The 69,693-nt window shown below is 50.8% G+C and overlaps 2 protein-coding genes across 3 annotated transcripts; one reads left to right on the plus strand and one right to left on the minus strand.

Annotated features, from left to right (window-relative positions):
* Window positions 1–1,858: 1,858 nt before the first annotated feature.
* On the minus strand, window positions 1,859–17,521 carry TOP1MT (DNA topoisomerase I mitochondrial). 2 transcript variants are annotated; one of them, XM_075024072.1, is made up of 14 exons: window positions 16,711–17,521; window positions 14,436–14,551; window positions 12,134–12,255; window positions 11,228–11,350; window positions 10,535–10,722; window positions 9,639–9,783; window positions 8,628–8,771; window positions 7,929–8,114; window positions 7,246–7,314; window positions 6,036–6,150; window positions 5,420–5,547; window positions 4,535–4,629; window positions 3,659–3,808; window positions 1,859–3,245 (listed from the first exon to the last, which is right to left on the minus strand). In XM_075024072.1, the coding sequence occupies exons 1-14, from the start codon at window positions 17,361–17,363 to the stop codon at window positions 3,143–3,145; spliced, it is 2,337 nt and encodes a 778-aa protein (XP_074880173.1). In that variant the 5' UTR covers window positions 17,364–17,521; the 3' UTR covers window positions 1,859–3,142. The 2 variants fall into 2 exon arrangements, with proteins under 2 accessions (XP_074880173.1, XP_074880174.1); XM_075024073.1 differs by having other exon boundaries at window positions 14,991–16,778.
* Window positions 17,522–26,805: 9,284 nt separating this feature from the next.
* RHPN1 (rhophilin Rho GTPase binding protein 1) lies at window positions 26,806–58,121 on the plus strand. Its single transcript, XM_075024074.1, has 15 exons — window positions 26,806–27,372; window positions 37,099–37,217; window positions 41,172–41,300; window positions 44,800–44,875; window positions 45,271–45,348; window positions 46,352–46,476; window positions 46,784–46,950; window positions 47,503–47,690; window positions 47,859–48,015; window positions 50,113–50,232; window positions 52,499–52,693; window positions 52,984–53,060; window positions 54,312–54,458; window positions 55,750–55,908; window positions 56,065–58,121. The coding sequence occupies exons 1-15, from the start codon at window positions 27,271–27,273 to the stop codon at window positions 56,257–56,259; spliced, it is 2,034 nt and encodes a 677-aa protein (XP_074880175.1). The 5' UTR covers window positions 26,806–27,270; the 3' UTR covers window positions 56,260–58,121.
* The last annotated feature ends 11,572 nt before the right edge of the window (window positions 58,122–69,693 follow it).

The raw sequence follows: 69,693 nt of genomic DNA on the forward strand, positions 1-69,693 counted from the left end.
TGAGCAGTGGAAGATCCCCATCAGACTGGGCATCCGGCCAGACTGCTGCTTCATGCCACTGTGATATCAATAGCAAGTAGCTCAACTTCTCAAACCTGTATCTCTTGCTTATGGCCAAGAGCCAGGAGGACACCTCCCAGACATACCAGCCTCTCTTTAAAGCTTATCTATTTCAAACACATTGTGTTACTCACCCCAGTATGGGTTATTTGATACCTGGCAAAACACGTGAACTCCCCACCTTGCTTTTCCTTCATACCTCCCATGCACTTAGGCTTCCAACCTTGATTTCACTGAGCTTTGACAGAAATGGTCAAGCCCCGCAGAACTGGTTCACAGAGCGATACAATCCAGGGTAGCATCCTTTGGGAAAAAGATGCTTCATTTAAGCTCCTAAAGAATAGCCATTAATTACTGATTACCTGACACTGGCAGACCTTTGCAGCCCTGACTTCCAGAGCACCAGAACCCATCTGCCAGCCTGGCCCCCCCTCATTTGCTGCAGCACAAGAGCCAAACACAAGACCTTCAGCTTCATTAGCTGAGCCCTCACTGGAGTCAAATCACCTCCAGTTTGCTCCAAGCAGGATGCTTTGATAGAGCCAGGGATGCTGTTGAGGAAAACACAGCCCTGTAAGCATAAAATATTGTCAGCGCCCACTTTGTGGATCCTCCATCGCAGCAAAAACAGGGTGAGGATGGACAGGACCATGTCAGACAGGAATTACCCAGCCTTTCCACCCCATTAACCCAGCAGAGGATCACAGCACTGATGGGAACCTGCTGGAAGAGAGGCCAAGGATCAATTTACTCATTTCCCCCCCCCAAAGCTGCAGTAGGATTTGCTTTCTGGGGTGATTTTTCCACTGCTTCCCCCAGCAGCTGTTCAGACTGCTGCAGCTGCTCCTACTAATGCAGCTCCTTTCTCTCACATTGTGCTTGAAAGTCTTTTTTTCTCTAGGAAATACTTAAAAAAAACCCAAAACTATTGGTTAATGAAAACACCCATAGTGCTCATCCAATTGCATCTTGCTCCTATTTTCTGCTGCTGGAAACCAGAAGCACTGTTTCACTAGGAGCTTGGCTGGAATGACTCCCTCATTTGGGATGGAACAAACTTTCCACCATAGTTAGTGGCAAATATTTGCCTTAACCTCTTTTGAAAGCCAGAAAGCATTTAGCAGGGTGGGCAGAAAAACATCTCCATCCATTGGGACCAAACTGGTTACTTCTGTTTCACAAGTAGAAATCCAACACAGAGGTCAAGGCATGCTTGGCAGCTCCTGCCTGTTGCTTGCGCAGCTGATAACTGGTCTACCTTTGCCAGAAAAATAAATCTGGCCACCATTCAGATTGATTTAGATCCCTGGTTTAGGAGTCAGCTGCGTTATTAAAACCAATGAGAGCTCTTGGGCCTTGCAGAAACAGTCCAGTTAGGGTTTCACATCTCAGCCAAGTGGTGGAGCACATCCCAGTGCAGATCTGAAATAAAACAGCATTGGCTTCACCCATGCATTTCCCCCCTTACATTTGTCATGACTCTGCTATTATACAGCAATTCAATTTTGGTGGCTCAGTTTTGCATAAGGGCCCTTAGGGACCAAGCACAAATGGTTTTTGAGATCTGCAGGCAGGCTCTTTGCTTGAAGGCAAAGGATTTCCTATCACACCTAATCCCCTGCAGACAACTGAGCATACACAGACCCCATTATAGAGACTGAGCCCTGGCTCAGACCTCTGCACATCAGCTCACAGCAGAACCACATCCTGGCCGAGTTGCAAAAAGCCTCCAATCACCAATACTCAGAAAAAAAAAAATCACTTCCAGTTTTAATGAAATGCATTTCAAGTACCTGACTTCCAACCCAAATAGCAATAGTTTAAACACAAGAACAAGTGGCTGTAAATGAACACATGGGAAGCACTGAGAGCTTTGGACTACAGCGACCTGAACATCAGCCCTGAGATGCCAGAAGGCTTTGCTGCCAATGCAACAGCTTGCTTACACCTGAGAGTCACTAGTATGTAGGCTAACTGTTGCCAGGTACATGCTATCACTTTTTTTTTTTCCCCTCTGAAAAGCAGCCAATTAGGCAGCAAGCACCAGCAGTTTATGCTATCGGTCCCTGCCTGCTCCATGCCCAGCGGGAGCAGGCTGGGGAGGATGCAGCCTGATGACGAAGCTGTCATCCCACGCAGGCATTGCTCCAGCAAGATTGGGTACCGCTCCTCAGCGCGTTCGCATCTCCCCGTAGTATGGTCCAGCCCCACAGGCAGCATCATCCTTTCCCAGTGCTAGATCTGGGGCTGGATGGTTTAGTTTCTGCTGTGGATACAGAGCCAACTGAAGCAAGTAGGGGAAAGAAAGCATGGCCTCAGATGAGATGTCCTCTCTCAGACCAAGGTTTAACCACACAGGGGTGATTAAAGTACACTTCGTTCATGCCAAGGTGAATTTCATCCCTCCCATGTGAAACCTGCTTTTTAATCCAGCATCTTCCCCACCTTCCTTCTCCTGCCATGACATTCTCTCTCCCTCCCACAACATTTTTCAATTTTGATTGTATGTGTGCAATTGCACCATTTTCTCCTCTCCTGAAGGCGAAAGGGCGCAAAATACCCTCCCATGTAAAACCCTGAGATTTTTTTGCTTCCTGCCAGTGCATCCCTGATCCAAGCCCAGGTCTTAACACTGCAGCTGCCTGTTTCGGTGCTGTCATTGCCTTGTGTTTCCCCAACAAGCCACTTCAGAGAGTCTGAAAAGGGCAGCACAGCTCCACTACATCAAGGAGATAGGATTAGATCTAATCTTGTTTATCAGCACAATTAAGGCTCTCATTCAATCTTCTTCCCAGACTCCAGAGGAGGAAAGAAAAGATCCAAAGCACTTGGCAACTCTGCAGAGGAATTAAAAGTTCACATCAAAGTCACTGCAGTCAGGATGAGTGTCACAAGTCAACAATACCTGTTTCAACTAGAAATCCTGTGTTTTCTTTTGTATACAGAAAAGGCAGAAAATACCCGTATCAAACTTCCATTAGATAACCCCCCAGCCCTACCCCTGCCACGACTGCAGTGGCACGTAAAAAAAAAAGTTTCCAACAGCACCAAATGAGCACAAAGTAACATGAAAGGCACTGTGTCAGAATTCAAAGTCCTCGTCGGCCATGTCGATCGCCCAGGCAAACTTCTCCCTCTGTGTCTTGTTGTAGATCTTCTCAATGGGCACACCAAACTTCTTGCACCTGTACAGACCACAGGACAGCAGTGGGGGATGTGCTACCCATCCCGCTCTGCTCCCACCGCAGCGGTCCTCTCCGCTTGGGATGCAGCATCCTTCACCCACGCAAACTCCTTAGCCCCAAGCTCCTTAAGAAATTAACTTTGTGCCACTGCCGATAAAGACATGCAAAGCAACCCCATCTTGCCCCAAGGAATATCCTGCAAACAGTTGTTTGCAGCAAGGGAAGCCTTAGCTTTGGATTTTGCTGGCTTCCCCCAGCATCTCCAGGGCTTGGGGAGGTTCCTCTAGGCAGAAACAAAGTTTATTCCTTTCCCCCAAAGGCTCAAGCATGTGTTTATCCCCCTCCCCAGGCAGGGCTAGGTGATCCGCGTGTCTCTAAAGGAACATTTGCCCCATAGCATGCCCAGTACTTACCAAGCTATGGTAATCCTGGGGTCCAAGTAATTCAGCTTGGACGTGCCCAGAGCTATCTGCTTGTTCTCCTCCTTATCCATGGCCTGGACGTTCAACTTGGCCAGCTGCTCTTCCAGCCGCTTCAACAGCTTCTTTTTCTTCTCCACGTTGCTGAGGCCAGAGAAAGAGCAACACAGCATGTTAAAGGGGAAAAGAAGCAGTAAGAGGTAAAATACAGAGCGGTTCTCCTGGTCTGCTGTTGCATGGGAGCCTGATGGGAAGCCAATGAGCTTCAGTTCAGATTAGTGTCTACACTCATGTTAAGTTCTATAAGGCCTGAGCCTAGAAATAGTCTAGAACAGCAGAGTCAAAGATGCCATTCAGCACTAGCCTATTTCTCAAGTACTTTGACCTGATAAGACACTTTTATAAAAGTTATTACCACCAAGGTTGGGCAAGCACAAAAGCCAGCATCCAGCAAAGACAGTCTCCCTCAAATCCAGGCTCCAGGAGCAACGACCATCTCTGACAATCTGCTCTGCATCTCACCAACACAGGGCATGAGCAGCAAACAAGAAACCCCAGAGTAAAACATAAGATACAAGCCTTGTTTCCCTCCTCTAGCCTCCTGCTGTCTCTAACCAGGAAATCACATTTAGGCTCTGGGAGAGAGGAGCAAATTTGGACAGCCCCCATGCAATGACTGCTGCAGAGATCAGATAGGCCACAGTCCACCCCACAAGTGTCCCAAAAGAAAAAAAAAAAATGCAACAAGGCCAGTCTGTGTATCCCCAGCTCCAACCTCAAGCTAGGCATCCTTTGCACCATGGCATTTGTAGGATCCATAGGGCACAGAGATCCCTCTGCAAAAGAAGGCTGTAAGGAAGAGTCACTCACGCTTCTGCTTTGGCATCTTTTGTGTCTTCGAACTCATCTTCAGCTTTTTTCAGCTCTTGCTGGGCTTCCTCAACCTGTTGCTTCTTGGCATCGATCTGGGAAGGTAAATACAAAGTCAGCCCATGCTCCTGTCCTCTCTGGAGGTTTCAGCTGCCTCTCTCTTTCCCTTTCATTTGCCACACCACTCCTCAATTTCGTACCAGCCTCACTCCAGCCCCAACAACTTGCCCCTGCAGCACCTGCTGGAGCTCAAGCATTTCTTAGCATCTTGCTAAAGATCCTCACAGCACCGATACCAGAAATACTTGCGGCTCTTATCTGTTCATCTTGCACAACTGCCTGAGACCGACTGCCTCGTGACAGTGCTGGAGCCCTTTGCAAAGTCCCAAGCTCACCAGCAGAGTGCCAACAAAAGCTCAGGACAATTAAAAGTGGTAGTTTGAGGTATTTCCATAGCAGACCTGTGAAACTTCAGCTGGTCCTCCTGCAAACAGCCAGATGGAAAAAACAATTTCCCTGGTCCCAAGCCAACTGTGTCAAAGCTGTGCCACCACAAAAGGCACCCAGCTTGGTTTGTAGACACCAAGTGATGAGAACAAAAAAAAAAAACCAACAAAAAACCAAACCAAACTTTGTGCCATGTGTGCTTCATCCAGCATTTGAACTTACCCCATCCCCTTCTATCCCTGGGTTACTGATGTCTCTGCACTGATTAAAAAAGCCACTATTCCTGGTTCATCCCCTGCCACACTTGATCAATGTGATCCCTTTAGGCATCAGATTATTCACACTCCTCTCCCCATCCTGCCACTGCCCTCCCCCCCCCCAAAAAAAAAAATCAGAGGTGAGATCAGGTCTGGGGGCTCTCAGTTTGGTCTGTCTCACCTTGGTCTGGAGGTTTTGCATCGACTTTTCAAAGGTTTTCGGTGTAGACCTCTGATGGTTGCATAGGATGGCCACAGCTCTGTTAGCTCGGTTGTAGGAGAGGAGCTTTCCTGCAACACTGTCTTCAGCTGGAAATAAACAGAAGCATCACTCTGTCTCCTTTCTGGGACTTGGGGAAGGCAACGAACAGACCAGAACAACAACAAGTTGTTTGCCTTTCCCATCCTTTGTCAGGGAAGGCCAATACTGGTTATGGAAATTAGTAAAAGACACTTGAGCATCACTGAAACTGATACTGTGCCTCATCACTCATGTACCCCAGGCAGGCAAAAATAATGCAAGCAACCAGCAATGCAAGGAAGGGGAGAAAAAGAAAAACTCCCATCTCGGCTAGCAATTAGTCAGACTATCGCTGAGCGGGTAACTATTTCTCACTTAGCATGATTCCCAACCTGCTGCATACCCCCGTAAGTTCCATACCACCCTACAACGTGGTGTATCACCTGCCGAGGAGGGGCAAGCAGTTCTAGGGACCCCAAGGCAATGGGGGGACATCGCTGAGCCCGTTGGCCACACGATGCAGCTGGTGATACCACAAACGCTGTCAGTGACTCACAGTTAGTGAGCGCCTTGAGCTGCTCCTGCAGGGTGATGGAGGCATTGTAGGTCCTGAACACTTTGGCACTCAAACCATCCATCAGATTCTGGAGGTGTCTGTTCAAGATGGATGTCTGAAGGAAGGAAGACAGAAGAGAGTCAAGGGGAAAGGAAGGAAGAGAACAAGTAGAAGCCAGGAGATAATAAATATAGCACTTGCTTTTCAGACCGTCTTCTACCCAAGCAACCAAATTAGGCAAAAAAAAAATCTCCTGTAGCTTGCAGATCTACTTGTTGGGTCAGGCCCTGATCTACCAAAAACTGGCACAAATTCCACTTAAACCCATAAAGAATTTCTCTGGAAGTCAACAATTTCTGCCTATCTATGTCCAAGAGGACAAATCTCGCATCCAATATTACTTCTCACATTTATCACGTACGATATTCTCTGTTCTACGGACCACATGGGGCTGCAGTCGGACTGCAAATAGAAGATGCTAAGAAGAGACATCTGGGGTTTGGAGGAAGCCTTATTTGTACCAAGAAAGCCTATCACAGATAAATTCTATAGAGCCAGAGAGGGGCACCCTCTTCAGAGGGAAAATGGGCAAGTGGCTTTGTAGGGGATGCAGGCAGAGGGGGAGCATGGGTGGCAGCACCCCATATCCCATGCTGAGGAAGAGGAGGGAGGAGGTTTTTGCAGGGGATTGGCTCAGGAGGGAAGGCTGCAGCACATCTCTCCAGCACCCCTGTGCTCCGGCAGCCTCTCACACTTCTGCTGAGCCCGGCCAAGGCGTGAAAGCGTCGAACAGCTGAGGTTTGACACCTCTAGCAATGCCCCAAGCAACATGTGTGTGGGCAGGCTTTCCCAGGCTAAAAAAAACCCCAGGCATATGATTTAGGGGAGGGAAGAAGAAAACCATCTCCTTAGCAGGGACACAGGTTACTCGCGGGTGCAGGCAGGCAACCAAGCCTGCGTTCAAAGAAGCAGAGATGCTACCAGTTCAGAAAGAGGATAGAAAAAAAATTTAAAAAAATCACGGCATCCCAACAGGGTGTTCAGTTCCAGTGGAGTTTTTGGAGGGAAGATAGTTAAAACCAGGGTAAGGGATGACACTGATGCAGCACCACAGCCTGGGAGCCTGCAGGCTGGCCAGGGATGTTGGCGTTTGCTTCCATCCCCTCTGGGCATTCAGCGCTGTTTCAAAAACTTAGAGGTGACAACTCACATTGAGCCTGTCAAAGAGGTCATCTGCTGGGTCCTTGTTCTTCATGAACAGCTGCAGGTTCTTGAACACCTAAAGAGGAGGAGAGGATGGCCCTGGTCAGGGACAAGGAGCAAATTCCTCCCAGACATCTCCATCTGCCGCCTCACCCAGATAGACTCCGTTTCAGACTTGCGTAGTACACACCCTACCACATCACCAACCTTCTCAACTTCAAGGGCTGCCACTGGGACCTCAAAACCACCAGTTCCACAGGCTGTTTTCCCCCCCATCTCTGCTATCCCTGGCAGTCGACCATCAAAATCGTCTATCCCATGGGCAAAACAAAAAAACAAAACATCAATGAGGACAGTTCAAGTCCTAACACCCACCAGTCAACTGAGGATGCTCCAGCAGGAGGCAGAACTTCTCTCTCGTGGTTCATGGGCTAGAACAACCTTGAAAGCCCCACCCCAAAGTTTCTCCCCCTTCTTCAGGACAGGGTCAGGACGTGTGCATCCTCATCACCCAGCGCTGTTGCATCTCACGCACATGCTGCCACCGTGGTGTTAAAGCACAGGAGGCATCTTTGCAACAGGTTTCAGATGCAGATTTGGGACTGAAGACCTCCGAGTGAACCGACCCACCCAGCTAACCCTGCATCAAATTGTCACGCCAGCTCCTGCCTCCATTTCTGCCCCACTCACCGGCTTCTCCACCGACACTTTGTTGTAGTAGCGGATCGAGTCCTTCCCAAGGAAGTCGAACTCCACCACGTGCTCCTGCCCATCCAGCTTGGGGTGCAGTTTGATGTGCTCCACACGTAGGGAGCAGCAGCCAACCGTGTCTGCAGTCTCTCCTTCCTCCTTCTCATTGCCGGCTCGCAGGGCCAGCTGGAAGGAGACGGCAAATCATCCATCTCAGCCCAACTTCAATTCCCCTTTCCAAGGTTAATAAAGTGGATGTGGACACCCAGGGCTGGTGGGGGGGGAAGAAAGGTTTTTCAGGACAGTGCCTCACTGAATGGCTACTGGGACCCTGGTGGAAACCAAGCAGTGACTGCCTCCAGCAGGAGATTATTTCACTGCTTTAAGGAAACCCTAAAATATCCCCCCCGAATAAAAATTATCCAGCTCTCCAGTGGGACTTTTGCCATCACACAGAGACACACACGCAGAATAAAGTCCAGGAAGGACATTACAGCCACACAACTGCAGCTTCGCACAAGCATCAGCAGACAGAAGGAGTCACCATCCTTCATGATCATTGCCAGATACCTCATGAAGAGCAACCCTGGCTAGTACAACCAGCAGACGCCAAACTACAAGGTGAGGTAGATCAGGTAAGCTAAGCCCCAACCTCAACCAGGATGGGGGACCTGGGGGCAAGGATGAGGCTGCAGATACCTTATCGATGAAATAGAGGGCCACTGCTCTTTGCCGCTTCTTCATCTCCTTGGACATCCAGTCGGCTCGGTACTGAGCACGGATTTTGTGGACGACATCCTTCAAGCGCCGGGCTACCTCGTATTTCTGCCAGTCCTTCTCCCCCTGGAGAGGCCGAGTTATTTTCACCCAGTGCCCCATCTTCCTTCCACCCCTCCCAGTCAGACCCTGTTCTAGGAACACCTCCAGCATCTAAATACTGCTCAAACCCCTTTGTTTTCTTGAGAAAAGTCTGTAAGTGGAAAAATCAGAGCAGAAACAGCTCATCTAGGGTTTCTGTGCCCTCTACTGGCTGTGCTGGATTTGGGATCCTGGCCAAGTCTGAGCTGCTCATAGTCTGGAGATGTTTTCCACCAGCTAGCAGCCAGCACACAGCAAGTGAGGAGCAAAGTGGTCAAGCGTTGCGTGGCCGTGGCCACTGCTGCCTGGACACCAGCAGCATGGACTAACACAATGCACTTGCTCAGTTGTGCCCAACTTGCATGCAGTCTCCTTATTTGCTTTGAGGACTGGAAATAGCTTTAAATCACCTTTCCTTCCCCACAGGGTTCACTGCCTCCCTCCCACGGCACTACAGATGATGATTCCCATCTCTCCCTACACTCTATTTACTGACATAAAGTAATACAACCCCATAGACTCTGGTCCCTGTGGACCCTCTCAGCCCCTGCCTGGCTCTCAACAGCCTTCCCTGGACACACATGAGCAGCACAGCTCAAGGCTGGCTCTGCCGGTAGCAATCCATCCCCTGGAATAGGCTTGATGCTTAACAATCATCTCTGTTCTTTTCCCTTCACCACCCAATGGAACACTGATTAACTTAGTTTACCCCCTTTTTTTCAGGGGGAGAAAAAAAAAAGTACATTTTTGCTGACACACCACATCTCTGCATTCCCCTGATCTTTCCACCTGGCAAAAAAGCCAGTGGCCCAAGAGGCAAAAACTACATCTCGACAGCAGCATCACTCTAACCTTCAGCTTGGAGCTGGGGTTCAACATGATGTACTTCAAAGTGTTCTGGATGTTTTCCGTCCACGAGGCCAGCCAGGTAACGGTGTTATCGAAGCGCACCTCCTTCCACTTGTGCCCTTCTGGCGGCTCGGGGATCTTGGAGTCCCTGCGGGTAGAGCAGGGTTGCAGCCCTCAGACCATGAAGAAGAAACAGGTCGTCAGCTAAACTGCTTCTTCACAGCGAGACAAGGATGGTCAACACATTGCAGCATTACTTACAGAAAACATACAGCCCCCCCCAAAATCGCTCCACAACACAATCAGGTCTTTGTCTTTTGTATGCTGGGGACAACAGGAGAACTTGCTGGGCTGGTGGGGAGTGTTTTGAATCAAGGCCACAAGGTCTTCATACGGGTGGTTTAAGACCAATCCAACTCACATAACTTGGAGGGTAAACACTCTTAACCCAATCACTGCTTTTCCTCCCTCCAGTGACTATCCTGATGCTTCCAGCCAGCACGAGGGACCCATAAAATGAGGAGGAACGGCTCATTCGGAAAAGGAGCACAGGAGAATGAGTACAGAGTTGTCTCTTCTTCAAAGGGGCCAAAGGAGCACTGTGGTGTTTGCAGTTGGTGTTGGGTGAACAGTGGGAGCACCAGTGAGAGATGGCAGCTGCTGACCAGTTTTCTGGCCACCATACGTCCAGAGAAACTAAAAGTCAGACCTAACTGCAAAGCCGACATCTGGAGGTGACCAGGAGGTGATAAAAGGGCTCCAGCGAGTTCAAGCCTCAGGGGGTGGAAAGCAGTGATTATAGGAGGTAGCAAAACCCCACGGTAGCTCTAGGCAGAAGAGGTGTGGGGCTGCTTTTGGGACCGGGGTAAATGGCAAAAGCTCTTCCTGTGGCAACTCACTTGCTGCAGTTGATGATAACATCTTCTGGCATGATCCTCTTCTTCAGCATGCCCATTTTGGGGTGGTCACCACGGCCACGGAAAAGCCCCGGCGGCTCAGTTTTGAAGTTCCCTATCTTCTCCCGGTGCCCATCAAGCATGCAGTACCCATACTCCTCCTGGATCTTATCCGCTTCCTCCTTCAGTTTCTGAAACGAGGACCATGCCACCATCATCCCATAGGATGACCAAAATCCCATGGCTTATGCCTGCCTATCACTACCCACCTTTCCCTGGAGAAAACAAGGCTGGAAAGGCAGAGCTCAAAGGGTTGGAGGAAGAGGTGAGCATGGGTCCAAGTCCACTCCCAACAAATGGCTCATCTCCACCTACTTTGCAAAACCTCACATGATACGCTGGTGGAACAAGCCTGTGTTCCACCAGCCCCTTAGCAAAGTCCACCATCCTCTGGACAGGGCAGGACCCCAAACCATGGTCTGAGGATGACTGGTACCCTGCAAAGCCACGAAACGTGCGGCATCTGCTGATAAACTTAATGAAGAGGGGTGTGATGGTCATGGAGACAGAGCTGGGCCAAAGAGGTCCCAGGTCAGAGTGTAACACCAGGAAAGGAGACAAGCAGGAGCCAAATTACCCCAGCCTGGTCCCAAAACACAACAGCCAGTCCCAGATGTCATAGGACACAGCTCTCACCTGCTTCTCCTCTTTGGAGAGTGCTTTCCGTGCCTCACTTTTGTCCACAAAGTACTTGTGGATCTCCCTGAAGTCACACTTGTCCAGGTCCGTGATTATCTTCTGCTCCTTTGAGGTCATCTCCTGAGCAAGGGATAAGAGGGATTAGGTAAAGCCAGGAAGCAAAAGGGTCTCTGCACAGAGCTGCTGCCTATCCCTCTCCTTCACAGAAAAAGAAATAAAGACCCACACTCCAGTTCTTCAGAAAAATCAGAAGAAAGCAGCTACCCCAGTTATCCTAGCCACATCCACCCAAGGGCAGGCAAAGCTGCCGTGGCAGGAGGCCAGGCTGCCCCTGGACACCTAAGCCTGCGCCCACAGAAAACCAAAATGCAGCCAGCTCTGGGGTGGAACAACCTCTAACCTCTGCTGTGGGAAGCAGCAGTCCCCAGGCATGACTGCAAGCAGCCTGCAGGGACAGCAGAAGCAGCACCAAAGGTATTTGGGGGCACATAAACTCGCCCTAGTAGGGTCTTGCTTTTATTTGCAGACTGAGCTGTGGTGCCGTGGGACCACGAGGTTAATCCTTCAGAGCGACACGTGCCCCAAGCCATTTGTCAAGGTTTTTTTGCAAGACCCAGCACCTGCTTTCTTAGGTGGCATCCCTAAAACTCAGAGAGACCACAAGTGCCAACGTGAAGCTCTCGAGGATGTCGCAGACAGCAAGCCCCAGCCCAAACCCACAAGAAGCAAGGAAATAAATCATAAAATATAGAATCTCATAATGATATGATTATAAATAAAGAACTAAGCCACAAAAAAACCCTCATCCCCTCCATCCCACGCTGCAGCTTAGGCATGACAGGTTTAACGCTGAGTGTTTAATGCGGAGGACAGACGGCAAGAAAGCCCTCACAGGGAAGGCACCTTCCTCCAGTCATTGAAGAAGTTGTTCTGGAAGATCTCCTTGGTCGTGTATTCATGATCGAGCATTTTGGCATAGAAGGTGGCAACTTCCTCCGCAGCCAGGCTCAGCTTCAGGGGTTTGCCTAGGAAGGGAGAGGACATTTAGCATCAGTTATGGGGACAACACAACCCTGCAGCCCCAGGCAGTTTTTTGGCCAGTCCCCATGCTCACCACAGTGCCAAAACAGGGACAAGGGGCGAGGACAGACATTGGCAAGCCTTCAGCACCTCCCTGCACCAGGCACAGCCTCGCCTGTGGATCAATACCCTGAGCACTTGGCACAGCAGGATGCTGTCACAGCCCATCTGCAATCACACGCTTCATTTTCTTTTCCAGAAATCCTGATTTATGTTAAGGTCACTGGGCCACAGGGCTTTCAGCAGCCACCATGCCATGATGAGTCCCAAACTAATGGTTCCACAGGACAACACAGAAAGATTTGCTTTCGGACCATGATCACTTCCAGGACCATGCTGAATAGCCAGGATCCCACTTGGAGAAGTTTCATCTCAAATACTTTCCCACACAGATGGAACAATCATGGGAAGCTCAAAGCTGAGATTTGTGCAACAGATAGAAATGCAAGAGCCTCTCATGGTTGTCCAGTGAATCTTGGATCATTTCTTGGAGGTGGCAAAGCCACTGTCCTCTCCTGAGCTCTTTGGCTAGAGCAATGAAATCCAGTGAACTCAAGGAACATCTTGGCTTTTCCTAGGAAACCTATACTTTGAAATAGCTTTTCTAGGCAAGCTGCAGGAAAAGCTGCAGAGCTCCAGGAAACAGTTCAATTCTACCTGCACCAGACACTCTGGTGTTTGAGGTTCCTGACCTCCACCTGAACTGCAGGGCATGGTGGGTCACAGCCTTATAGCAGCCCCACAACCACCTACACACACCACCAGCTCAGCCATGCTCCCTTCCTATTTGGGGTTGCTGCCTGTCCACAAACACTTTTTCATCCAGGAACGGTGACACCTTTTAGCAAAGGAGCCAGTGTCACCCAAGATCCCGGACCAAAGCCATCAGCCTAAATGCACGCAACACAGATGGGTCTCCAAAAGCTCAGAGGCCACAGGGAAGGTCCAAACCCTACGCAGGACTACATACAGCTGCCAGGGCTCCTCCTCGTAGATCCAAAATAGAAAAAAAAAGTCTGGGACAGCCCCATCGATGTCCCAGCAGTGCCCTCTGGTGACAGCGTGGCCAGACACCTCATTTCCCCAAATTGCCCGTTTTTTTCCTCCCATGAGAACCCCACAAGGAATAAGAAGCCCCAGTGAGGGGGCTGAGGAGAACCAAGACCCCATGGGACTGCAGTCCCCTCCCATCTCCAGCATCCCTTGGCCAAGTCCCAAGGTCCTTCTTGCCTCCCTTCCCTTGATCTGTCAGAAAACAGTTCAGGAACGGAGCCAAGAGCAGGGAGGATAAGGCAGCCCAGCAGCCAAGGTGGGAAACCAAGGAGGATGGCAGAGACCTGGATCCATCCTGCCAATCTCTCAGCCCCTCCACTGGTGCGCTGAGGTGCCGTAAGGCGATGCGCGGTGGCCCTACGGACAACATCGGGAGCCACAACCGGGAGCTCGGAGCAGCCCAGCCAAACCCAGCAATGTCTTGAAGGGCAAGTGATGTGTCAGTCACTGAGGCCATGGGACAGGCAAACTGCAGCTCTCGAAAGTAAAAAAAAAATAAAAAAAAAATCACATTTTCCCCAGCTTGCGGGGAAACCATGCATGAGCTGACCTAAAGCTCAACCCCAAAAAGCATCTTAATGTGAAAAAATTGTTCTTTTTTTTTTCCCCTCCGGTCCGCCTTCACAAGAGGTACGCAAGGACTTCAGCAAACAGCATCAAGATCCATTGCTTCCCCTCCAAAAACTTAGGGTCCAGCCCCACACCACTGCATGTCCTGCAGCCAGGAGAGGCTGTGAGCTGAGGTGCAAGTCCCAAATCCACACACAGTTGCATTACAGCACCCTAAAACCAGCTGCAGGCACCCTGGTCGGGGAGCTCCGCATGGGAGGGGATGCACAAAACACCCTAAAACCATCAGGAGCTCATTAGCTTCCCAATCACCCCCTAACTCCTACCAGGTGCAAAACCCTCCAGCTTTAACCCAGGGTTCAGGCTTTATCCAATGGGATATTTAGACCCTTTAATAATTTGTGGTTTGCAATACTTCCCCCAGCACATAAGAGAAGATACCAGCTCTTCAGCCGGGCAGAGAACTCCACATGGTCCAAGTCCCATCGCAAGGCAGACGTACCATCGTAATAAAACTGGACATCATCAGGCAGCGGCTCATACAGGGGGACAAAGTAGGGTCCTCGGTGCTCCAGCTGGGTCCACTTTACCCCATCTTCTTTCTTCTCCTCTTCCCACCTGGAACAGATGCACAGGGACCCATGAGAGCATCCCAACCCCTGGGGTTTGGAACCTTCTCCCCAAGGTCACCCTGGGAAGATGTTCTGTGAGCGGTGACAGTTGCAACAAACCCCAGGTGAAATCCTGTTGTCTCTGCTACTGCCTCAGTTTCCCCATTCTTTCAAACAAGGAAGACTGCAATGCAACCTAGGGAAAGGTGTCCTGGGGAAGGGGACACGCTTGGTGCGGTGACATGGAAGGATGCAGGGGGAGAGCGAAGGGATGGATCAGTCAACACACAACATTCACACCTACTTATACCTATGATCTTAATGCAAATAAGATTTTAATGCACCTCTCCCCCCCTCCTCCTCTTAAAGTCACTGCAAGCCTTAGCTGCGAAATGAAGATCTAAAAATTTTAAAAGTTAAAAAAAAAAAGTAGTCAAAACACCCACCCTGAAGATCAGGAGAACAGCATTAAAGAAATAACCCAGATCAGGGGCAAAAGGAAGAAGTCCGCTGGAAGAGCATTGCTGACAGCGCTGCATGGGACAGGCAGGGGATCTGCACCCTGCAGCTCAGCGCCAGCCTGGCTGGCACTGACCTCTTAACCCCAGCATCTCTGGAAAAAAATAAAACACCACCAAAAAAAACCCAAAAAACAAGGATTGCTGGGAAAACACAGCAAGATTTCATCCTAGGGAAAAAAAACCCCAGTGTTTCTCGCTCAGCGGTGCCCCGGAAGCATTTCCGATCTTTCTCCTCCCCACGGGAAGCGTGGTGGAATAAATCAATCACATCAAAAGGTGCACTGTGCCAGGAAAACATAGGGAAAAAAGATATTAAAGAAAAAAAAAAAAATCAACAAGCTACAAAAAACCTGGTTGAAAGCATCTCGGAGACAGGCAGCCACAAGAGTGATTTGCGGGATGCTGCAAGGGCTTCATCTCTCCTCCCAAATCCACGCGATCCCCCAACCTGGCAGAACATCACCCGCACTCACCTACTGCAGCCCCCCCGAACCCGACCGGAGGCAAACGGGGGTGAGTCAGGGATGACGAACCCTTCGGCCAAGCGGCAAGACACCGGTACGTGCCACCGCTCGCCCGCAGAGATAACGAGGCTGACGGACGCCCAAAGTCACCCCAAGCATCTCGCCCTGGCACCCTGCTACCCACCGGGACACGGCGATGGTGATGCCCGAGGCATCGCCGTGAGAAGCCACCACGGTGGCCAAGCGGTCCAGTTTGTGGCAGCCCCCACGTGCCAGGGCAGCGCAGCCTTATGGGAAAAGTAGTCCTGCACGTGTTTCGGGGCAAAACTACTGCAAATCGAGCTGATGCTACGTACCGGCCTCGCGCCTCCATGCCAAGCTCCAGCTCCCCATACAAGGCATTACTTAGCAAAAAAAAAAAAAAAACCAACAAAAAATCCCCAAAAACCTGCTTAGTCCCACTTTGCATGCCACCCTGTGCCTCGCAAAAGCTGTCCCAAAGATCCAAGCACCCTTGTCTGGGATAACACCCTAACGGCTCCCCACAGCCTGGGTTTGCAACAGGTTCCAAAGCATCCAGCCCCCAAAATGCTCCTTCTCTGCCCCAGATATTGGGGTGCTCTGGGAGAGAGCGACACCAAGTGGCTAAAGCCACTGCTCCCTGTCTCCTCGAAAAAAGACAGCGCCCATCAGCCCCACTCACACATCTTTTCCCTACGCTCTTCTGCCAAAGAGCTTGCCTGGGTTATCCAAACCCTGCTGCAAAAGGGAAAAAAAAATGCAGCCCCTTTATATCCTCTACAGCTCCCTGATATGGGTCCCGCTGTCTTGGAAGCTGTTTTATTACAGGGGATTGTACAAATCATCTTCTTCCACCAGCCATGAGCATCTGCCTTCCCTGGCTGGGCACCAGCAAAGCTATTTCAAGAGGAATACATATTGTAAGAACAAAAAACTGTACTATACAAATACTATTTTGTATTCAGGACCTCCCGTTATCTCTCATCCCTTTCCTCCTGCCAAGAGTGTGAGTTCAAGGCTTCAGAAAATACAGCAGAGCAGTTAAGAATAGTTAAAAAAAAAAAAGAATTTTCACAGTTTCACCCTAAGAAATAAAACTAAAACCCCAATTGCATCAGCGTTAGACCTGCCCACGGGCCAAAGGCATGCAGGACGCTTACCATTTCCACTTGTTTTCTGCCTCTTTCTTTTCTTCCTTATCCTTTTTAGGCTTTTTGTTGTTCTTTTCTTCTCCTTCTTCCTTAGATTTCCTTTTCCGGGTTTTCCCTGGGGCATTCTCCTCTTCATTCTTCTCTTTGCTCTTCTTCCCCTTCTTTTTCATTCCCCCCTCTGGCTTTTTCTCCTTGATTTTCTGCTTTTTCTCTTTCCCTGGCACATCTCCTGTCCCTTCCTCACCCTCCTCCTCCTTCACCCCCTGCCCAATCTCTGCACTCTGTGTCTCTCCCCATCCTTCATCCCCTTTCTCATCCACCTCCTCTTCCTCCTCTTTTATTCCTTTTCCATCTTCACTTTCCTTTCCCACCCCATCTCTCTCCCCCAGTTCATCTCCCACTCCTCCCTCTCCTTCCTTCTCATCTGTCTTTTCCACCTCTTGCTCCTCTTCCAACATTTTTTCCTTCTTTATTTTTTTCTTCCCCACTCTCTCCACACCCTCCATTTTCACCTTCTTGTGCTTCTCCGCTTTCCCCTTCTGCTTTTCCCTCCCATCATCCCGTCCCTCGGTGCTGTTGCTTCTCCCTCGCTTAGCTCTGCCCTGTCCCGCTGCCCGATTCCTGCCTTCATCAGCACCCTCCTCTTCCTCAATGCCCTCCATCACATCCCCCAGGCTTTCCTCAAATTCATCTTTTTTCCTCCTTCCTTTTCTCAGCGATCCCTTTCCCTGCTGCTTCCTTTGCTCTTGCTTCTTCTCTCTTTTCTTTTTTGAGTCTTGGGCATCCCCTCGCTGCTGTGGGACAGGGGGGTCCAACTCCTTCTCCTCACCCTCCCTCATAGTGGTGACCCCCAAATCCATCTCTAAAGCCTCAGGCTCTCCAGAGAGGGATGCAGTCCCACCAGCGACACCATCGCTTGGCTTTGGGACCTGCGGGAAGCAGCCATAAGGGAAGAAACATTGAGGTTGGGAAAGAAAAGAGATTATCCCAAAGACCAAGTGAATGGAGGAGGTGCTCAGGGATGTGCAGGATTGGGCCCAGGGGGTGACAGATCCCTCCCCAAGGTTTCCTACCCCAACGCCAGCCTCGGTCGCCGAGAGCCGCCGTCCTGCTGCAGGTCCTGCTCCCTGGGATTTACAGCATGACCTACAACAAAAACACAGCCACTTCTCACCGCGTTGGTGAGCGGCAGCCTCCTCTTACACGCAAAATTAGGGGATTGCTTCCAAACAAGCCCTTGTTTCCCTTCAAGCACCCTGGGTGCTGTGGCAAACTGAGATATCCCAAAGCAGCAGTGACCAGCTCCCGTAGGAATAGGATTGCCCCAGGCTGCACCTTACGGGACGAGGAAGCTCAAATGAGCAGGACCACAAGATCTCCAGACCAAATGGGGGAAGCCCCAAGGAAATGTCCCCAGAGAAGGGGACAGGTTTGCAAGGTTTGGCAGCACCAACAGAAAGCAGGACAGAGATGGCATCAGGCTGAGCATCGTGAACGCACTGGAGGTGGAAACCTTGCGATGGGACACATCTCCTGGGACAGTGGGGACAGGGTCCCCCACTTGCCTCCTAAGAAGGCAGCCTGAGCATTGGTACAACAGGGGAAGACACAGCCTCATCAGTGCAACAAGCTACGGGACAAGGAGTGTCCAGATCCATGACCTCCACCATCAGCAATATGGGTGGGGAATGTAGGAACATTTCCCTGGTCAGCACAGAGGTCGAGTGAATTTTGAGGATTTCTGTGGGACTTGGAAACATTATAAAGCACCAATCTGGCCCTATAAAATACTTTCTCCCAAGGCTTCTCCAAGCCAGGAGAGGAGTCGGGAACCTCATCTTTGAATTGCTCATGGTCCAAAAGAGCAAAGCAAGAGATGAATGAGGGAGTAGCAAGCACAGCCTAAACCAAGCCTACGTCTTGTAGGTTGAGCCTACATCTCCACAGGTGATGGGGTCCCCTTGCCCACAGGGAAATTTGGGGCTGTCCCTACCGGCTCGTTGCCACCTCCCAACCAAGCGAGATGCCTGCCAGGCTGCAGAGCATCAAATCCCCAGCTTGTGATCAGCACCACCACAAAAAAAACCCCCAACCAAACCCAACAACTTATCCAGGCCAGCAGGTGAAAAGCAACCAGAGGACCATTCCTCCAGCTTGGAGCTGAGCTCAGGCCCTTGCACCAGCCCATAGGTCAGACCCATTGCCTGCCTTTCCCCACTCCTGGCACCCCCCCAGCAGCTTGGATGCACGGCCAGCTGCCCCAGTGCCACCCAGGAAGGAGCTGGGAAGCCAGGTTCCTCCATCCAAGGAGGGTGGTGATGTCTCTCCTGCACATCTGAGCACAGAGATCAGCACCACAATTTCTGCTTTTAGCCAAAACATCCTGCAGACATAGCTTATGCAAGGGAAAGGGAGATTTTTGGCCCATTTCTAAAAGTTCGTTTAGGCTGATGCTATATTACCAGGCTGTGGGACATCAGAGCTATTCAGGGGTCAGGAAGGCCTTTGAGACCGTTTGGGATGGAGACAACAAGTTCTCAAAAAAACACAGGGGCTGGATGCTTCTTCCAGGCAGCCGGAGCACACGTTACACAATCTCCACTAAACTCATTAGGGCAAAGGGCCCGGCAAAACACGCTCAGCCCCTCCAATCTCATTAGCAGCCGAGCACCAGCAAATTCATGACTCAGAAGGCAAAGTCTTGCCGCGTTTTGGGATCGGCTCCTTCCCCAGAAAGTCTTATTAGAGGCCTCTCACCGGACATGAAAGCCCCTGCCTCTAAGACACAGAGAGGATTAGCCTGCTAAGGGAGCTTTATGAATTCAGCTTCCTATCTCTGCCCAGATCTAGCACGGGGCAAGAGAAAGAAACACCCTTTTCCCAGGCTTTGCGAGGCTGGTTGTCCCCACTAGCGTTTCCCCACCGCCTACTTCTGTATTTATGTAGGTATGTGCATCCGAGCGTTCGCGCCCTGCTGACTCGAGCATCCTTGGGGAGGTTGGATGGGGCCAGGAGCCTCCCTCTCCACCCTCGAATCCCAGGATGGGGCCTCAAATTCCAACTTGCAATGGTTTTGGCAAGCTTTAAGGTCAGTGAAAGCACCGGGATGTGGCCAAGCTGCCCATCGGTAGCAGGGTGGTCTCAGTGATACAGGAGGGAAAAACCAGGGCTGTGCAACCCCACAGCAAGAAGAGAAAGGACAAATTTCCAATTCTCTGGCCAAAAAGCATTCAGAAAGTGGCCCAACCTACCTTGAAGAGTCTTTCAGCCCCCCTGATGGCCCTTGGTGGAGGGTTGATCTGGTCTCCTCCTGAAAGATATTAACAGTGTTGATCTGGGAGAGGTGGCATGGGTACCCCAACAGCAGAATCACCCCCAAGGAATCACCCAGCCCCTGCGATAGCACCCAGGCCACAGTACCCATGTCCCATTGACGTTGCTTTCCCCTTCCTCAGCCACCTTGGCTAGAAACCAAGAGCCCAAAACAGCAGGCTTTTCCAACCATGAGGAGAGCTTTGAGGTTTTATGGCATTAGGAAATCCCCGTCTTACTTCCAACAACACTACAAAGGTATTTTACTGAGCAAATACATGGAAACTATCACCCCTCCTCAACCATCATGCTCATTAGATGCGTTGCTGCTACCAGGGACACCGGTCCAGAACAGCAGAAGGGATGGGAGGGCTCCAAAACAAAGCTACATCAAATGACAGCTTATGTGCATCCACACCAGCTCGGTCCTTAGATTAAATGACCCTTGTAGCAGATGGCAAGGGGGAAAGAGAGGTGGGGGGCAAAGCTACAGGGTGGGAAATACAACAAGGGTGAACAGAGGGCAAGGAGAGAAAAAAAACAAAGCATAGGGAAAATGGGGATAGGACCTAGAAGAAAAACTCAGAGCCCTAAGACCTGACCCATGGTGGCCACCAAAAATATTATCACACTCTTTGCACACTTGTTTTCAAAGCTGAAGCCAGGTTCTTCTGCTCCCGGCCATGCAAGGCTACGTCTAACTACAGAGCACCCTGAAACCCATCCCAGCTTCACTCGATGCTTGCCAAGCATCGAGGCCCTCGTTATAAATTCTTACTTCCACAAGTTTCTCTTTCGAAGGCTTTCAAGGGAGGCCAAAACCACACAGGGATTTTTCTTGAAAGCTGCTGCTGAGAAGCTGCTGGGTTAACTCATTAAGGGGGGAAAACAACCGAGTTAATTATAGGTTGGTTATGGCAATATACACTTTCGTTCCCTGGGAATATGCCTGCTCTCATATTCACAATCCTTCAGCTACTGTCAGAAATCAGGTTGGTAAATTCAAGAGCAGACAGCCACGATCTTCCAAAAAAATTCCTGCATGTAAATGCCTGGCATTTGCACCAGGAACACCGGCAACACCAGGACACCAACCACAGGCACCCTTGGGGGGTTTCAAGGCTGCAGCTTCAATTACATCCATCCAGGAGAGTTTGCTGACATTTCAGACACTTTGCAAGAGGGACGGAGACTCACCATGGGGAAGGGAAAAAGCATCTCTGCTGGTTTTACATGCCAAGAGGACAAGTGCTATAAGTTCACGTGGGCAAAGTAAAAGGTAGGGAGAATCAGCCAGGATCTGTGCTCTCCAGCATCAATCCAAGAACAGCAGTGAAGACCAAATGCCTCAGAAAGGGATGCTGTCAGGATGAGACCAACCCCAAACTCGTGCTTGGGAAGTGACGGAGTCACTCGTGTCCTGGTGCTCTCCATTAGTGCCAATTCACACTCTTGGTCCAACACCAAAACGTGACCGATTCAACCCCAATGCCACATGCATCTGAGCTTCAGACAATTTACTCTTTCATTTAATTCAAGATGCTCAAAGGATCCCTTTTAGGGGCTTGTACACAACCACAAGTTGTAGGACACCGTCCTCACAGCTCCCTTTGAGAGCAAAACACACGAGTGGTCCTTAATCCTTCGGCGCAGAGACCACCACATACCGACCCAGATGCAGCTCTCTCCTCCGCTTGGATCCCATCCCGCAGGCTCAAGCCGAGACCTTTCCCTTCTGCAGCCTCTTGCTTTAGGGAACTTCTTGCCCAAAGAGGAGACAAAGAAGGAACACAAGTTTTTCCCAATTAAAAAAAACCCTTTTTGATAACCAAAGCAGCCCAAGGAGAGCAGAGCTGGACATGGCATTCTCGTGCATGACCCCAGATGGAGAACCCCAGCATGGGGGGGTTTTGGGGGGCAAACTCCTGCAGCTCCCATCTCCTCCTTGGCTGCCACCATCAGCCCCCTCCATCCAACCTGCTGATGATGTTTTCCTGCAGCGGCTTCTCCTTGGTCTCTGGCAATTTCTTCTTCTTCTTCCCTTTTACCGCAGAGGGCTGTGCAGCAGGACAGAGCAGGGTAAGGGAGCGGGAAGTTCATGTGGCAGGTTTGATGCCCACAAAACATTCGGGACAGTCGCAAGGGTCACCCCAAAGCCCAGGCATGGAGAGGACTGGCTAGTACCTGCACCGTGCATGGTATTTCCTCCGGCTCCTTCTTCACAGCCTTTCTCCTGGGTGCCTTCGGCATCTCCTGCCCCTTCCCCGACTCGCTCTTTCGCTTCCTGGGGACAAGAGCAAATTCATCCCACCGAGGCCAAGCAGGCAAAACCTGCAGCAAACCCCCTGATGGTGGAAATAAGCCATGGCGTCATGCCACACTGCCTAACCCTTACGTCCAGCAGCACCAAAAAAGCGCTCCCAAAAGGAAATTTGGAGAGATTTCCCTGCTGACCATTTTAGGGCCGAGCTGCCCAACAGAGCCAGCTGCAGCAAGCATGATAATATAATGCTGGAGGTCCCCAAAAATCCCCTGCCATGCCCCATGGTACCCACCTGCTACTGCTGTTCTTTTCTCCACTGGCCCTTGAGGCTCCCATGCCTCCGTCCCCTATCAGCTTTTCGAGATGTGACATGCGGTTAAGGCAACATCCTCAAGGATGGCCACTACAACAAGATGGAGACAGCAAATAACCAGTAGCACCCCAGTTTTGCTCTCGGGTAAACCCCAATAGATGCTCACTCCCCAGCTCAACCCTGAAGTCTACAGGTACCCACAGGGTTAAGCTCAGCTTTAACAAGGACCCAAGTAGAGCATCAAATGGAAAAGTCTTGAGCTCAGTTAGGGGTGGTAAAAATAAAATTGCTGCCAAAATTAAAGGAAAGCCCCTCCAAATAGCATAGGAATTCCCAGGTCCATATAGGTAGATGGGGGTTGTGTGCTGGGTTGGATTTGCAGCCTCAGAGCAGCCCTGGGTCTGCAGCACACATTATCCAGGTCCTAATTACACCCAGAAAGCCACCACAATGCAAAATAACAAAACACTGCAATGAGATAAAAGCAAAACTGAGATGTTGACTCTCCCCATCAAAGCAGGCAGCTGAGCTGCCATCACCCAGCTATCACCTCTCCTTTTCATGGCTTGAGCAGCCAGACCCCCCCCAGTCACCACTCCCCCAGAAACTCAAGGCCGCAGAAGATGCAAGAAATAAAGATCAAATCCAAACAATACCAAGGTAGTCCTCATCCATGAAGGACCTTCACCCTTGAAGGACAAAAAAAAAAAAAAGAGACTTTTCAAGGAGAGAAGAAAAGCTACAAAGCACCACGACACATCCTGCAAACTTTTCAACAAGTAGAAAAGGCACTGAAAACCTCCATATTTTACCAGCCTTTGCCAAGCCGTGAGCACTCGCAGCTGCTGCTAGGACCACGCTTGCTCAAGTGCGGGCTGCCATGCTCCCTCAAAGCCACCCAAACTAGAGAAGATCGTACCCAGCTGCCTCCCTAAGGGCAATGCCCCCCTGCAGGCAGCTTATTTAAAGACTCTCTCAGCCCTGATTGGAGGCTCCCAGACCAAGATGTACCCTGGGAAATGAAGTTTTAGCCCAAACCTGAATTTGAGGAGAACCCCTAGCCAACATCTCCTTGGCAAGAAGACCTGCTAGGGGGAAAAGGCTTGGCTCAGGTGGAGCGTGGGGGCCAAACGCGTTGCTTTAAAAACAGCGTAGGAAGGTCTCCCTTCCATGAGATATCCCCCTCCTCTGCAATTAGATGATTGAATTAGTCCCAAAATCCAGCCTTTCTCAGCTGCCTCTTACCCATTGGAGCCCCACAGTTGGATTTGAAGAGGTCTGTTGAACCCAGGCACTGGGTACAGAGACCAAATCCCACAAGGTGCCACGTACTGTAGCCCATAATCCTCACCCTGAAGCACTCACCCATCCCACCCTTCTCCAGCCCTATTCATGCAGGTGAGACTATTGCTTTCACCTGCCTATGTTGCCATCAACCACCTCATCGCAGCTGAGCCTCGAAAAGGTCTCAACCATCTTCAACCCGGTGCAAGCAGCGCTACTGGGAAGGGACTGGTGCAAAGGGGTCACGGGGGGCTTTGGACAGCATGAAGGAACACCAGCTTTCCCCAAAAATGCTGGGTTTGGGGGTAAAAAAACAGGCATTGCCCCATGCTGAGATCCTTGGCCACGGCAAGTAGCGGGGCCACGCGTTCCCCTGGGAAGATGCCGCCCGGTTCGTGGCCGGGAGCGGAAACACCCAGAGGCAGGGCTGGCTCCGGGAAAGCCTCTTTGATCCCAGTTGCGCCACCCATGGAAAAGGCATCCAAGCCACCTTTCTTGCTGGATGAGTAAAAGTCGTCAAGGGATGGGAGCCAGCCCCGGGGCAGGGAGCAGGAGAGGACGACTTCATGCCGGGGCTTGTTCGCTCTTGGCCGCCTTCTGCCAAGCCAGGGACCGGCGTATATTTGGGTTTTCTTCCATTTTTACCCTGGGTCCCATATAGATTTGTTCAGCCCTGATGTTTGGCGAAGGTTTCTCCCAAGCTCTCCATGCCAGTTGGGATGTCCGTGATGGGAAACGATGGGGTTTGCAGGGGGGGTGAGCTGGGAGAAACCTGTCCTGACCTAAACCAGCTCCAGTTTGCCTATATATCCTGCTCAAGCACAACCTGGGTTAAACCTCTTAGTAATTAAGATGAGTTTTATATATTTTTATGCATTTTCCCTTTGCAGACTCTCTTTGCAATGGGAGAGGTGGGAGCAGGATGGCTCCATCTAGGGCTCTGCAGTGGGGAAACATGGACCACAAAGGGGGTCTGGCTCATCTTTGGGGGAAACCAGACTGAAAATGGGGTCCTTGCACGGTTCAGTGACACAGCGGCGAGCTGCTGAGGGCCATATCGGTGACAATATCCTGCAAGCTGTTGATTGCAATCGGGCTGAATGCAGCTCCCTCATCAGCAGAAGAATAAATACCTCTTCCTATGCACTCCCCGGTGCGCAGACAGTTGCGGCCACACGATTAAAAGCACTTTTCTTTGCAAACCGCTGCAATATTCATCAGGAAAAGCATTGCTGCCATTCCAGTTTAAACAGTAATTCCGCCTTTCTAGTCCAGTGGCTCCTTTTGGGTTGGGAAATCCAGGAGGGAGACAAAAGTCCGTCCTACCATACTTCCCTGGGATCATGTGCCATCCTTGAAGCCCCGACAAGGAAAAATTGGCTAGGAAAGGTGGAAATGATTTAATATATTCAGGCAGTTATAAAATAAATTCATGCAATATAAAAGGTTTTATGTATGCCGGGCTAATTTTTTTTTCCCTCGTTAAACAGCTGAATCTGCACGGGGTTCCCTGTGTCCTATTGACATAAATAGGATTCATCACTCACAAGCGCCGACTCATTAACTTCGTTACGGAAACGAAGCTAGGCCCCGGTAAAGACTAAGAGACCTTTTCGTGGTGACATGTGCTGGTGACAACCCAGCTCAGCATCCCCGTGCCGGGTGCTGCACACGTTAGTGTCCTGTGTGCATCTTGGGAATTGGATTTTTCCAAACCCTGGACACCCTTCCATAAAATTTTGCTGGATTTAATGCTGTCGTCCAGTCAGGCTCTTGTTTTATGAATGCGATTGAGAGCAAAACCTTTCCGTGGTTCAACAATAGGGCTCAGAGGGGGGAAAATGGGGTAGGATTTGCCTGTATCTGGCTGGAAAAAGTAAGAAAGTTGATTGTATTTTATTTCTTAGGTTTTTTTTATATTGTATTTTGCCTTATATTGTGTTTTGTACAGGAGCAGTGTCGAATGGTTATAGCAGGGCGAGGGCAGAGCAGATCCAGGTGTCGCCGAATTTGCTCTGGCAGCTGTGCGAGCTGCAGCGTCACCATCCAGATGTTTGGGTTTGGGTTGTTTTTTTTTTGGGGGGGGTGATGTGGCCGAGCTCCTGGGACACAGAATTGGGGCAGAAAGCAGCTGGAGCTGCCTTGGGGGGGGGGGGGTGTACACGATGGGTGCTGCCTTATTGCACCCCCCCGCCGCCACAGCAGCCCAGATGTTGTGCGGGGGTTGGAGGGGCTGAAACGGGTTGGGGGGGGGAGGACGCCCAGATGTGGCCGTGGAGGGGGGAGCGCCCAGATTTTGGAGGGGGGGGGACGCCCAGATGTGGCCGTGGAGGGGGGAGCGCCCAGATGTGGCTGGGGGCGGAGCGGGCGCGCACCCAGCTGCGGCCGTGGGAGGGGCCTCGGCGCCCCGCCCCCCTCCCCGAGGCCCCGCCCCTCCCGTGACGTCGCCGGCGTTCTAATTCCCACCGTTGCCAGGGGCGACAAGCCCCCCTCCGCCCCGCCCCTCCCCGAGCCGCTCCGTTCCTCCCCCCTCCCTTCCCCGCCTCTCCCTCGTCCCGCGCTCCCATTGGACAGCGCCCCCGCCGATCCGCGCCGTTCCCTTCTCCCATTGGTCGAAGACGCTTTCCGTCCCGCCCCAACACCCTGCTTATGCCCAGCGTCGCCTGCTCCGGACCGGCAGCGCCGGGCGGGGGCACTGAGGGGGTGAGCGGGGGTGGGGGGGGGGGAGAGTCTTGTCTCTTTTGGGGGGGCCCTGGGGCTTTATTCACCCCGGGGTGGGGGGGTGTAGGGCTGTGGGGTTTGCCCCCAGCTGGGGCATCTCTGTACGGGAGGGTTTTTTTTTTGGGGGGGTACCCCCTGGCTGAAGCATCACTGCAAAGAGGGTCTGGGGGGGGGTTGGGGGGGTTTGACGCTTTCCCCTCCCTCATTCTGAGGTAGCTTTTGCAGGTGGGGGGTTGCCCCCCCACCCTCCATCTGAGGTAACTCTTACAAGGGGGGGGGGTTGCCCCCCACACCACCCCCCCCAATCTGGGGTATCTCTTGCAAAGGGGGGGTCTGTGGGGGTTTGCCTCCTCTCCCCCCCCCTCAGCTGAGGTAACTTTGCATGAGGGGAACCAGGCTGTGGGCTTGCATCTACCTAAATTTGCAGTATAAGAGAGAAGGGGCTAACAGGGGGTTTAAGCCCCCTCACCCAGGACAGGACTGGGCTCTGACCCCCCCACACACAAACACACACCCCGTGGGGGCTAGCAGGGTGTGGGGCTAGGCCAGGAGAACCAGAGAAGCCCAAGGAGGGGGTCCAGCAAGCCCTAGAGCCACCCAATAAGGTCAGGTAGGAGCCCCCAGTTGTGCCCCCCCTGCCCCCAAATTTCAGCCCGTGGATGCTGTGCCACTGGAGATGATGCCACCTGAAGAGAAGAGCCCGGACGGTGGCGAGGAAGGGGACAGGGCAAGTAGCCTCGTCCTCCTGCAAGCCCTGAAGAGCGGCAGCACCCGAAAGGTGAGGGCACGGCGGTGGGGGTGTCACGGGTGGTCCGTGGGGATGGTGGTCCCCCGTGGGTGGTGGGGCCATCAAACCGTGCTGAGGGGTGTCGGGGCAGGGCTGGATGGGGAAAGGGCTTGGTGTGTGATTGAAATGGGTCCAGTAGCATCCATAGGCAGCCCTACACAACCGTCTCATAGTTCATCTCTTAAACTCTGCTCCTCTACCCCATCTTCCTCCACTGGCTCTACCTGCAAGCTTACCAGTGACTTCTTTTAACCAAATTCTCCTCTATTTTGGCTTTTCTTCCTTCCTGCCCATAAGAAGATGGTCCAGCCAAGCACTGCCTGCTCCGTCACCGTCGGAGGTACCGGGCAGGGTGTTCCTCGCTGGCACGCTTCTTCCCCCCTCCCCGGGAGCTGCCCGCAAGGAAAGTCGGTGCAACGGCGGCCTGGCTATGCGTGCGAGATGGGGCCGATAGCTCCGCTGGCGTCACTCGTTTAATTAGTAACAGCGGGGTGAAACCAATGGGGATTGTCCTCGGGCTGCCATCAAACCCGCTGCTCGACTTTCTCTGCTGTCCCTTGGGTGTCAATGCACGCTCCTGGGGTTGAGGAGGCTTTGAAGAACACTGCTTGTTGCAAGAAAAGATGAGTAAACATTAGTTTTTTGGAGCTGTTTAAGTGTGTCTTCCGTTAGGTCTGTCCCCTGGGAGCCAGCTTTATAAACCTGCAGTGAGTTTGCCCTGTAATCTGATCTCTTCTTGCAAGTATATAATTTTCAAAACTTGTTCTTCAGCGGAGAGCGGCATTTCTGCGGCCCGTTGGCAAAAAAACCCAACACCTAAAAACCCCCCCAAAACCCCCAACAACCAAAAAAGCAGAACTCAGACAGAGGTGGGTTTTTCTTCTTAAGCAAGGGTTGAGATTGCAACCTCGGCTGAACAAGGATCAATCTGATCTTGAGTCACTTGAGCCTGGCCTCTTTGACTGCAGCTAAAGAGGTTGCAACCTTAAACCAGGTTGGTGTTTACCCAGGGCCTTGTCTAAATAGCAGGTGCTGCTATTGTAAGGAAAGATTAGCAGAACTTTTTTTTTCCAATTTATTCTGCGTACAGACACACCATTTCCCTTGTATGAGCACTTGTTTTACCCTGATTGGATCTACTGGACAGTAGCACAGAGGAGAATAACATAGGAAAATATCGCAAAGCTTTGCGGAGGGGGGGAACTGGCAGAGGATATGCAGCATCTGTCATAACATGATTATTTTTAATTAAAAAAGTAATCACCTGATTAGATTTCCTACTAATGATATCAGTTGTTTATTTAGAAGAAACTACCAATATAGTCTCTTCTAGTTGTTTTTTCACCCTGAGAGCATCAGGAGCTGTGAATGCTGGCCACTGCATGTTTGCTCTTTTGCAGGGGATCCCAAATGCTGCTGTGATGGTGACTTTTTTTTTTTTTTTTTTTTGCCTGGGTTCATGTACTGGGGCAGAAGATTTAATACATCTGTTTCCTGCTGGCATCCTGCCTCAGCTCTCATGATGCCCTGTGCCTCCCCCAGCTCCACGGAGCAGTTTCACTCTCCTAAAATTCAAACTCTGGATGAAGGTTTTGCTGTTTAAAAACGCAATCCCCTGTATTTTTATTCCCCCCACCATTTTATTTTTCTTTCCTCTTGCTGAGTGCATTAGCCAACAGTGAGGGCACTTCGTTGGGAAATTTAAAACCTTAATCCTCCACTCATTTGTTAAAAGGCTGTGTGATGTAACCATATTCTCAATAAAAGGTTTTAGAGGTTTTAGCTGGTAATGTCTCCCACAGAAAAACAGCTTGCAGCCGGACTGCTTCATGAGATTAGTTTCATGATAGGGACTTTTATGTATAAATAGATGTCCAGGGAGCAAAAACATGTGTTGTGACCTACTGGTTGTCTTGTAGTAACAGCCCGTATTACTTTCTGAAATGCCCTTGGCTGGGAGGAGAAGGAAATTATCGATAATCTTTTAAAAAGGAAAATTTTAAAACCTGCTTTTGTGTGCGGAGTGGTTCTCTGGCTTTTGTTTTGCTTTCTATCCCACGGGCTAACGCGGCTAAACCAGGGTCACTTGGCCACTTGTCCTGTGCTGACCTGACTCAAACTCGTGGGTTGCAAAGAGGAATAATAATCCCAGTTGACAGCTCTGACTCTATCAAAATAGCTTTTAGCCTAGTGTGGTTCTGGAAGTAAAACTGGTGCTGAGAGGTTGATGCTCCAGTTAGCCTATTTCTACAGCAAGTTTTCCAGCTGCTGGATCATCTGTGCACTTGGAAACACCCCTTTTGGGGGACAAAACTCTGTGTTAGGAAATATTATTGCCCTGAGAGTGGATGAAAATAAGTACCTGCCCTTTTTTTTCTTCTTTTTTTTCGGGTGAGAGATGTTGTAAGCATTTACTGGGTATAGATCTGTAGGGTTGAGGTTGTACATAGAGACCATGTGCTCAATGCACAGAGTTGGGGTCATGGATCAAGGGTACCTCTGTTAGTGACAGTGGTAGCTTGTGTGTCAATGCTTCCTAGAACTGTAGAAATTGTTGTCGTCTTTGGCTGTTCCTTGTCTCTGCACAGGTATTTTTCTCTAGCTTTTACTACAGAGCAAATGTTGATATTCTGGAGTGTGCCTTGATGCAAGCAGGGTGATTTAGTGGAGAGCAAACGGAGCTTGGACTTGACCAACTCTCATGGAATTGCCCAGCTTTGCCTGAGTTATGCTTCGTGGTTGGTGCCTGACCCTCCCAAGCACTGATCTTTGACTCTTCGTTCACCATCCCTGCTCGGGTTGAAGGCTTCCTGGGCACAAGCTGTCTGGTCTCCTTGTGCTTCAGCACCTTGTGTTCCTTCACGTGCTGTTTTCTTTAATTGCATCGTAAGCACAGACTGGTAGTGCTGGAAAGGTTGGTTGGTCTCTCGCTTGGTGGTGTTAAATGCTGTGGGAGCTCACCACCCAGGATTCACTGAGCAGACAGCTCTGAAGACTGAGGACCTTTAGGGTTAGCAACAAACCCAATCTAGCACGGCTTTGGTATTGCCCATCCATCCCAGTCCTACCTAAAGGAATTGCCCCACTGCATGAGAGGACAGTTTGCAGATGGGATGACTCATGATGTCCAAAGGTTGCTGTGGCTCTATCTGGAGCATGACTCTTGTGGCTATCGGGTGATATTTCAGGCTTGGTTTGTAGCCTTGCGTGGCTTTGCCTTTGGCCCCAAAGTTTATTTATTTTATTCTGACTGCCAGTTCTGTCTCTGTGTATGTAGAAGGAGCACCTGGGTGGCTCCTGTGGGAGCTGCAGGGGTAGGATGAGATGAAGTGGAGGTGAGACACGGGGAGCCAGGCTCCAGCAGAGCTCCTGCCACTTTGTCTGAGGGGTGTATTTATGCCCCAAGCAACCAACCTCAGCAACTGGTTGGTGTGAGGAGGGAACAAGGGCAGCACTGGAGAGGTCAAATGAGTAAAATCCCACCAGGTTGTCCAACAGAATTGTTGAACCATGTCCTTTTCCTTCCCTGGGAAAGGGTTGAATAATAACACTTTTGATGCCTTTTGACTCCCTTCCCTTCGGAAAAGCAATAAGCTGCCCATTCCCTGGAATGGATAACTTAAAATAATTCTTAAGGCTTTAAGGAACATATGCAGCACTTTGGGATAATGGAAATGCTGAAGCAGTTGAGGCTTCAGGGGATGTAGCAGATGAGCATCACCGGTACCTTTGCTAAATGCAGCTGGGCTGTGCTTGACATATTCATGATATCCACCATCTCCCCAGTTGGTCTGAGCAGTGGAAGCTGAGATGGGCCTAATCCTGCCATTAGTTCTCAGCTATGTCCCTGAGCTCTGATTGTCCAATATCAAGCATGTCACTCTGCATTGTGAGACTGGGTCTGAGCCTGTGTTGTCTGACGTGGGGTACCAGGACTGCGGTGCAGATGTGCTGCTGCCTATGTGCAGTGCTTGATCTTAATGACAAATCTTAGAGCAGGTAATTGATTTCCATCCAATGAGGTTATTCCCTCATTGAAAAAAGAGAGAACTGTGGGTAAAAATGCCTTACTTCTCTGAAGCAGCAGCTTATCCCTTATATATGGCACTGCCTGGCACCAAGGGTCTCCCTATGTTTGTATACCCACATGGCAGAGATACAGGACTGGCTGGTGCCCTGCTCCCCTTCCAGCTTTCTCCTTGAACTTCCCTGTCCTTGGAGATGGGAAGGTTGTCTGCCTGGCAGTGGGGCTGGCTGTAGAGCCTAGGTCAGCAGCTGATGACAACTCATCTCACCACTGCCATATTATGAATGTCTGCAGTCTACGTGCAAATTAAACTTCTTTCATTTCTCCTGCTATTCTGTGGGCACTCTCCAGCCACTCTAACTGGCAGAAGTCCTGGTGGTGACTGTTTTGTGGCTAAAGGTGGTCTTGGAGATGGCGTGGCTTGCTCCAAGCTTCAGCAGGTGGGCTGTAGAGCACATCTTGTGATCCAGCCAACCTCTGCAGGTATCTAGGAGCTGTTGCTGCAATACCCACTGGGGCTATAACTTAACTCCCAGCTGCAGACCCCTTCCTCATTTCTCTGAAGAGATCCATGCCTGGCTTTTACCAGCATGCTCCTTATCTGTGCCTGTTCCTCTGGACAGGGATGCAGCAGCCCCTCAAGCAACTGGATCTGCATCTCTATTTCTCTCTTGCTTATCACTTTAACAGCATGTCCTAGGATTGTGTTTTCCCTTCTCACAGGTGTCACAGTAACAGCTTGCAGTTGTCCTTTGATTGCTTCATACACTCAAGTTTTGCTTTTGCTCAGTTGCTCCCAGTAACTGAGCTCCTGTTCTCCTAGCAGAAACGAAAGAACAGAAATTAGTCCCTTTGTGCATGCCTTTGCCCTTTGGACTTGCTGACATCCACCTCTTCCTACAGGTGATTAGGCTTGTTTGTCATTAGTACTGGGAAGGCTGGGAGGCGGTGGCCGTATTTTGGCACCAGTGTCACAAGTGAAGCTCTAGGTGTGCCTCATCACCCAAGACATATCCAAGCTTCATCTCCTTGTGTTTACTGGAGATGTGAAGTCCAAAGTCGCTTGGTGATTATCTCTAAACAAACATTTCCTAAGGACTTGCTTATAGAAGGAAACCTAACCATGTAATTGCCCTGTTTAATGCCCCATATGGGTGCTCTTGAACTGGAAGGGGTGTTGGGGAGTTAACACCGTTACATCATTGTATATGTTCCCTGCAAAGATAGGGTTTGAGTTGGCAGAAGCCTTGACATCCCTCAAAGGGGATCTGTTTCTCTTGGCCTCCTCTGGAAGGGGTCTTCTGGCCTCTTTCCTTTTCTTCCTTAAGTGGAGGCATTGGCTAAGCACTTTCTGCAACACTGTCATCTTTCCATGCCGAGGGTTGAACACAATGTTATTTGGCAGATGTCTTCTGAGCATAAAATGGCCTTGCTACAATAATACTGGCTCTAGTCCTGCTTTGTCAGAGGCAATAAACTTCAGAGCTGGACACAACTTGTATAACTTAACAACCCACACCTCATTCATTTTCATGGCTTTCTTAACATACACCACCCTCTGTGTGCATACGAGCTGTGCTGTTCCCTGGCTGCTACACAATTTATGGCCTCTTACTGGAAGAGTTATGTGCTTGCTTCTCTTTTGTAAAAGCTTTAAACTAGAATGGCTAAGAAGTCTCATGTTCAACCTGGCTACTTCTTAAGCACACAAATTTACTTTTCTATTGATATCCCTAGGTGCACCCCAAAGCCCAAGAGCCTGGTTGAAATAACACATCTTTCTTCTGACCTTACAGGGTTGACCTCAAGAGCTTGTACAAAGAAGAATTAAGCAAGGAAAATCCCTTTTATAACCTAGCAGTGGGTTTTGGTGGTTTTTTTCCCTATCGTCTCCTTGTGTAAGGCATGCTTAAATCCATCACTGCTTACTTTAGAAACTCTCTACTGTACTTTCTAGGTTTTGGTTGCAACTTGGAGAGTACGGGCACAGGCAAAGCGTTGGGTTCCTTTGAATGCAAGCTGTTGGAGGATGGGCATGCTCTCTGCTTGACTCTCTATCTCCCTTATCTACCTTTTGACTTAAATATGGCCTTTTTTGCTTGTGATGTTGTTTCCTTTCATTTGCTTAGCCCAGGTTAACTCACATCTTACTCTAGAGCTGAATTTCCTTCTTGCACCCATATTTGTGAAATAACGTTGTTTCTGCAATGCTCCAGGAGCAGCTGCAGACGAAGTTTGGTTGTTCTCTACGGTGGCCTTGGCATAATGCTTATATTGGTCCATACCAGCCAGGGATAATGCTTTGGGACCAACGGCAGATCCTCTTGAGGCAAAATGTGTTGCAATCCCATGGGTTACTGCAGTTACCCTACTTCATAAAGGGTGAGGAGGAAAGCAAGGTGTGGGGAGATCACAAAAAGTCCCTAAGGGCAGCAAGTCTCGAGATCCTGACTCGACATCCTCACCAGGCTTTGGTATTACATCAGGTGCTCCAATACCTGACTTTCCGGTACCTTTTTGCTGTTGGCTTAGGAGCCTGGATGGGAATTGATAATGATCTCATTAAATCCGATTGAGAAGACAGCCAGTGTTCAGATGGGGAAGAAAAACCTCACAGCTCTACAAATGGCTTAGTGTCTCTTGGAGGGAGAAGTCTAAGCAAATCCAAATGCCATGATGTCCTGGATGTGGTTGAACCATGTTTTGTCCCTAGCTGCATCAGGGCTTGCAAGCGTTCCTGGACGTCAGCTCCTTTGTGCCCTTGTGAAAAGATGAAGTGATTAACAATTATCAGTGCTGCTCTCTTTGTGTGCTTGAGAGGGTTCTTGTTCATCAGCTTTGACACTGTGGTGACTTGAATTTTACCTCTTGGTGTTGTCTCAAGCTGGGCATGGGAGACTTGGGAGCTGCCAAGTCAACTAGTTAAACTCCTTAATTGCTTTTGCAGTGAAGAGGCTTTAATGCTGTCTTTGAATATTTCGTAGAGTCATTCTAGTGTCTTCTCATGCCACTCTGCATCTCGCTTCTTTTCTTACTTAGCTGCTTCTTGCATTGCCTCCAGACAAGGAGGCATTCATGGACCTTCTCTGTGGTTTTGGATAGTCTTTCCACTTGTGCCTCTTCCATCATCTCTCACCTGCAGTTCCTCTGGCCTCCTGCCCATGCATTCAGGTAGTTTTTGTTCTTCCCCTGAAAAAATCTTGAAATCCTCTGAGTGCTTTCAGGCAAACCTTTGCAAGAAGTGGAGAGGTCTCAAAGCTGAAACCTCCTGTGGAAAGAGCTGGAGGCAGAGAAGAGGTGCTTTCCACCTCCAGTAGTTGCTACCAGGGCTGTTGAGTTGTGGATGGATTTTTGTGGCTCTAGAGGCAGAGGGAGGGGGCCTGCATCCTGCTCACTTGCATGTATTTGGACATATTTGCATATGCATTTTGCTTGTGTGTCTCTGGAGCTGACAAGCGTGCACAGCTCTCATCTATAAACCTGAGGGGCTGTTGAAATTTTAATAAGCACCACCTTCTCTTTATGGCATCTTTCCCCCCCCTTAAGCCTTAATTTCCATATATAGGTTAACATCTCACACTGTATGAAGAAACATCATTAAAGGCACAATGTTTGTAATCATCAGCCTTTAATTAATAAAAGAAATGCTTGTGCAATATCTTGGGCTGCTGCATGAGCAGATACTTTCTGGACAAGAGTTTGGTGCTGTGTCCTTTGCTTTGAGAGCCTCTGGGTGCTCAGATTTGAGTAGTGCCTGCATGGTTGGGTTGGGTTGGGTTTTGGTTTTGGGTTTTTGGGGGAATGTTTTTGTTGTTGTTTTTTGGGGTTTTTTTCAAGGGCCATGTTCAGCAATGACCCAGCTCCTTCTTGCTGGAGACAACCTGGCATGGTCCCTTCTTGGGCTTCATGGTGTCGGATTCTTCCTCCTTTTCCTTTTTCTTCCAATTCCTGGATTTTTCCCTGGGGAGTGATTGGTATGTGCAAGATGAGTGGGTTCCCCAGCGCAAATCCAGAGGTAGCACTTCTGGACCAGCCGTTCCTGTATTTGCTTCTGACCCAAGATTTGTGCAGCTGCTGGGCTGCTTTCTTTAATGTCCCACTTAATTGCTTTTCCAGAATAATCAGGGTCTTGTGCTTCCAGCTTGTTCCTTCAGTAATTTCAACAAATTCATGGATTACTGTAAAGCACTAAGCCTGCAGATTTATGGACCAGATGGAATGACTGTTTCCGTGGTCTCCAATATACCAATTAGGAGCTCAAATCTTTCACTTAAATGAAAATGCCAATGTTAATTCTGGACCCTTTCCAAAGGGGGCACCACTTAGTGGACTTCAAATAGGAGAAATTAATTTTCAGAAAGCCGAAGTCCATGAAAATGCAAAATTTTCCATTCCCTACTTAAAAAACTATGGGACCAGCTTTGATTAGTGAGCAAGGATTTATTTTCTTCCTTTCCTACTTCCCCAGAAAAGTCAAAGAATGTAGTAGTAGTAAGTTTTCCCAGAATAACACTGGGACCTACAGTGTTTTCTGGAGAGGTAACCAAGCGTTGCCCTGGCTTGTTGGATTTGAGACTGTTGTGACCTGTCCTGGAGGATGAGGTGAGACCTGGTGAAGTCCACTGAGATTTCTACATGGAAGAAATTAGCTGAGAAGGTGTTTTGGACTGGATGAGAGCTGGCACTGTTGGAGGTCTGTAGAGTATTTTGGGTGGTGAAACCCCTTCTTGATGTGGAGGCAAGGGGTCCACCAGCCTTGGTGGAGGGAAAGCAGTGGGGAGCAGGGTAAGACCGATGTGCGTAGCAAACAAAGGTTTTCTAAGGGAAGCAAGAGGGTGAAATAGTGGCTTTGAGGAATTTCTTCTAGTGCTACAGTGGATCTTAATATGCCCTGGAGGGATCTGCTCATGCTTTGCACTGGTGTATGAAAAGCAGGCTAGGTGGTCTCCATCCTCTTAAACTGGCCTGCCTTGTGCCCTCCTAAACAGGGGGTGTTCTTTTTTTTTTTTTTTTTTTTAATCCAGGGGTCTTTTAGAGGCTCATTTCATCCATCTGAACCTCTCCTCGCACAATGGAAATCATGTCTGCTTGGGCAGAGCTTTTGTGGCCCTAGATTCGGAGACCCTGCTCGTGGCAACCTCTTTGCCTGGGGCATCCCATAATAACCTCTTGCCCCCACGAGACAGGGGGATATCGCCATCTGTTATTTCCTGAAGTTGGAGATTAAATGTGTTTCCCTGTCTGCAGAAAGTCCAAGCCGAAGCCAAGGAAGGAGGCAGGGATGGAATTAATTTACTGCTTTGTGCAACTCATTTCTCCACCCCCATGAACTCTTGACTTGCTGCCTGCACTCAATCCCCTATAGCCGGCGGGCGGTGGGAGTGCTTATAGACATAGGGTCACATCTGTTCCTGAGCTCAAGGGTTATATTGAGCTCATCTGTAGCTCCCTGGGTCTTGTCTTGTGTCTGGATGGTGAGACCCTGGGAAGGAGATGCTTAGTTCCTGTATCCTTTCATGGTTGTATTTGGGAAGCCTTTTCTGAATAGCTTTGAAAATAAATTGCTGTAAGCAACAGGTAGTATTAGATAATAAAAACTGTTATTTCAAGTGCAATGCCAGGCTCTGAAAATGCCCTTTTTAATCCCCAAATGGCGGTTTTTTTGGTGAGACCCTGCTCCTCTCTTTCAGCAGGGCTGCGACCCCTTTGCCCAGACCCAGCGCAGCAAACTACAGCATCGCCGGGCGCGGATTAACCAGCAGATCAACAAGGAGATGAGGATGCGAGCGGGGGCAGAAAATCTCTTCAGGTGAGTCCTGGTCCCCAAAACATCCTTCTGGCCCAGGGATTTGGCTTTTGGGGAGAAATATGGTCTTGATGTCTAGCAGGCAGCTGATGTTGGCACTCCATGGCTACGGCTGGGGTCTGCTCAGTCTTCCCTTGATTTTGCAGCATTCATCCTAGAAATGCCTGTCCTCCATTCGGTGCAATGCTGATGCTGTGCAGTTTAATGAAAAATTATAGTTTTAATGTCCTGGAAGCCTGGTACAAAGCAGGGTGTGAGCAGATGGAATAATGGGAATAAATGTTTAATGGGGATTGAGCTCGAACTGCAGAGCTCCTGCTTGATAACCCCAACAAGTGGGTTAAATCCAGTTTTAGTCCCCATCCCAATGCTTCCATCAGAGCAGAATCTGAAAATTCAGGTATGTCTTTGCAGATGGGCACAGTCCGGTGGCTCTTCACCCTGTTGGAAAATGCATTTATGGGATGGTGCAAAAGCTGGCACCTTTGCATGGCTTTTGGATTGCAGCTGGTCCAGCAGAAGCGGAGCCAGTGCGTTACTTCCTTCCCCTGTAGAGCGTTCATGATGCAATTGCATGACTTTTTGCAGCTATTTTATCTTTTTTTAACATAAAGATGACCTTTTTTGTAACTTTTATGTGTATCAAGCTCCTGTAGGATATTGGAGCACATATACAGGGTGGGCAGGTCTGTTAATATAAGAAAATGTCATAAGGCTGCCCTAAAATAGCTTTTTTTTGGTATATTTTGCCAGTTCATTGATTATTTTTTGTTCTTCCTCCCAATAAAATAAGATTGACTTTTCACTTCTGAACTTGAATGATTTAACATCAGTGGTGTGTGCCTATTGGACCTGGAAGAAGGGAGTAATAGTTGCTCCACCGAACTATAGGAAGAAATATAGCGGTGGGGCTTCCCCAGGGGAGATGAGGCTACAGCCCCCATACCCCACTGCTTCAACCAGGCTGCTGTGCCTCACATAATTAAAAAAAGGCCATGAAATCCCAACATGTGCTGCTCCACGCGACTCCCCTTTATTATTATTAAAAAAAAAAAGTGTGTGTGGAAATATGCTGGCTCAGCAGAAATGTGTCTGGCCACGGTTTTGGTGCAAACAGCGGGAATTGGAGCCGCGTGCAGGGGAGTGAGCAAAAATGTGATGCAAAACATCTTAATTACTTGGCCAGGGAAATGCACTAATGGGGTGCTTTTTTTTTTTCTCTGGATCAGCAGTTTGAATGTCCTTTGGTAGCAGTCACTTTTCCTCCCTCCCACAAGTCCACTTTGCAGCTGAGTAATAATGTTGGTTTCTGGGCACTACGGTGCTCAAAGCTTATGAAACATGGGAAATCTGGGGGGGCGGAAGGGGAAAAAAAAATCACGCTAGTGCCTGAAATTAAAGGCTGAAAGGGGGTGTTATGTTGTAAGTCTAAAGGTTATTGCTTAAAAATTATAGATTTGAGACTTGCATAGAGAAACTTCCTTTGCATCTCTCTATGCCAGTGCTAAATGCAAATAGAAAAAAGCTGTGGATTGCCCAGCCTGGAGCAGACTTTGCAGCTGAACTTGCTGGTTTCTTTGCCTCTGCAAAAAAAAAAAAAAAAATCCCTGCAAGTCTGCTTTAAAAAAATAATCTTCTGAACTGTTCTGTTCAGCATATCGGTCTCCTTTCCTGGAGAGGTTGCCATGAATGGTGTGTTGGAAAAAACGCACGTGGTGTTTGCTCAGCAGTGTTAAGAGGGTTTGTTTGCTGGATAAATAAATGGGCAAAGGCAGTGGAAACCTTTTCCTTTCTTGTTCAAATACTGAGGCTGAAGGAAGCAATCAGGGAGATAAAGGTGTTGCCAATAAACCACTTTCTTAAAAAGAAATTAAAAAAAAATCAGAAGTCTTTTTTTTGGTGTTAGCTAAGCAAACAGCTGATAACTTTACTGAGGAGGTTGATGGAGCTATGTAAGCTCTGCATGGTCACACGGAGATCAGAGTTTGCCCCAGACAGGGAGCATGAAGTGCCTCAGTGCAGGTTTGCTCATGGAAATGATTGGGTGCTTCCCTAAATTACCTCTCTGAGAGGTATTGTGCTCTTAATTGTTGCATGTGGCACTTGCATAGTGAAAACTGAAGTGCCCCGAAGCGATGTTGGGCTTCAAAACCTGAACCTGGTGACCAATCCTGGAAAAACTTGCATGTGTGTGCAAAATCCTGCAGAGCAAAATGGGGCTTTGCAGGGCGATACATCCTATCTGCTGCGGAGCAGGGGTGAAAGCACTGATCAGAAATATATTGTGTGTATGCAAATGTTACCCCGGTGTCACTGGGTTACAAATCAGCTATTGGTAACACAAGAAATTAAAAAAAAAAACAAACAGATATTGTTGCCAGCTGGGAGCAAGAAGGGGAAACTCTCTTTAACTCATAGTGGAAGAAAATTGTAGCAACAGCAGTGATGCACCTATGTCCTGGAGGTCTTGTGATGCGTGGAGGACTAAAATAGTGACTAAGTACTGGTTTATATGGAAAGAGGGTGATTACTGTGCTGATACTGTATGGGGAATCGCAGAAATGTTGAAGGATGTTTAAATGGCAGCGGCCCTGAAGACCTTTGGATCTGCTGTGGTTTTGCTTTGTTTGTTTAGAATAAAAAAATGCTTTGGTCTTGGGAAATGCCAGCAAAGGGGAGTCAGGGGAGGAGACACTAAAGGATCAGCATCTTAAAAAGAAAAACAGCATAGCTCCTTCTACTGCCCTGAGCCAGGTCAGGGCAAGGTCCCTGAAGGATGCTATCCACGAAAAAACAAGTCAAAGGCAACATGCTCTGCAAAAGGTGGGGGAAAGCGATGCCCTGGCTGAGCAGAGCTCATGCATGTGTTGTTTTTCTTGGAGCCTGTCATGATTTAGCATGAGCAGCCAGAGCCCCTTTCAGCCGACAACTGCAGGCTGTCAGTTCTGGGTTATCTCTCCCCGCTTTCCTTCGGAGCAGATAAGAAGGTTATAATCAGCCTGGGAGTTTGTCTTGCTGGGAGCAGGCGGCTGAAATCAGTCCTTGGTGTTTACATCTCCTGACCTGCAAAAGTGGGGAAGGGAGAGCAGGGTCTGGCTCTACTAATGGGCGCACACAGCAAGCCTCTTCCCTTGCAGAAGGGTTGTTTGCGCTGAAAAATAAGTTTTCCCTCCTCACACCCAACTGTAAAGCACTTTTATTTGGTGTGGGAGAGTACCTTGAGTACTCATAGCCAAATCTGAAGCTACACTGGAGGCGGGAGCATGGATGGGCAAGGGGAATGTTGCTCTGGGGCAGAAATAGCAGGTTCCTCTGAGTAGGGTGCAACACTGTAATGAGTTTTGCCTGGCCTCTGCCCTCAGGGCACAGTGGTCTGGATACTCTGGCTTCCCTGGTCCCAAAAGGCTGAGAGAGTTGGGGTTGTTCAGCCTGGAGAAGAGAAGGCTCTGGGGAGACCTTATAGCAGCCTTTCAATACTTAAAGGGGGCTTATAAGAAAGACAGAGAGACTTTTTAGCAGGGCCTGTAGCAATAGGACAATGGGTAATGGTTTTAAAGTAAAAGAGGGTAGATTCAGACTAGATATAAGGAAGAAAATTTTTACACTGGGGGTGGTGAAACACTGGCCCAGGTTGCCCAGAGAGGTGGTCAATGCCCCATCCCTGGAAACATTCCAGATCAGGCTGTATGGGGCTCTGAGCAACCTGATCTAGTTGAAGATGTCCCTGCTCATGGCAGGGGATTGGACTGGATGACCTTTAAAGGTCGCTTCCAACCCAAACCATTCTGTGATCGCGTGCAGAGCAAGAGGCACAGTTCTGCAGGAAGGTTTGGATAGATGCACTTGGTATTGTACCACTGGGTAACTTAATCTCGCTTTATCAATGCAACCAAGTGTTGATAAATAAAGGCATTGATGAAATGGGGGAGGTTTTAACCACACAGTGTTGTCTTGCAGGGCCACCAGTAACCACAAGGTCAAAGAGACAGTCGCCCTGGAGCTGAGCTACGTGAACTCCAACCTGCAGCTGCTGAAGGAGGAGCTGGAGGAGCTGAACAGCAGCATGGATGTGTACCAGAATGACAGGTACACCGAGCAGCCAAGCCAGGCAGGCAGCTCCCTGTGACGTGGGAAGAGCAGCTTGCTCACTTGGGATTTTATTCTTATTATTATTGTTTCGCTTTCGCTTTTTCCGGGAGCAAGGCAGCCTCTTGCCTTGGACCTGTTGCTCTGTTTCCCTGTTCTGCACAGGATTTATTGCTCTGGCAAGGGACCATGAGGTGGTGGCTGGAGAACAGGGGAGGACACGGGCATGGGCCATATCTGCTGTGAACAGTTTTTCATCCTGGGAATGTCACTGTTTCATTTATAGAGCTGCAAGGAGAGCAAACTCAACAGCTTTTCGTAGCAGATATTTAGATGTTCGGGGATGGATGGTACATCCTCTGGACACTGATGTCCCAAAGCAGAAGGAATAGGTCAGAAACAACCATCTTTACTTGCATCCTCCCCCTTTCCTGAGCATCCCAGCAGAGCATGAGTTTTTTCCAGTGGGTGAAATAAGGTATTTAGCAGAAGAAATTGAAAGCGTGGCTGCTCAGGAGCCCGACGTCCTGTTCTGGCTGTTCCCAGTGCAGATTACTCACTGATTTCTTTTCCCATCGAGGGTATTAGGTTATTTTTCTCTCTTTCCGATGTTAGACCTTTGTTAATTGAAACATTCTGTTGCTTTGAAACGCTTAGCCAGCCACTTCAGGCTTGACTCACCAGAGCGGTAATCCTAGCACGCTCGCCAGCAGCAAACCAACGTGCTGGGGCGGCTTGGCAGCACCATTTCACTGGGTGAGAAAAGCAGAAATCCCCGAGGCAGAACAGACTGGGGATGCTGCAGCAATGTGGGAGCCACTGCCGCTCCTTCCCTTCCTGAGATGGATGGGTGGATGGTGTTTGATGTCACCAAGCTGAGTGGTGCGGTTGACACATCTGAGGGATGGGATGCCATCCAGAGGGACCTGGACAAGCTCGAGAAGTGGGCCTGTGTGAACTTCTTGAAGCTCAACAAGGCCAAGTGCTGGGTCCTTCATCTGCGTCGGGACAAGCCCTGATATCAGTACAGGCTGGAGATGTATTGGGGGATGAAGAGATTGAGAGCAGCCCTGCCGAGAAGGACTTGGGGGTACTAGTAGATGAAAAGCTGGACATGAGCCGGCAATGTGTGCTCACAGCCCAGAAAGCCAAGCATATCCTGGGCTGCATCCAGAGCAGTGTGGCCAGCAGGGAGGGGATTCTGCCCCTCTACTCCACTCTGGTGAGACCCCCCTGGAGCACTGCATCTAGCTCTGGGGTCCCCAGTACAAGACAGACATGGACCTGTTGAAGCGGGTCCAGAGGAGGGACATGGAAATGGTCCGAGGGCTGCAACACCTCTGCTATGGAGAAAGGCTGAGAGAGTTGGGATTGTTCATCCTGAAGAACAGAAGGATCTGGGGAGACCTTATAGCAGCCTTTCAATACTTAAAGGGGGCTTATAAGAAAGACAGAGAGACTTTTTAGCAGGGCCTGTAGCAATAGGACAATGGGTAATGGTTTTAAAGTAAAAGAGGGTAGATTCAGACTATAGATACAAGGAAGAAAATTTTTACACTGGGGGTGGTGAAACACTGGCCCAGGTTGCCCAGAGAGGTGGTCGATGTCCCATCCCTGGAAACATTCCAGATCAGATTGGACAGGGCTCTGAGCACCCTGATCTAGTTGAAGATGTCCCTGCTAATGGCAGGGGGTTGGACTAGATGACCTTTAAAGGTCCCTTCCAACCCAAACTATTCTATGATTCCACGATTCTATGTCCCTCCCCCCCATGCTTTTCCCAGTGCATGGTCCTCCTCAGGGGAGGATTGCTGTACTCCTGGGGACAGAGAGAGGTGCAAAGAGCATCAGTGTCTCCATCCTGCAGGTTGCTGCAATGATATTTAATGTAGGACCAGGACAATCAGCATGCAGGATTGTGTTAGGGTCGCGGGGTCTCCTATTGGGAGAAAACCAAGGGAGCCCATATCTCCACCACTCTTGGGTGTTTTCTGCACTCAGAGGGTCTGTTTGCAGTCTCTGAATGTAATCCTGGCTCCTGGGCCTTCTTTTTCTGTGCTAGAAGTAGGGATGCATGCAACATCTCCTGTGTTGCATGCATCCTCCCCAAGTTCTTCCCTATCAGGGATGCTTGGCTTTTCCAACCTGCTGCTTGTTTGCCCTGGTTTAAAAAGAAAACAGCGGCAGCAGCAACCCCAAAACCCTGCCCAGGCTGAACAAAAGCCCCTTTGTTTGCTCTAGGCATTGGATTCAAGCGGAAATCTTGTTAGGGAACGAGCAATAATGGCTTTTCTGCACTAATTATAGCTCTTGAAGCTGTTTATTCAGTATGAACAGATGAAAATATGGGTGCAACCTCCCTATCCCGCTCCCCAGGTTTTTGTAACTTTCTTTGCCTCTTTTCCTCCCTGGACTAATGAGTGATGTGCTAACAAGTTATCAGTGGTTTCTGGAGGTAACGAGATGAGGCTGTTGTGCAAACCTGGGTTGGCGAGGGCTTGATCCTGCCTGACCCGCCTCCCATCATGCTCTCTGCCAAACTTTCTTGTCTCTTTAAACCAGTCCCCTGGGAGGCCAAGTATCTGAGGATGCAGTAACATGGCTCGGTGCCAGGGCTGGGGACATCCCCGAGGGATAGATGAGTATCAGGGAAAGCATTTGTGGAGCCGATGTGAGCTGCAGGTACTACGGTGGGTTCCCGTTCCCCATCTCCGTATACAGGAGTTGGATAATGGGTTTAGCTTTGGGGCTCTTTGCAGGGCTGTAATTTTCTGCATGCTCCAGGCTCTGCTGCTTATACAGACCATTTCTTTACTTCTTGGCAGCAGAAAATCAAAATAGCTGCTAAATCCCCCAAAAGATAGTCCTTCCTGGCTGTCACCCTGCAGCGCTTCTTCCTCGGTGCTGCACAACTGCCCTGGTTTAATACTGAAACATGAATCACTCCCCAACTGGGTGTTCCCAGCGTCGTCGTCATCTTAAGCATTTTACAATATCGAATGGGCTCTGTGATAAGAGCTATTATTAGACAGCTGCTTTAAATAGAGGTAGAAAATTTCAATATCAGGTGCAGCACTGCAGCTTGAGCAAGTCCTTATCAGCGCTAAAGCCCAGATTAGCATGTAGGAGTGGGTGAATCTGTGACCTGTGCTCATATCACGCATTGTTCCCAAGGGCTGGTAATTAAAGCAGCTTTGTTACTGGAGCCTATTTTGTTGCTATTGTACTTGTTATGGACAGAAAAGCAGAAGCTGGAGGAATAAGGGTGATGGTTTCAGGTTTTTTTTCTGCGCACCTCCCCTCTCGCGCTGCCGTTCCCAACATCACATTGGGAAGAGCATCCTTCTGCTGTGCAGAGTCAGGTCCTCTTCTAGCTTTACCCTTTAATAGGAGCAGCAGAAGCTCAGGGCAAAGAGCTGCTTCATTTTAGTCCCTGACACCACAGGGTCTCTCCAAGGCTTTTAAACCAACCACCAAATAGGTTGTTGTCTTCTTCCAGTGAGTCCATCAGCGTGCCCATGATCCCTTTGGGCCTGAAGGAGACAAAGGAGCTGGATTTGCTGGTACCACTGAAGGTGAGCATCGGGGTTTTACATGTTTGATGAGATGCAAGATGATGGACTTGAGTTACCATGCACTTTGGGGGATGTTTCAGCACATGGGTACGGTTGGGCACTGTAAAGGAGGTGCTGCAGCAGCTGCAAAATATTTTCTGTTTTGGAACAGCTGCAGAAAAAAAATTATGGGTGGGAGCTGGACTTAAAACATGGGACAGTGGGAGATGAGGATCTGGAGATGCTGGAGAGCAAGAGCTGGGCAGGGGAGGAGGTGGTTTTCCCTGGTGTGGGTTTCCTTGTGGGGAGAGCTGGCAAGTTGCTTGTACAGAATCACCCAAAGTCACCCTTTATAGCATGAAAATCTGTTTTGAAGGGTGGCTCAGGATTTTCTCTTCTCTTGTTTCCCCATCCAGGATCTCATCAGTGAACACTATGGAGAGGAGGGCATCTTGTTTGAAAAAGAAATCAAAGAGTTCATGGAGCTACGGCAGGTCAGTGTCCCTTGAGTTGCAAAGTCCAGAATTGCCTGTTGGAGGTGCCACATTTTGCCCTGAGGGTCCCCTCATCCTCTCTCCAAACTGCACCCTTATCCTTGTGTCTTGGGGCGTGGGATTCCCATGCTAGAGCACCTCGGCTTCAGTTCATAGGTTACAAAATATTACAGACCATTCAGTAATTGTTTTCTTTCCACGTCCTTTAACTCCCTGCTATCCTAGAACTGAACAGCAATAAAAGTTACAATGCAATCCATTACTGGCTTATGAATATTAGTTCACCCCTGGCAAGGCTAAATGACTGCTCTCTCTCCAGCTAGTACTTGGAGAAGAGGAAATATAAAGCAAGCCAGTAAAGGTGAATTTTCTTCTGTCCTATGAAACAGATCTCATAAGTAACTTCAAGTTTTGCCTTGCTTTGAAGCTTTGATCTGGGAGAGCGGAAAGAGGCTTGCTCAAGCCCTTGTGAAGGGCCTGATCCTGCTCTTCAGGCTGTGGGAGAAGAGCTCTGCAAAGCCAGGAGCTGGGAAAAGCCCTGTGGTTAAAATTAGGCGTTAGGAGAGCTCTGACCCTCCTCCTTGTGTCAGGTCAAAAGCTCAAGGGCTTTTTTATTAAGAGCAAAAAATCCTATTTCTTCCCTAGCATTTATTTCATCAGACTTTGGATGAATTTCTCTTAAAAAAAGTAATAATCCCAGCTTGGTTTAGATGAACATTGCCTCCAGCACAGCTCCCAGGCTGCTGGCTCTGGATTTGGGTGCCTCAGCACTGCATTGGTGCCTCCCTGGCCTTTCCCGCAACTGAACCTCTGTTGGGGGGGGCTGCCTCCTGCTGCTGCACAGCCACTTGTCTGCTCTTGATCTGATCCTATTGATCTAATAACTAAGGTGGAGTTTATCTACCCCTAGGCTGGCCAGCATGTGCAGCTCCATAAATCCAACATTTCCTTCCTGTTTTCCCCCTCTCCTCTCACCCACGTGTCTCGTCTCCCATCCCCGCAGGCAATGCGCACCCCGAGCCGCAACGAAGCTGGTCTCGAGCTCTTGATGGAGTATTACAACCAGCTCTACTTCCTCGACAGCCGTTTCTTCCCTCCCACCAAAAGCCTGGGTGTCTTCTTCCACTGGTTGGTGCAGCTTTCCCCATCCCACCCGGGACATTACGAGTGGGGAGGCAGCTGGGGCCAAGCCTCCGCGAAGGGATCGCTGCCTTGGCAGCAAAGCCAGGGCTGGCGGACGCGGGGAGCTGGGTTTGTTCTCGCCCTGGGTGGGTTAATTAGGGGAGGCAGGTGAAAGCACATTCCCCACAAGGATGAGCCGTGATGGGAACGATGGCTGCGAGCCCACGCGGAGCACTGAAAACCCTCCAGGCTCCTCCTGTGTCCGTGGGTGAGGAGCCAGGGATGGGCAGCTGTTGACTCTTCCCTTCCCCAGGTACGACTCCCTGACGGGGGTCCCATCCCACCAGCGGGCACTGGCCTTTGAGAAGGGCAGCGTGCTTTTCAACATCGGAGCCCTGCACACCCAGATCGGAGCGCGGCAGGACCGTGCATCCCTGCCAGGGCTCAACCAGGCCATCGATGCCTTTCAGAAGGCGGCCGGTACGTGGGTTCCCCGCTTCCCCGGCTCCCCAGGGGCATGCAGGCAGCATTTCCCTGGGGTGGGAATAATCCACGTGAGTGCAAGAAGGGGAGGGAGCAGTCATACAAAGAGGGATGGGGACAGGGCATCTCCAAGGGACCACAAACCAAGTGTAAGCTGGCACCACGCTGCTTCTATGTGTGATGAAGAGGAGCTGGGATGACCCAACAGCCACCCAAAGGGCTTTCTCTTGCCGTGTGGCAGTAGGGATGTCCCAGCTGGGGAGAGGAGAGATGCTGATCTGGCTGTGAGCAGCTGGGGAAAAGAGGGACCCTGGGACTGTGGTCACCCAGGGCTTTGGAGAGGAAAGCTGTGGGCACGAGGATGGTTTAGATAGCAAGGGAGGAACCCCCAACCTTTTTACCCACTGGTTATGGTGAGGTGTTTGATGTGCAAGTGGGGTTGCTGGCTCTTCTCCTCCTGTGATGCTGGTGGGGAAACCTTGGTGGTCCCATAGTCTTACTCTCCTGCTTATAAGCCCGGTGGCTACCAGGAGCTTCTCCCTCATGCAGGTGCCTTTAACTACTTGAAGGAAAACTTCTCCAACGCTCCCAGCCTGGATATGAGCGCCGCCTCCTTGAACATGCTGGTGCGGCTGATGGTCGCCCAGGTCCAGGAGTGCGTCTTTGAGAAGATGACCTTGCTGCGTGCCCAGCACGACTTCCTCACCCGGCTGCAGCTTGCCCAGGAGGCGGCAAGGGTGAGCACCTCAAGGAGGAGAGGACTTGGTGGGGCTGTCACCACTGGAGAGGCTCCTTCTGTGGCCACCAGTACCCCCCAGGAGAGGACAGCCTGCTGTCACTGTCTCCTGATGGATGTCCTATATCTCAACCCATGGCTTAGCAGCTTGTCTCTTGATGCCCCACAGGTGGAAGATGTCTACTCACTGGTACACCAGACGATGACCCAGGCACACGTGAAGGATTACGTTCCCTTCTCTTGGACGACCATGGTCCACGTCAAGTCGGAGCATTTTAAAGCCCTCTCCCACTACTTCGCTGCCATTGCTCTCTGTGACTGCCCTGGTAAGTGTTATAGCTCAGAAGCAGCTGCCTGCTCAGCCAAGTGCTGGCTCCATGTGGTAGCCTGGTGTTTGGGAGAGAATGCAAAGAAAGGTGAAGGGACACATGCACGGTGTAGATGGATCCAAAACCTAAAGTTTCTGGGGTGCTCTGAGCTGTTGATCTTGCTTCTTGACTCAGTAATTCATGCACAGGGCAGATTTCCTTTCTATTTCTGGTTTGCAAAGTCCTTCCAAGAAGGTGAGCAAAAAGGTGCTGTAGCGATGTCACCTGCAGTTGCCTTTGGGACTGGGTGGATAAAGAGGGGGTCAACTGCCTGCTGACCACACGTGTGCTGGTGTCCTCAGCCAGGCATCCTCCAGAGGCACCCAGCTCCATGTGGTGGGCCAGCTGGGGCCTTCAAAAAATAAAAATAAAACCAAAAAAACCCCAGGATAACCCTGGACAAACTGGTCTGGGCTACTCAAATGTAATTGCCAGCCTTGTGGCCAGCTGCCCTGGGCATCCCAGGGTGGTGAGGTGCTGGCAGCAGGGTACGCGTGGCTGTGCTGGAGCTGGGCTTACGTGGCTCCGGGGAGCCAGCTGGAGCCTGGACGTGGGATGCAACCTATGATTTCCATCTGTGCCGTCACTGACGCTCAAGCAAAGCAATTTCGGGTCAGGCAGAGGATCTGGGGGCGGGCAGCCGATGCACGCTGTGACCTGTGGTGCTGACCCATCGCTTGGTGGGGTGGTTGAGGACAGGCTGGGGGATTTCTTGAGGGATGGCTGCCGAAAGCAGTGCTGTGTCGGTGACGGCTGCCAGACTGTCCCAGCATCCTCCCCCGCTCCGGAGCCTGCCCAAAATCTTGCTGCCGGGCTTGTGCTGTGTGGGCGTTGCAGAAGCAGGATTGAGCAAGGAGAGCTGCTGGGGCAGAGACGGGAGAGATTGGGGTACCATGGGGCTGGAGCGGCTTAAAGAAAAACCGCAGAGGACAGTGATGGGACCAGGTTTGCATGGGGTTACAAGGGACAGTGCAAACCTTTCCCCTAAAATTTCGAAGCTTTTTGCCTGGCCTAACAACCTTAGGTGCTGAGGGAAACACAAATCTGCAGGAGTTGCCTGATTTGGGTGTTTGGGAATATTTTTGCTCCACCCAGAGCATACTGTTGAGATCTCATGTGCCTGCTTGCTGCCTCTCCCTGACCCCCTTGTTCAGAATATCAAATCTTTCGCTCCCATAACCAGCCGGCAATAAATTCTTTATGCTGCAGTTTAATCCCCCAGGGATGCTGGCCTGGAGAGGGTTAGCATGGGGAGAGCCAGCTCTGGAGCTGCTGGTTCCCAGTCTGATGGATGCCTATGCTGGGGGTGCTCACCAGGCTTTGAGATCTCCTAATATTCAGACCAACAAGCCCACAAGGCTCCCTGGAGCCCTGTGAGTTCCTTCCTATCACACTCTGTGCCTAGTCAAGGAGGGTGCTATCCAACCCTGAGTTCCCAGTGAGCCAAAGGGGATTAGGAACAGCTTTGGCTGGAAATAAGCATGTAAAAATCATGTGTACAGAGCCCCGTGCGGTGCTTGGAGCACCTGCGCAAGCTCTATCCATCTCAGTTTCTCCATCGAAGGACCCTCTTGGTTGCACTGCAAGCTCTCTGCCCGTGCAGAGGTTGCAGGAAGGAGGGCTCAGGTCCCAAATTCCACTTCAGTTTGCCCAGCTCTTGTGCTTTAGTCGTTGTCTGACTTGGCTCCATGTCACTAACCTCCAGGTGGGGAAAGCCCAGGGCTCTTTATTTCCAATTCTGCTTCCAGACCAGAGCAAAGGAGGGAAGGAGACAAAAGAACCAGATACTTGTGCTGTGCACAGGACAAATCCTGCACTTGGCTTCAAAGCCTGGTGCAGCCTTAGTGTGATACCTCCTCCCTTTCCCCATCAGTGATGTCTTGGTCGTTGCAGGGTGTAGTTGGGTGGGAGAAAGCTGCTGCTGAAGTTATTGGGGCCACGTGAACATGGATGTGGCTTCCCGGTCCCCTCGACCCCACTGCCACGGGGGTCTGGGTGGCCGAGCAGTGCCCTGACTTCTCTCTAAGCCCATCCCCATCCATTTGTTTCACACAGCGGCATCCGATGCCGAACTGCCGGAGCAGGAGAAGGCTTTTATCCAGTTCCACGTCACCATGCCAGAGGGACCGTCGCTCCGCGTCCTGCTGCAGGACCCCGAGGAGAGGAGGAAGCTGGGTAAGCACATCGGTGGGAGCAAAGCCCCCCGTTCTTCCAACGAAACCCCGATGCACAGGCAGTGAACCCCATTGTAACCCTGCCTGTGTAGGCATGGTGTCCACAAAGGAATGTGATGAGCTGTTGGGGGATGTTTCCATGCAAAGACACCTTTTTTTTTTTTTTTTTTGCTTTCTTTGAAAAGAGCCTCTCCTGGGAAGGCAGGAAAATGTCACAGTTCTCTTTTAGGGTGTTGAGGACCAACTCATGCTGCTTGCACCAACCTGACCAGCCAAGTTTGACAGTAAAACCTCAAACATTGAGGTGTCCTGAGCTAGGTAACGTCACCCAATGCAGCATGGAAAAATCCGTAGGAACACAGAGATCCTGGAAGCTCCTTGGCTTGGGCTTGCCGCTGACTTGGCTTGATAACAAGAAGACACAGCAGATGCCAGGGGGGTGGCTTTTTTAGCTGCGTCAAAAGGCTTGGGAGACGAGAACTTCCTCCCATGTGGATTTTCAGCTTCAGGGGAAAAACAGAGCGTTGCTTATTCAGCTGAAGTCATGTTTTGGCAGCCCCTCCCCAACGAGGCTGCAACAAGACCAAGCTCAGCGCCCTGATTTTGGGGTGTTGTCTGCTGTTTGCCTCCCCCATGAGCTGCCTCCTGATGCCCTTTCCCCTCATTGCACACACGTGAAAGGAGACAGGTCCCAGTAGGAATAAGTTTGTCACGTCACCAGCCCCAGTAAGGTCCTCCTGGCTGCTCAGCTGGATTTTACTGCTGGGGATGGGGGGTGGAGGACATGCATGAGGACATTCCTTAAATGAACCCCAAAACCAGAGCGTTATGGTAACACCACCCCAGCACCCTCAGCTGCTGTCATCTGGTTTCACGATTTGCATCAATGCAGCTTCCAGCTCTCCCTGCTCTTCTTGTGGGGAATGGGCTCCATTCAACATCTGCTGGTGAAAAATGAATGGGTGGATACCAGCCTCAGCTCTGGTTTTGGTTTACAGGAAGGGAAGAAGTTTGTGGCATTAAAATAATCTCCCTGGAAGGATATTTTTTCCCCCTTCCCTTGTCTCCTAGTCTTATAACATTGTGTTTTATCAGACGTGGTATATTCCACCATCTTCGATAGAGTGGAGCCAAAAGCTTGCACAACTTCTATGCTTGACCTCTATTCCCAGTGATCTCTTGAAAATAGCAGGAGTTGATGATATTCAATAAAACGTAGTTGCTTTCTTGCCCATGGATGAGGCTGGCTGTGGGTGCTTTGATAAAATATGGTTGATTGCACTTGATACAATTATTTTGGAGAGTCTCTTCCTCTCTGGTTTCCATTCTGCCTCAGTATATATTTCCTCGATTGCGACTTCTCATAGGGGAAATCAGAGGTCTTCGGGCCATTGGCTGTGGCCCTTGTAAGTCTGGAGCAAACCCTGATCATCTCTCTGGGTTATGTTGCCACCGTGTGTCCTAAAACTGTAAATGCTACAGGCACACGTGTTTCTATGATACGTGTGTGTATATACGTGTGCGTATATATATATAGCTTTTTCCGTAGTTTAGCGTTGGATGCTGGTATCTTGGTTGCAGTCTCTTGCAAAGGAGATGTTTGCATTGATACCCATGGGTCATCGTGATTTCATCTCTTCTGGCCATTTTTCGGCCGCTTCGTTTTCACGAGGGTGGAAACACATTGAAGGCAAGTTGAGAGGAGCAAAGCAAGTCCAGACACCGAAGAGGATGGAAAGCAGGACCTGCAGGGCAATGAGGAGGCTTTGCTTAGCCTAGAGAAGAGGGAGATGTGTTGCATCTTCCCGAAGCTAAAAGGCTGTCACCAGGAGGACAGGGCTCGATCGTCCTCCATGTCCCCCCAGGGGACACAAGGCGATGGAGAGAAGTTAATTTGCAAAGGAGATTGAGGTTAAGCGTTAGGAGGGACTTCGGGGGCGGTGCGATGTGGTGGCAGCTCCTTCGCTGGCATTTTTCGGGAACATCTGCCAGCTCCGCTGCCGGCGCTGGGGGAGTGAAGTAGGTCACCCTTCAAGGTCCCTTCCCAGCCCTACCTTGGGGGCTCGAGCTGACGGCTGGGACCTACTCCATTTAGCGCACGTTGAACGCCTGGCAGGCTGCGAACGTGACTGGGCTGTCCCTGAGTCACGTCGGGTGACACAGCCGCGAAGGCTGCTGTCATCCGTGGGCAGCCGAGCGAGCAGAGAGGGAACGGCGGCGGGGCTGCTCAGCTCCGCTCAGGCTGTGATCTCTCTGCTCCCTTGCAGGCAAAGCTCACCTGAAGAAAGCCATCATGAAGCACGAAGAAGCCATGAGGATTCACGGCTTGTGCAAGATCCTGCGGAAGATGGATATCCTCCAGGAGGTCCTCTCCTTTGCCCACAAACGCTCGCTGAGCAAATACTCGGAAATCGACCACGAGGAGGACTTCTTTGAAACTGGAGATGCCCCGGACATTCACCGTAAGTGGATTTCTGGGGGTTCAGCTGGGGAGGGGATTTGTGGCAAGTTGCATGAGGCGGGCAAACTCCGTGGTGAGTTCGCGGCATGTCGCTGTGGACCAGAGCTCCCTGCGTGGTGGTGGAGCATCACAGGTGGGAGTGGGGGCTCTGGGTTGCATGTCTGGCAGCTGCATGAGCAGGTCCTGGCTCTTATGGGTCCTACCATCCCTCCTCGGGGAGCATGACATAGAGGCAGCAGCTGCTGCAACTACCTGACCCCAGTTTATGTGCTTTTCTCTCCCTACCACTAGCCAAAACTCACCAGAAACCAGAGATAAAATCCCCCAACTTCTCCCAAGTGAAGGTGACCGACCTCTTCCACAGGCTGGTACGTACAGCTACGGGGATGGAGGTTGCCCCGAGGGAGCAGACATCTCCTCCTCCTCCTCCCTTGCATGCTCTGCTTGCCTGGTTTCCTTCCTCCCCGCAGCCTCTTCTCCTTCTCCCGGTGCAGCCGCTTGCGCTCGCGGGCGGCTTTCCAAGGAGGATGAGCCGCTTCCTCGCAAGCAGGGACCCGTGCGGGAGGAGAAGCTGGGAGGGTGCGGATCTGTCTCTGCAAGACCTAAATGGGTCGCGAAGCTCCTCTGGCACATGGTGGAGCGGGCACAGGCTTTTTGGGTGGGCTTTACCCCAGAAGGACCGACAGGACCCTTTAGAGGAAGCTTTTTTGGGGCAGGATGGTGCCAGCTGGGAGGCACCAGGAAAATCCCACTGGATCTTTATCCCTACCCTCTTTAGGCTTTTACAGGGTCCTGGGGAGCAGGGCTGAGCTTCAGGGCTGCTGTGGGGCTCGGCTGTGCTGTCCCCATTCCCCAGGCACCTCAAGGGCTGCGTAACACCCCAGGGAAAGGTTGGGCATCTCTGCTTTTGTACAACCCCAGGGTAGGTGTGTATATCCTGCTCCTGTGGGAATAGAAACATAGGAAAAAGGAAAATAGGAAAGATATGGGGAGGATCTGACCCTGAGGGGGTGACCTGTCCCACCGCCTCGCACCCTGCTACTGAACCACCCCAGCTGGGCTGCATCCCCCAGAGCCAGGCAGCGGTGAAAAACTTCAACCCCCATTGTCCCTCTTTGGGTGAAATTTTTTTTTTTTTTTTTCTGAAGGGGAGTATTAAGGAGCCAGCTCTGCCCACCGGAGCTTTCTGTTTCATTTGCTCCAGGATTATAGTGTCTAAACTGATGCCAGATCGCTGACTGTGCCGAGATGTCCTCCTCCTGCCTTGCAGGACCGCGGCACTGCTGGGAGGATGTCCAGACCTAAGCTCTGGGCAGAGGGTTGGACCAGAGACCTCCCAAGGTCCTTCCCAACCTGCATGAGACTGCGCCTGCTCATAAAGCCAACATCTGACATGGGCTTTTAAGCACCTCTATCTTTATAGTGTATAAATCTGTATTTTTGGGCATGCAGGCAGGGTAAAACACCAGGCAGGCTCAAAATCACATCCTTAAAGAAATGGAAAAACAGGCTTTCTTGCTCTGCCTCCTCCCCATCAGTGTATGTTTTGCAAGCTTGCATGTCCCTAGGGAGTTGTTCTTGCACCAAAAGGTGCTTTCCATGTTTCTACCTTACCCCAGGGACCCCTTTCGGTTTTCTCGGCCAAAAACAAGTGGTACCCAGCGCGGAGAGTCCACCTGATGAGAGGAGAGAACGGTTTTGGGTTCACACTGCGAGGAGACTCCCCGGTCCTTATCGCTGGTGTCATCCCGGGGGGCTGCGCTGCCGTGAGTACCCCAGGCTCTTGCTGTCCCTGTGGGGATGCTGGAAGTGAGGTGTCAGGGGTTGCCTTGAGGGGCACCAGGTGGTTTTAGGTCTTAACACTTAGTTTGTAACTGCATTGGTGTGCTCAGGTGGAAACTCATCCCTTGCCGGATCTCAGCCTGGGGCTTGCATATGGATGTCATGAAGGAATTGAGATTTATTTTTTTTTCGGAGACAGCTAAGGAAAAAATACGGAGGTTAGCTCAGTTTTTAACTGCTGGCAGCCTCTCTTTGGCAAGCACCCAGCTCCCTTCTCCCCCCATTTTGGGATGTGACAGTGTATGGAACAAGATGGCAAGTCTGAAACGCAAGTTATCTCGGTGAAAACTCACTGTACGGGCTTTCTGATGTATCAGGGGTAACTTTGTTTTCCAGCAGAAGCTTGCTTGGAGCATCCTGGTGGGGTGCCTGAAGGTCTTCCCCCTCCCTCAGCACTGTTCAGCATCAACCCTGCCATCCAGAGCCCAGCATCGCTGTAACAACATGCTCCTTAGCAGCAAGATCACATTCCTTTTTGGGAGACTAAGATCTTCTCAAAGACGATATATGGTCCATATCTGGACCACCGTTGTGTTCCCTGGGCTTCATTGCACTCAGCTGGGATGGGATTGGACTCCGGACAGACACCGAAATGGGGGTGTCCCTGGGTGGACAAGTTTAGAAAAACTTCCATTGCAGCTCGCTTGGTGTGTGCTGGCTGAGTTGCTCCTAGCTCTGATGCTGTCCCCACGGCCCCGAGCTGGCACATGCTTTCCTTCAAGCATGTTGAGAGCCTCGTTGATGCCTTGATGGATGAAGGGCATGCAAAGAACCTTGCTGAGCCTGCTCTGTTTTCTTAAGGATCAAGGCTTGCAGGCAATATCTTTTTATATTTTTATTCTGGAGACCTGCAGCATATTTAACCTTTATCAAAGAGTCAGAGCTGGATGCGCTTTTTGCAAGGCTGCAAAAAGTCAGGGGCTGGGAGTTTAAAGCGTGCTGGATGTCAAGCGTGGCCATCTCCAGCAGCTGCAAATGAGACCCTTAGTCCGTAGAGCACCCCACTTTTGCATGCACACTGAAAGCAGATGTAAAATCTTTAGGATGATGAAGGCATTATCTGTCTTGTGCTGTAGGTGGAGGGTGGACCCCAACCCTCCCTGTGGCCCATATCTCTGCAAAATTTGGACCTACAGAGCAGGGTGGACACCGAGCAGACCTCGTGCAGTGGTATCCATGAGCAGAAACATGTGTATCTTCTGTCTTCCCCCGCAGGAAGCTGGGCTGAAGGAGGGAGACTACATCATCTCGGTGAACGGCAAGGACTGCAAGTGGTCCAAGCACGCCGAGGTGGTGCAGCTGCTGAAGAGCACTGGGGAGGAGGGAGTGGAGATCGATGTCATAACCCTGCAGGGCTCAGAGGGACCAAAAGCCGTAAGTCACATTCTGGGTCTTAGGTGGGAAACTGCAGAACACGTTCCCCAGTGTCTTTCTGCCAGGCTGGAGGTACGGGGCTGAAGCTGGGCATCACATCTGCAGCCCAGGTGCTGCCCTGGCTTCACACCCCTTTCTACTCCTCTTCCCAAACAGGCGGACAAGAAGGCAGCGGCGATGTCCTCGGGCAGCGGGATGCTGAAGAGCAACAAGGAGAACAGCCGAAAGAGCCTGATGAACAGCAAGAGTGCCAGCACGCTGCTCGTCTGGAGCAAGAAGAGCAAGCGGAGCAAGAAGAGCACCTATGGCATCCCCTTCACTGCGGTGGGAGACAATGAGGCTATGTACTGAAGCAGCCGCCAGGCTAGGTCATGTCCCGTGAGCTCTGGGGCAGGCTGCCTGTGAACCCTTGCAAGCACCAGTGGCCTGTCTGGGCTGTACTGGTGTCAGTGCTGCAAGGAACCCCCCGCCCCGGGGACGTGCCGCTGGTCGGATCCTCTCCGAAGAGGCGAGCGATGCACAGTACCGGACTCCTCCATCCCCAAACACCTACGTTAAATGATCCTCAGCTAAACAATATGGGGAAACATTGATTTATTCTTAATTTTTAGTTGGGTTTTTTTTTTTTCTCTCTTAAGGGGTCGGGGGGAGCTGTGCTTCAGTGTAAAGCAGGGACTGGTTTGTGTCTTCTGCTCAGTGCGAGGAGCAGCCATTCCAAGCCCCAGCTATTAAAGCAAAAGCTGTAACCTTCGTTAGCGTCTCCTAGGCTTTCTCTGCAAGGTAGAAGATGGCACCGCTGCCGCTGCTCGCCGAGAGCTGCTGGCAGAGCCAAATTGTTTAGCAGCTCTAGCTGGAGGTCATCTTCGATTCCCCTTTTTCAGGAGAGGGGATAGCGTGGGCATTGATGACTCGTGGTGACTCTGTCAGGGGGTCCAACGGAGACCTGCCCAGGCAGCACTGGGCTGTGCATTTCTGCCGCGGTACCAGTTAGGGATGTCCCAGTGAAATGAGTTGAAGTTAGTATGGGTTTGACTATTTTTTTAGTGCTTTTGGGGTTTTTTTTAATGGACACCCAGGTTGGCCCAGGAAATACAGCCCAGCTGCACAGCCTGCTTCTTTGGAAGAAAAGGGAAAGACTTGACGTGCATTTGTTGTCTCGCTTTTTTTAATCAGTAGAGGTGGATTGCCCTAAATACGTGAGTAGATTAATAGCTAAGAGTCTTGTATTTTTCTTGGTATGAGATTAAAATTCCAGGAAGATAGCTCCTCCAGATTATTAAACTACTAAATTTGTGCTAGTATTGGATCTTGCACACGTTGCTAATACCCTAACACTGTGCTGTCAGCATTCGTACCGGAGCTGGGCTGATGGATACATGCATCTTGGTAATTGTACTGGAAATGCTGGGAGACTCCGAATACGCGCTTAGATATATTAGCAAAATTTTCTCTATCCCATTTCTGCCTTGTGCATTATTTTTCTGAAGGCTAAAGAGCTGTCTGGTCTTCAGTGCTTGGATGATCTTGGTAGGTATAAAATACCCTTCAGAGATGCAATTGTATTTTTGTACTTTTTAAGTCGTGACAAATTTGTAGCAGTAGTTTAAAGAAGTGAATGTGCACTGGCAGTGGGATATCATCGTGAGAGCATCCCCCAGGGTTGTACCATGGCTTCTTTCTTCTAGGTGGCTGAATGCCCACGTGCCAAGCTTTCGGCCCCGGTTTTATCTAAGGAGAACTAAAGGAGGGCTTCTGGCTCTGTGTTATTGACCGAGAGGCCTCTCCATAGACCGAGACATCATCAAACTGGATTACAGATCCGGCTGCCACCATGAGGCCATCTGGTGCAGTCAGATTTTCTACATAATCTTGCCAGCTGTTTGGCGCGGGAGTGGTAAGGAAGGGGGTAGGTTCACAGAAAAGGCCACCTTGCCATTAAAGCATCCCGGCAGCATCTTCCCCCGATCCTAAACGTGTTGCCGACACGGACGTCTCCGAGCTGGAGATGTATTTATTTAGAAGAAGCGTGCACAAGCGGCGAGCCTGTGCATCGCGTTGCCACCCGCATCACCCAACTCCTCCATTGGCATTGGTGGAGGGGTTGCGTTTTGTGCGAGTTGGATAATTTCCCTAATACCGGTGGTTTTGGTTTTGGTTGGTTTTTAATTTGTACGTGAACTCTCACCTTTTATGGATTAAAAAGCACTGATTCAAAGACACTTCGTAACGTGCATCTCTGCTGCGAATTACAGATGGACTGGGTGCACCAGCCATGGGGGTGGGGGGGAACAAGCCCTGGTTGGGCTTCCAAATGGGTCAGTTTTGGGTCATTTTTACATAATTCTGGAGCTGTTGAGGTTGGGAGAGATCGTTTGGTTCTAGTACATCCTAATCCAAGACAAACCAAACTCCTAAGTATCCAGATCGGTCCAACAGCACTTGGTGAGCCATAGTCTCCATCTCCAGCACCGTGTAATGGGAGCTGGTGGCTTTGTCACATGAGTTATTTCATGGAAGTAATGCAAGAGATGGGGAGTGGGACTCAGGTTGGATCTCTTGGGGGCTTTTCTTCTGGAAAAAAAAGGAGAACGTTCGAGGCAGTAATTTGCTTCACACCACATGTTTTATTCTGCTGTTTCTGTGTTTCCAAGGGGGTTTCCCACAAGGGTTTCCAAACCCCTTGTTTTTGGAAGACCACATCAATGGGAACAAAGGCATTGCCTGTGCTGGACGATCTCATTGGTAGGTGGTAAACAGCAAAGCCTTGACATAGGACCCCCCGCCCCGCCTCTATTTTCCCTTGGGGGCCTGTGTTTCCCTCTACCCCATCTCCCTGCTATCCTGGGAGGATGACCAAGCCCATGGCTGTGGGGCTGGACCATGGGTCCTGGCAGCCAGACAAGTCCCTCACTTGGGGGGGGGGGTATGCACCCCAGTGCACCTCACAGGAGGTTAAAAGGACAGAGTAACTCCTCTTCAGAGACACAGAGGTGGGTTTAAACCCCCATAGATGGGAATGAACCAGGGTCAGTGCTTTCAACATTGGGTTAATATATAAAAGCGTAGTGGGGAGCTGCTGCTTCTCCCGTCTACCAAGCCAGGGTTAAAATGGCGTCTAACTTTTTTTGACATATTTTTGTAATTTAAGGTGTTTCCCCTTTCATCAGACCTCCTGTACCCAGCATCAACCTCAGAGCCCTGCCAAGTCTTTTAAGCCACCCACACTAAGTTGTTCTGCTGCAGTAGATCCCTTTCCCACCTACGTTCAGTGGATGTGGGAAACTCATGACTCCATAGCCGGGATCGCCACCCCCTCTGATGACATATTGTCAGAAGAGATGTGTGCTCCATCAGCGAGAGTCTGGTGTTCCCTCCCTCTTTGCTGAGAGGCTATGGAGCTGGATCTCTACGTGCTTGTCTTCTCCATCTGGACCAGGAGGCGAAGGGGTCCTGCAGGATCCCGGTGGTGGTGGGCCAACGTGGGTAGAAAGCACAAGAACCATTGCAAAAATAGCTTTGCAGTAACCGAGAGACTTGAAGTGTCTCCAAGCTCTGTTCCTGAAGAGACGAGCTGCAGGTGGGCTCAGGAGCTGAGGCCACGTGCAATGCTCCTCGGTCTGGGCACCCTGGGTTGGGACCAGTTAATGCAGCTCTTGTGGGCATCTTATGACCAGAGAGGGGATGCAAAGAGGGTTTGGGTTTTTATTTTTTTATCCCTTGTCGATTTCTAGGGCCCTTGAGACAGAAAATCCTAGAAACCACCCTAGAAACCCCATTAGGGATTGCCCAGCAAACCCACAGGGGTTCAGCCATGTTTCCTGCCTTTGAGGTTGAATTTTCCTCCTCTCAGAGCTTCACGCTCAATAACAAAAATCTCCCAGCCCGTATATCAGCCCTTCCAGCATGGTGGGAAGGTGTTTTGATTTTCCCCTCCATTAAGTACACAACGGCTCTCTTAATAGAAGAGGAGAAGGTACCTACGGTGTTAGGAGCTGCGGCCGTGTGCCTGCCTCCTCGCTTCACGGCTTGTTGGCATCGTAACCCATCAGGGCTTTTCTGGAGCTGTCACTGGCTACAAATGAATGTTCCTGCTTGTCCCTGGGAACAACAGAAGGAAATCAGCTACTGGGTTGATGGCCCCCAGCCCAGGCGTGGTTTGGTACTGCGACACTGCACCTGTGCAAGGTTCTCTCACTGCTCGCTACACTGAATTTGCAATTTGTTAGCGGGATCAGACCCTTCAGCAGCACCCGGTGCTGCTTTCAAACAGTCCTGGGCCAGGAGCAGATCAGCAGGGTTGGTTTGGGCAAAGAATGGGGCAGAGCAGGCATTCTCCTGCTCCCAAAAAGAAGGATGCTGTACCTGCTTGGTCCCTTGTCCGGTGCTCGCTCCATCCCATGGAAGGTGTCATCCTCAGCCCCGCATCCCACCTTAGCCTTCCTGAGCACCCCTGTGCTGGGTGCGGAGCAGGGTGCTTACAGCCACCCTCCTTTCCAGCCTGAGCCCACTGGAGGGCAGCAGCACCCTGTCCAATACACCCCTTCCTCGTAGCACTGGCACCCTAAATCTGCCCAGTGAAGCGCTGGCACCCTTCGACTCGTGTTGCCACCCAAGGGTGAGTTGAGGTGTCCCTGGGGTGCTTTGGAGACCAGTGCATTGCAAAGCATGGCATAAAAAGTAGTTTTAAACCAAGTATCCTGCAAAGTCCTAAGCGTGCAAGAAATAAAGCCAAGCATTGCAGCGCAGCATCCTCTGGGGTGGAGCACCCCAAGCTCATAGCAAGCTCCATCCAACCTATAAAGGAAGGGGTAAAATTTTGCTGGGAGCATTGGAATCATCCATCCTGGCCCTCAGCACCCCCTTTGGGACTGCAGTGGGGGGCTTGCTTCCCTAGGCTGAGCCTAAAAAAAGCTTTGCCAAGGTGCTCTCTGAGATTTGCAAGGTCCCCTCTTGGCCCTGGCTCCCCAGCAGCTTGGAGGTGCTAAAGCTTTCCTGCGTGGCCTTGCGTGGCAGCAAACAACACTGGGAGGCTCAGCAGACCTGAGGCCACAAGAGAGGGGCTGTGCCGGGGGGGGTGTGAAGCCACCAGGGCAGCAGAACCAGGTGGGTCAAGGCTGGGCTTCAGGTCAAGGCACTGGGGGCCGCAGGGGAGAGACCAGTAGATTCAGGAGCTGGTGGAGATGCAAGCTGGAAGCGTTGCACTAGAGGGCAGAGTTGGTACATGCTTAATCCTGCTCCCCACAGTCCAGCCAGCACAGGGTGGGATGGTGCTGGAGTCCCAAATTGTCACATACCCCCATGCATATGACTGTCCGAACCCATCTACGTGCTAACACCCAAGTCAGCTCTTGCTCTAGCAATTGCCTCGATGCTGCTTGACAGCAAGTCTTCTTGCGTCTTCCCAACGGCCAAAGTGCTCCTAGGAGAGGACAGAAGGCAAGCTGCCACGAGCAGGGACCTGCCAGGTCCGTTCCTCAGGGCCCATCATCCTCAGTTGCTTCCTACCAAGGGCAAAAGTGGTGGCTGGTGATACTCTGTGCGGTCCCTGGGGAATGTTCAATCACTTTCCCATACGCAGGAGCAAGGGTCTCCTGTGTAGGAGCAGGTCAGACCTGGCCCAGGATTGACCTGGTCTGGCAGCAGGGCAGGGATGGAGAGGGAACCGCCTCTGACCCCTTGTGCCCTATTTTCTGTGGGACATGAGTGTTTCTGAAGGGTCTGAGCTCTGTAGTCCAAAAGAGGATGGGGGAGGATGCTGGTCCTCTTCTGGATTCATCCCTAGAACTTGGCCTGAAGCTTTATGGGTCACCCTTTCTAAGCTAGTAGCTTTTCCACAGCCCCCCTCCCCCTCCTTTCCTTATTTTAATCTGAAAAATTTTTACCCTAGGCAGAGTACAAAGCTGCCCCACTTTGGGATTTGCATCCCCATATGAGGAGCTGCCTCTGCCCATCTCTTTGCAATAGCAGCAAGAGATGGACAAGTTTCCACCGCGGCACAAACTCCACTGGCATAGGATGCTGAGGCCGGACCAGAGACGTGGGGCTTTCATGGGCTGCGGGATGCACTGGGAGAACAGTCTGGGTCTACATCAAGCGACGAGGGCAAGAGGGCCACGCTGTGGGGCAAGGAGATCATGCTGTGGTGAAGGAACGTCATGTTACGGAGCAAGGTAGACATGCTACAGGGCAAGAGGGTCATGCTATGGAGCAAGATAGACATGCTACAGGGCAAGAGGGTCATGCTATGGGGCAATGGGGGTCATGCTGTAGGGAAAGGGGGCTTTCAGGGTCCTGGTACTCAGCAGGGATCCCTCATGGCTTGGGGCAAGCCTAGCTGATGTGACCTTGGTCTGCATGGCTGGATGCAGCAGCCAGACCAGGCAGGGATGTGCCGTTGCATTGAGCCAAACCAGTAGCCTGCGTGACCCGCTGGGAGCTGGGGGTCCTGCTCAATTCCTGGGGACCAGGGGCAAAGAAACCCTGCAGTGTATGGAGGGGCCCTTTGCTGCAGCACCCGGGGGCAATAAATGCAAAGCAGTGCTGTGGGGTGCATCTCCCTGCTCTGCCTCTTCCCCCTTTCTCTCCCGCCATGTCCCTAGACTCTCCCGACAAAGTCATCCTATTTTTTTTTCCCATCTCGGGAGCAGTCCTCCTCTTTTTCCCTGCACTCACGAAGGGCCTCCTTCACCAGGGCCCAGTCTTTAATGGGAAGGACAGAACTGAGCCGTTCGGAAATGGCTCCTGAATCTTTAATAAAGCAAACATTGCCTGGGCCATAAACATATGATGACAGCAACAGAGGCTCTCAAGCTTATTGCCTGGCCGCTAGTTCTTTACTTAACTCTGCCATAATGGCTTTAATAGCCCGGGAGGGAGCTGAGGTGAAAGTCCTATTAAAAAATGTATTTCCGAATTTAATTGAGGCTCCATCTGTGGGGAAAGACAGAGGAGAGGTCGCTCCACAAGAGAGCTATGAAAAAAAAAAAAAAGAGCTCTCTCCACCTCCTCCTGCTCCTGCCCTGCCTAGGTAGTGCCCAGCAGCAAATCGCACCCCAGTTGGTGGCCCTGGGGACATGGGACCTTCAGAGTGTTCCATCCCTGGGGGAGATCTGGGACTGGTCCTTACATGAAAGGGGGAACCCCCATTTGTGATGCATCTCCTCTGGCTTTGCAAGGCTGTCCCCTTTACGATCAAGCCAGGAAAAGTCGCTATGGTCCACCAAGTCCATCAGCATGTGCAGCACTGCCATCCATACCGGGCAGCATCGTCTGCCCGCGCTCTGCGGTGGCCTTGCCACAGGTATGGTCTGGACGATTGATCTGACTGTCTCCCCACTCGTCCAACCTGCATGTGGCCCTCCGGTGACCCATCAGTCTGTCCAGCTATTCCCATAGGTTCCTAGACACCTGGTCCTATACACATCCACACCCACATCAGCATCATCAATCCATTTGCTTCAGCCCCATCGATATCCATTCATCCATCCATCCATCTGTCCCTCTATTCATTCACCTCTATCAGTCTATCCACCCACCTATCCACCTACCTTTTTATCCATCTATCTGTCCTTCCATCTACCTATCCATCAGCCAGCCTATCCATCTATCTCTCCATCCATCTATCTACCAGTCCATCTATCCACCTATCTACCCATCCATCTATCCATCTACCTACCTATCAGTCTATCTATCCATATATCTATCCACCTCTATCCTTCCATTGATCCATCTGTCCACCCATCTATTTCTCCATCTATCCTGTCACCCAGCACTGAACTTTTCTCCATCCAGGGAAGCTTTGTACATTGAGACCTTTGCAGCCCTTTAAAGAAGGGATGAGCCCAACACTCCAGACTGGGAGACATCCCCGTGTCCTGGATCACCATTATTTGGGGCTAGACACCCTGAGTTAGGATTATTTCTCCCCAGAAAAGTGTCTGTTGGAAGATGGATGAATAAGGGGACAAAGAGACAAGAAGGTAGATGGATGGCAGATAGGAAAAGGAGGAACAAAAGAGGAAACAGTTGGGATCAGACTGGGAGACGATGCCAGTGTGCGGGCTTGCCAACAGCCACTAATTAGTGATGAAGAAGAGGGGTCGGGAGAGGAGGAATTCACTCCTTCCTCCACCCCCTTCCTGCATCCCCTCCTGGCGAGCATCACCCTGAGTCAGCAGATCTGCCGAGGTCACGCCACTCGCTCTATTAATTGGATTAATAAAGATGTACGTCATTGAGGTAATTACCTGCTAATTGGGGATGACAAGGTTGTCAGGGTTTGTCCCTTGAAGGGACAATTTCCCGTCCCTGGCCCTCCCCTTTCCCAACACGCCCCGAGTCAATCGCATTAATTAAAAATCAGAGAGTCCGTAACCTTGCGCTGCAAATCCCTGGGGAAATTGCTGCCTCCAGAGCCGTGTGGCAGGGCAGGGTGGTGGCATCTGCCACCTCCGGCCACCAGCTTAGCTGGGGAGCATGGTCCAGGCTTCCAGCAGGACCCAGGGAGCAAGCTGGCGGGGTCTCAATGGTCCCTTCTGCCTCTCCCGCATCCCTCATTAACCCCTTGACGATGCTGCAAGGTGCCAAGAGGAGACACACAGATGCTGCAAACGGGGGCCAACGAATACGTTGAAGTGCAGCACCTCTCATGCCATAACATCCAAGAACATAAGGTCCTCAACTTTTTTGAAAGAAATCCAAACCGCACCATTACCCTCCATAACATGCAGGTAACTCTTTCAGGCGAGGAAACGCTCATTGGAGATGTTTTGTTAAAAAAAGTTTCCCCGAGGAAAGATCTCAGCCTGATGATATCTCGGTGATGAAACATTTCCATTCTGCCAAAACTTTCCCTGCCCTTTCCCTGGAGCGAGTCCCTACTGTCAGCCGCCGGCTGTGAATCGTCTCTGCCTCTTCCTCAACTCCTGCCTTAGTGGCGATGTCCAACGTACGTCCAAGCCCATTCCCCAGCACGGCCAGGACAGCCCGGTGCTGAGCCCTGCACAGCTGGATGCTGAATCCTGCAAGCTGCATGCTGTGCCCTGATGCTCTGCACAGCTGGATGCTGCACAGCTGGATGCTGAGCTGTGCTAGGCTGGGGACGTATCCCACACAGGAATGAGGAGCCTTGCACAGCAGGATATGACTCTGGCACAGCTGGATGCGAGCTCTGCACATCTGGATGTTGTGAGGCCTGAGTCTGAGCTGTGCGTGGGCTGATGCTGTGTTCTTACACAGGCTTGAGGAGCCTGGCACAGCTGGCTAGTGAATCCGGCACAGCTGGATGCTGCTTGGCCTGTGCACATCTGGATGCTGTGCTGTGCACATCTGGATGCTGCTTGGCCTGGTGCTGAGCTCTGCATGGGCTGATGCTCAGTCCCACACAGGCATGAGGAGCCTGGCACAGCTGGCTAGTGAATCCGGCACATCTGGATGCTGCGCTGTGCACATCTGAATGCTGCACAGCCTGGGAGGGAGTCAGGTGCAACGAGTTTGCGCGGTCTCAACACGGCTGCAGCCTTGAAGTGCTGAGATTTGGGGATGGGATAACGAACCCCGGTTTAATGGCGAGGCCGGGGGGGCTGTTCCCGCAGCGGGAGCACAGCAATAAAAAAGGCCGAGGGTCTTTGCGGGCAATGAGTCCTGCCAAAACAAACATGATCGCCGCAGTTTTTGTTTTTACCGGTAACAAGGCAACAAAATTAGCACCAGAGGGAAAGTGATAGCTGCACTAAGGCTATAGTGGGGTGTGAGCAAAACCAGTGAGTCACTGCCTGGCAAAGCTCAAAAATTAATAGCAGGTGGTGGGACTGGGAGGGTTGGGGGGTTCAGTGCCTGACCCCACAGTGGGAACAGCCGGTTGGGCTGGGAGGGTGTCTCTGAGCTCTGTCAAAAACAGGGAGGAGGGTTACGTGGCTTGCAAGGACGCAGGACTGGGGGGACTTTGCTCAGACCCAGCCCTGCATGAAAATTTGGCTTTTCCTGTGTCTAGTTGGCTTGCCCCTCCAGACAGGGCCCCCAAATCTCCTGTGCTGTTGCTTCCTTGGAGCAGTCTGCTCTACAGAGAGGGGAAACTGAGGCACGGGGGGGTCAGCTGGCGGGGTTTGGTCTGCTGCTGCCCCTTATCTTCTCTAATTGCCAGGCTGTGAGGTGGGAGGTGGCCTTTCCTCAGCTGCTTATGCGATATAGCCAAATCATTTAATCCTTGCTGAGCTGAAATCAGCCTCCTTACCCAGGCCTCGTATTGTGGAGAACACAGATATATTAAAGTACATATTAAATCGCTTGAATGGCCATTAAAAATTGCCATACATGTCTAATGCTACTAAGCTAATGTTTCTACAGAGACTTGAACTTCTTAATTACCCAATTTGGGCCGTGTTTACTTTCTACTGACTTATTTTTTTGGTCTTTTATTTAAATCAGACTGAAGCCAACATGATTATTTCTGTGATCTAAGAGAAAACTGTAGCTGGAGGTGGCATCTTCACTGTGGCCTTTTGCCTTCCATATTCACAGTGAAAGGCTGCAGGTGTTGTGCCGTGCTGATGTTATCTATATCTCCACCAAAACTCAACAGAAAGGGATGGGAAAGGAGGCTGGGAAAGTAGGAAAGTCAACAAGCTGAATTTCTATCCTGCTGCCAGGCCAGGTATAACAGATGATGCATCGGAGGATTTGAAAGAAGGTTTTTTGATCCCCCCCACCAAGGATCTGGCCGTTCAAAGGGGACTGGGCTCTCCTTTCCGTGTTTCCCTCCGCAGAAAAAAGGCAAATGATGAAAACATGATTAGAGCGAATAGATTAGCACAGGCTCAGGAAGCCTTCGAGCAAAGGCTCATCCCCAAAGGATGCACCAGCGTGCCCTGGCAAAAAGGCAAACAGTGAAGAACCAGCAGCGTTGTTTTCCCCAAATCCCTCTGGGGACAGCTGCAGAGGATGAGGAGGCCCGAGGGATGTCACAGGGCCCGTAATGGCCCCGGTCTCTGCTTTTTCAGCCAAAAGCTGCATTTTGAGAGCTCTGGTGTAAGTAGGGCAGGAGACGACGAGCAGAGGCCAGTGGATGCAGGAGAGTGATTACCCGAGCGATAAATCAGCAGCACAGGGCTGATGATATAATAATGGCAATATGATGTCATCTCAATCCTGCCCATTGATTTTTTTTTCTTTCTTTCTTTTTTTTTTTTTTTTTCCTCTCAGTGAACTGGCTTTTCCCATCCATTACCCTGCCCAAGCCCACGCCAATGCTGCTGCTGCGGCTCTTTATATCCAGAACTATTGATTGAGCCCCACCACCACGCTACGGTGGCAAAGAGCAATGCTTGAGTTCGTGCAGCACCCTGGGGGTCCCCTCACCAGGGACACCCTTGCTGGGGCACCAGGGTGCTCCTTGTGAGCCATCAGAGCCGCCCAGTTGGTCTCTTAAACCTCATCCTCAAGGAACAGGAGACTCTTTGCTCGCAGCTGGGCTGGGACTTTGTGCAATTCTTGGTCGATGAGCTGCCATCTTCCCTTTGTCCTGTCCTTGCTTTTCCTTGCCTTCTGCTGCTGCAGGTGAGAAAGAAACAGCTCCCAGCCCTGGCAGGCAGCATCTGAATGCACGTCTAGGGTGAGAGGAGATGGGAAAAGGTTTCAGCTTGGCTGAAACCAATGGAAGTGAGTCAGCGCATCGCTTTGGTGGAGGCATTTATAATATCCTTAAGCCCTGGCTGGGGGTTTGGGCATCCATGATTTAGAAGGATCTGACTTATTTTATGTTTCTCCTGGCTGTGGTTGCAGGTTTCAATCCTGCTGTCAACCCTCCCCGTCCCTTTGAGTGAACGGCCCCATCCAAATCCAGGGCAACGTCCACACTGCACTGACATCCATAGCTGCTGTCATGAGGACAACCCAGGACCAGGCTTGGCTGGAGCCCCACCACCTTCCCCATCACCTTGCAGCATCCTCCCAGGGATGTTTTGTCCCTGTCCCAGCATCCAGGCTTCAGCAGGAAAAGTACCAGGCAAGCCGATTCCTCCAGAGCAGACGGGTTTCCATCGGAAATGCAAGGACAAGCATTAATCCTCAGGCTCCGCGAAGTCCGGCTCTGCCAAGCACGAGCATGAGCTCAAGGCAGAGAGCAGCTCCCCAGCATCATCCCCGACCCACCGCCTCCCCCTGGCCCCACCGTCCCTCTCCACCACCCCACAGTCTGTCTTCCCACCCCTCTGCCAGCTTCAGGGCTGCCCCCCCTAACTTGGATCAGGCTCTCCAAGGGGACAAGACCCATCACACAACGGGGGTGATACCCGGTAGAGTTTCAAATTAAAAATCTGGAATTAAAAATACAGATGTGAAGATGCTTTCTGGCTGGTTTGCAAGCACTGAAACCACATATCAAGCCCTGGGAAGCTCATGGGGGTGAACGCCACCAGGATGTCCCTGCACTCCTGGCCCCCAGTTCCTCCTGTCCCCATCCCCATCCCCAAGCTTTCTGAGCCTGGAGGAAAGGCTGTGGCTACCAAGCTCACCTGGGGAACTGAAAAGTGGAGAGCAAGGAGCAGCTGATGGATCGGCCGAGCTGCTGCCAGCAATTTCATGCAGGGTAAATCCATTTATCACCCCGGCATGAGGAGGGGAGCCACCGGCAGCACGAGCCGCCAGCAGATGAGCACATCTGTCACTGGCAGGCGGGGGGGAAATCCAGGGCCTCCCCTGTGCTAGAAAACCCTGGGCAATATCCTGATTCCCAGGGAGAGACAACTGTTTGGGGGATGGAGCTGCGGCGAGGGCTCGTAGCTTGTGATGAGCCTTCATCCTCCTCCCTACCTCGGGACAGGACTGAGGCTGACGGTGGCGATGGAGATGGGATTTCACACGAGCCAGGATCAGTGCAAGCAAGAAAAGTGCAAATCAGCGGGCAGGGATGTCACACTGGGATCCACCGGTGGCTCAAGGGCTCCTGGGTTGCTCACGGGCTTCGGGGCTGGTGTACCCAAGGGAGCACCAAGGGCTGAGCAAGGTCTTTTGAGACTTGTCTCTCCCTCATGGGTCACCGGCATATCGCTGGTGGCAAGGTGCTGCACAGGACTCTCCACCCTGTAGCATCTTCTCATCCTGGCAGGGGTTTCTCAGCCCCTTTTCTCCCTGGAGCCCACCCAGACCTCGCTGAAAAAAAGATAGCGGCAACACACGGCGCTCTGGGATTCATCCCCTTGTCCCTTCCTATGTTGTCCTCTGCTTTTCCCTCGCTGTCGTGGGCTCCGATTTCCGTACCTCCCTGGATAGCCTCCAAGGGACAGGTTCGGAGCCAGACGGGCACAGGACGAGCACGTTGGAACCCCCATCCAGGCGGCATCTGAGCAAATTCCCCTCCAATCTCCGTGCGTGTGTGCTAAGCGCATGCTTGCGACACGCCGTGAACGGAGCTTTCTTGCAGGCGTGCGTGTGGGGCTGCCACCCGTCTCCGAGCGCGCAAATGCGCTTTTCTATTTGTGCCATTTCTATTTGTGCCATTTCTATTTGTGTGCACGTGGGAAGATGCTGCGCGTGCAAATCCGTATACAGATGCTCTTGTGCAACCTGCGTGTCCTTCGTGGGGTATTTTCGGGGGTGCGCAGGTGCCCCACGGGCCCGTGGGGGTGCAGGGTGTTACGGCACGTGCTCCTTTAAGAGGAACCTGTGTTTCGCAGAGTTAGCACTTTGTAGCGTGTAATGTTAAGGCTGCAGTGGGAATTGCTCTCTGATATTGAACAGGTAAATAAAGCACAGCTTGGAAAAAGCCTCTAGAAATGGGCTGCGTGCGAG

This window comes from Buteo buteo, chromosome 3, assembly GCF_964188355.1.
Source record: "Buteo buteo chromosome 3, bButBut1.hap1.1, whole genome shotgun sequence".
Taxonomy (NCBI): domain Eukaryota; kingdom Metazoa; phylum Chordata; class Aves; order Accipitriformes; family Accipitridae; genus Buteo; species Buteo buteo.

What these genes read in the sequence shown, in the direction of transcription:
- RHPN1 (XM_075024074.1), top strand. Translation starts at nt 27,271, where the DNA reads ATGATGCCACCTGAAGAGAAGAGCCCGGACGGTGGCGAGGAAGGGGAC. An exon ending in GGGGCAGAAAATCTCTTCAG is followed by an intron (nt 37,218 to 41,171) that starts GTGAGTCCTGGT and finishes GTTGTCTTGCAG; the next exon opens with GGCCACCAGTAACCACAAGG. An exon ending in GATGTGTACCAGAATGACAG is followed by an intron (nt 41,301 to 44,799) that starts GTACACCGAGCA and finishes GTCTTCTTCCAG; the next exon opens with TGAGTCCATCAGCGTGCCCA.
- TOP1MT (XM_075024072.1), bottom strand. Translation starts at nt 17,363, where the DNA reads ATGGAGGGCATTGAGGAAGAGGAGGGTGCTGATGAAGGCAGGAATCGG. An exon ending in GCAGAAAACAAGTGGAAATG is followed by an intron (nt 14,552 to 16,710) that starts GTAAGCGTCCTG and finishes CATCTGTTCCAG; the next exon opens with GTGGGAAGAGGAGAAGAAAG. An exon ending in AAGTGTCGGTGGAGAAGCCG is followed by an intron (nt 7,315 to 7,928) that starts GTGAGTGGGGCA and finishes CCTCCTCTTTAG; the next exon opens with GTGTTCAAGAACCTGCAGCT.